Genomic DNA, 72,089 nt, shown 5'->3' with positions numbered 1-72,089 from the left:
TTGTTAGTGACCAGCAGATGCAAAAAAAAAATTATATGAATGTTAATAATGATGATTTAAATTCTTCTGTCTGCAATGCTATTCAAGAAGCAGCAAACCAGAGTATAAAGAAGATAAGAGCAAAAAGAAGATTGTACCTGAGGGAACAAAGGAATGTGATAAAGCATTTAAGAGCTGAAATAAAGCTTTTAAGATATTAAAAAGGAAACAGAATTCTCAGAATATTATTGAACATAAAAGGTCACAGGCTAATGTAAGAAGAACCATTAAAAATGACAAGGAAGCTGCAGCAGAGAATCATGAAGAGAAGGCAGGTGTGCTAGTAGAAACTTTTGCTAAAGTTCATAGTTTAAATAACAATAGTGACGACGGGAAAATAGGTAGAGGCGTTACAGATCTAGAAAATGACACAAAGGATTTCTTGAATATATCGTTTGCAAAGACAAAGGATCAGGTTTGTTATACAATGGTTTATTAAAATTATATAATAGAGTTTGGGAGTTTGGGAAATTGCCACAAAGCCAAAGGAGTCAATGATTATACCGATACATAAACCAGGGAAGGATGATACAAAACCAGGAAACTACAGACCAATAACTTTAACATCTAATGTCTGCAAGATTATGGAGAGAATGAAAAATGAAAGACTAACATACTATATAAGGGATAAAGGATTTATGTCGAAATATCAGAGTGGTTTTAGAAGAGGGAGAAATACAATGGATCCAGCATCCTTAAGCCACAGGTAAACAAAGAGAGTGTATCGGCAGTTTTCTTTTATATAGAAAAAGCATATGATGTGGAGAGAAGGTCTATTAATTAGTATAAATGGTCAATTGTACTTGTATTTTTCTGTCTTTTTAACAGACAGTCAAATATTACTATTAGTTAGGTATTAGATTACAGGTGTATAGCATATAATTCAGCAGGATAAAATCCGAAGAGAGCAGCTAACACTCAACTACTGGGCAAATCTACAGGGACATGAACAAGATCATCCAAGATGAGCTGGGAAATAGAGAAAAGAGGAATACAGAGCTTTGGCTGGACGGTGAGTAGGAAAGCAGCTGAATTTAATCTGGATCAGGTCAGAAGAAAAAGCACGCGTTTTTATTTTAAACTACAATGCAGATTCATCAAACACTTTACAGAGTCAGTTTGATGGGACTTAGGGTTACTTTTGTGTTTACCAGCACAATACACATGCATTGAGTTTTTCCTTTCCAGTCACCTTTCTCACTCACTATGTGTTAATAGACCTCTCTGTATTGAATCGTATCTGTTATTAACCTCTGTCTCTCTTCCACAGCATGTCTTTTATCCTGTCTTCCTTCTCTCACCCCAACCGGTCGCAGCAGATGGCCCCGCCCCTCCCTGAGCCTGGTTCTGCCGGAGGTTTCTTCCTGTTAAAAGGGAGTTTTTCCTTCCCACTGTCGCCAAAGTGCTGCTCATAGGGGGTCATATGATTGTTGGGCTTTTCTCTGTATCTATGAAGCGCCTTGAGGCGACATTTGTTGTGATTTGGCGCTATATAAATAAAATTGAATTGAATTGAATTGAATTGAATACGGAATTAAAGGAAATTAAATCTCTGTTTCTACCAATGATTGTGTTTTCTACACTCATTGGTTTCTACACTCATTTTATATGAGCGCTTGATCTTTGTTGTATATTTGCTGCTATGACAACTCAATTGCCTTCTGGGATTAATAAAGTCTCTCTGATTCTGATTCTGAAATGACAGATAGAACAGGAAAGAAAGCCACAATAAGTCACTCAGTGTCAGCATGGCGGATATAAAGAGCATAATAAGGCATATAATAAGAAAATGAAGAAGAGGTGGAAAAAGCACTTAGATGAAAAAAGAAAAGGAAGGTTGGTTTTACAAAATCCAAAGGAAAGTAGGAGAGAGGAGAAGCACAGGAAGGAACAGCATAGAGAAGATCACATCTTTGACTTGGGCATACAGGTTTAAACAGCACATTATTTTTAATAGGATAGCATTATACAGGAAAATATGACAGCAATAGAGAAGATGAGACCATAGAGCGTGATTTAGTGCATTATCGGAAATATGAGGTTGAGAGAAGACAGCTAATCCAAAAATTTGGATTACTGGACTTTGTTGATTTATTTCAAAAGAGCTCAAGAAGTGTCTCAGCAGGTCATATTGTGCTCTTTAACACACCGTGGGTTTTGTTTTGGTTTTTTTAGTCATTTCGGTCCACACTCCATACCAAATGGTGGCGGTAATGCACCGTTTCGTTGTTTGAAAACCGCCAACAGAAATAACAGAAGGAAGAAGAATAAGTTGTTTTGTTTTTTTTTCCAACAAGCCTTTATTCAACATATGTACAAACAAACAAAGGCATCTATTTGTCAACTGAAATCACGTATCTTAACTGCAATGCAGGTTGGACAGGTATACTTATAACGGAAGAAGAAGTAGTGCATTTTGGTTTCTATTACGGACTTTTCTGTATTTCTTGAGGAACATGAACGTAGCAAAGGTAAACGGATGTGACGTGGGTGAATGACGTAGGCAACATTGCTCAAGATGGCTACGCTGGTGTCGTTAATGGTCAAGTCCAGAACAGGTATCAAACATTTCAATGAGTGCGGCAAACTTTCAAACGGACATTACAGATTACTGCTCACACGAGCGCCGAGTGGCTTTGAATTCTGAGCAAGTGCTTCTGTCGAAGTGTAACTTAGCAACCACTGTGTCCTAACGTGTCTGCATGTGAGGTAGCGCTGAATGTCACGATGCAGATCAAATGAAGAGCGAATAGGATTTGTTCTTTAAAAATATTAACGTACACTATACTGTTGACAGTGTTGTTGCAATTTATTGATTCTCCTCAGTTCTGCTCATTTAAGATACGTGGGACACGTCTCAATAAATGCAATGTAGATCGTGTTCACTGTAAGCTAACCCTGTGTGTTGATTGAAGACCTCATACCACTAGGTAACAGTCAGGGCATAATAGTGGGGCAATATCATGTCCTACATATAGATTTTTTTTTTTTTTTTAAAGTGTCACGTGCCGAAACTGAATTTAAAGCGAAAAAAAACTCAAGTGAACGCGCTTGTTTTTCTGATTTCAGGTTTGTTGGTACCTGGTCAGCTCTCTCTGCTGGACTCGGTGAGGTTTGCGTCTAAGAAAGCCGGCGGCAGCAGCAAGAACCTCGGAGGAAAGAGCCCTGGGAAAAGATATGGCTTCAAGAAACAAGATGGTAACAGCAAACAATTATATCCATATATTTGTATTCCAAGTTAGGACCTGTTCTAGCCTGCAGTGTTGGGATGTGCAGGTGAAGTTAAGAGGATGTGGGACAGTTAATGTATTTTTGTGCTTTCCATTAGTTTTTATTAGCATTTAGTTTTAATGTTTGCTTGTGTTTTTTTTTCCAGAATGGGTCTGCTCAATGCAGTTTAGTTTATATTGGTTTCATGTTTAGCTTTTGTTTTTATGATATGAGCAGCATTTGTCAGACTGAGAAATTCAGAGGAATGCAGTGATACAGCAATACAGACACTTGACACATGTATGTACTGATGGCTTCTAAAACTGGTGGCATTGCTGAATTTGACTTTTCATAGTGTAAGCAAGAAGTGTATACAATAGCTAGAATTGGCATAAAAGGTCGGGCCTGGAATTTATTTTTATTTTTTCCCCCTCTTCCGTGTGGTAGGAAACTTTGTCCATGCTGGTAACATCCTTGCAACACAGAGGCTGATGCGGTATCACCCAGGAGCTCATGTAAGTTGCACACTATCCAAAAATGTTGGTGTGATGGACTTTCAGCCTAGAATTAAAAGTTTCATCTTAACACCACACTGGCAGCAGTTAGTTCCATGTGACACCGTGAGCTGTAGGGATGGGTATCGAAACCCGGTTCTTGTTGAGAACCGGTTCCCACTGTTTCAATGCCTTGGAATCGTTTGCCATTTTTGCAAACGATTCCCTTATCGATTCCAGTCGCCCCGAATGACGTCACCACGTTGCGGAGCGTCATTTACCTGGCAGGAAACATGGCGCCTAAACTCAACGCTCAAAAGTTTGATTATACTTTACGAGAACAGATGACAACAGGGCAACTTGCAATACTTGCAAAGTAGATATTTCGTTTAAGGGAGGAAACACTACAAATATGCAAAAGCATTTGCTCACAAAACACGCGATGACCTTAAATGAATGTCGTGTTTTTAATTCCGCTCCGGACTCGTGAATCTCAACCCAGCAGCAGCGGTAACGTTTGCACGTCCTCTCCCGTTAATCCGGCAGGTAAATAATCAACAACAGTGCATATTATGTTAGTGCGATCTGCCTTATTACAAAACCTGCCATTACTGTGCATTTAGGTGACCATGATGAGACAGACAGTCTGGCTCAGATGCTGGCAGTTCTCGCTGCAGTCTACCGTTAGCATCTCCTTTCAGGCCAGGATAGACGAATGTCACAGAGCAGTGACTAAGTTTGTGGTAAAAGCCTTGCACCCATTTGCCACAGCAGATGATTTTCGGTAAGTGAATGTGTTTAATTGTAGGCAGGGACATTACTGGATATTCTTGTGTAATTGCTACAGAATAATTTATGTTATACTTTGTTATTGCTACAGAAGAATATTTGTTTTATTATTTTACATTTACAATTTTTTTCCTGGGGACCCTGTGACACCCCATTGAAGAGCCGTAGGCTGTGGATCTCCTAAGATCTCACTGTTGGGTTTGTAAGGCCATGTTACTCCTAAATTTCTATCTTGTTCAAAGAGAAGATATAAAACAAAGTTCTAAGCTAATCGACCTTAGTGTTCTCCTTTTTTAAGAAGAATCGATAAGAGAATCGGAATCGTGAAAATCTTATCAATACCCATCCCTAGTGAGCTGTGGCAGAAAGTGAAGAGCTGGTGTAACTGCTTTTCATCTTGTTTCACTCCTGGTCCTTTTTCCTTGCCCTGAAGGTTGGAATGGGAACCAACAAGACACTCTTTGCTCTGGAGGATGGCTGTGTCAGGTTCACTAAGGAGGTCTATGTCCCACCACCACGGAGCCCAGAGGCCACTCAGGTCATCACCAAGCTGCCAAGAGGAGCCGTCCTCTACAAGACCTTCATCAATGTCTTTCCAGTCAAGCAGGAGGGTAAATTCAAGCTAGTGGACATGGTCTAAAACTGAGCACATAGAGCTCATTCGTATGTTGGTCTGACCTCAAAGATCTTTCCTGGGATCCCTGGAGTTACACGACTCTCTCAGTCTGACTTATAAACAAACGTTTGGGTCAAACTCCCACAGAATTTTACAATTTCTTTACAAAACAGAAATGAAGAAAGACATCTGTTGTTTCATTCTGTATAAGTCTTTGAGATGAGAGTTAAAAATGGTATGAATCCAATATTTCATGGTGTCATTCCAGTAGTCCATGATACAGGAAGTGTGATGAAAATAAATGTACAGTACACGACAAGTAAAGTGAAGAGAGTAAATTATGATTGTAAACTGGACTCAGTTCACACAGGAATTCCCATCAGACTGAACTGAGGCATCATCATACTGAATATACATATATTTAGTGTATTAAAGTTTTCTATGTGAAAGTCTTACATTGAATGAGTTGTGTCAAGAGCATTGTTGTGTTTAAGTGCTGTGAGTTTTCAGAGTAGAAAAGCACTCTACAGGTACCCATGTAAGTTTTTAAAGGGGCAAAAAGAATATTTCTAGACATTGCACAAAGTCGTATAGGAGATATAACTTGTCTGCATTTGTCCTCTTTGATTGTGAATAGGCTTCTGTTTACTGACAGAGGGATCTGCTGCTATTGTTTACCTTACACCAGGTAATTGAACATGCCACCAATTTTCTAAGTAAAAATATTTCTAAAGGTTTTAATGACATTAAATTCTCACCAGACGTCAGTATCAGCTCATCCGCTCCAATCATACAAAGGAATCAAACCATAAGTGTCAATAAATTATGTCTAATAATGGAAAAATGACACAGGTGAAAGTGTATTAAACATAGAAAAAAGAAAGGAAGGTGTGAAAAGTCATGACACCAGCTGAAATCTATCAGTGATTAAAAAACAATCCTGTCACTTTGTGCAAATTAATATCAGCTGGTTCAGTCCCAGGTGATGGCCTTAATAAGGTATCTCGTTACCAAGGTTTCATGATGGGCAAAACCAATGAGTACTTTCAAAATCTTTGGAACCTTATTGTTGCAAAAAAGAAATAAAACAGTAAGTACCTCAACCACCTTGTGTGCATGCTCACCATGCAAGACTGAAAAAGAACTGAGAAAAAGCAGGTTGAAAGCTTGCTGAACAACATTTAGACAAACCTGTGAAATACTGGGAGAATATAGTCTAGTCAGGACCAAAACCGAACTCTCTGCTTGCTGTAACACACACCAGGTTTGGAGGTCAAAGGAAACTGCATAGCACCCTGAAAACACCATATCAGCAGTGAGGTTTGGAGGTGGGAACATCATGTTGTGGTCATTTTTCACCATGGCACAATTGAAGAAAGGCTGAAGGGTGGACATTTAAGCAAGAGAATGATCCCAAACACAGACAAGGAAACTCTTATGTGGTTTCAGACAAAGAAAATAAAGCTGCAAGAATTACCCAGCTAATCATCTGACCTCAATCCAAACTCTGAAAAGAACTAAAGGTCAGAGTTCATAAAAGGGGCCCACAGAACCTGACTGTGGACAAATGAGTGAATCCCACCAGAGCAATGCATGGGACTAACCTCTCCATACAGGAGGCATCTTAAAGCTGCCATCACCAACATACGCTTTTAGCATTAAACACATTTCAGAAAGCGTTATCAGTACTTTTTTCCAGTGTCATTTCTCATTAATACACATGATTTAATTTATTGACATCTGTGGTTTGATTTCATTGCATGTGTGGATTGGATGAGTTGTGAATTTCAAGTCAATAGCACATTTACAAATATACTCATCTGGAAATCTGGTAACACGTTCGATATTCATTTTACTTGCTGTATATACTTCTTTTCATCCAATGCCTAATTCCTAGTATCACTAATCTAGAACCAGCTTAGTGGTGGTGTGATCAGCATTAGGACAGAAAAATATGTAAAGGAAAAATGGTGCATTTACTCCAATAATTAATTAACCAAGAAGTGTCACAAGTGGAAAGTAGGTGGTTTTGTTTATAGCTTAAATGTAACTAGGTTCATTAGAATTGGATAAAATCAAACAAACACTAATTTACCCATAGAACTATACTCTTTAACCCTCTGGCCTTGTTAAAAATCACTACCCTTTCAGCTTGTTCGTGGCCAAAAATGGCCACCCCTTGTTTACGTTTACAAAATGCTATAAAATTCATATATATTAAGAAAAATTCCCACTTTTTTTGACATGATTTTTTAGATTAGTACCAGTGCTGTTCATGAAAATCAAAATTTCATTCAAATTCATAATTTTAACCCTTTAAATACCAGTTAGATCACATAATCCTAGGAACTCATAAATGGAAAAAATCACAAAACCCCAATTTTTTTCCAAATAAAACATGCCATCTGATTTACTTTCTAACCATGATGGAGGTTAGATGCATAGCAATAATTAACAGTATCAATGACTTTTATACATCTTTGTTTTTTTGTGCAGTGACAGAAAAACATAAAAACTTCCTCTCAGCTTGTTCGTGGCCAAAAATGGCCACCCCTTGTTTACGTTTACAAAATGCTATAAAATTCATATATATTAAGAAAAATTCCCACTTTTTTTGACATGATTTTTTAGATTAGTACCAGTGCTGTTCATGAAAATCAAAATTTCATTCAAATTCATAATTTTAACCCTTTAAATACCAGTTAGATCACATAATCCTAGGAACTCATAAATGGAAAAAATCACAAAACCCCAATTTTTTTCCAAATAAAACATGCCATCTGATTTACTTTCTAACCATGATGGAGGTTAGATGCATAGCAATAATTAACAGTATCAATGACTTTTATACATCTTTGTTTTTTTGTGCAGTGACAGAAAAACATAAAAACTTCCTCTCAGCTTGTTCGTGGCCAAAAATGGCCACCCCTTGTTTACGTTTACAAAATGCTATAAAATTCATATATATTAAGAAAAATTCCCACTTTTTTTGACATGATTTTTTAGATTAGTACCAGTGCTGTTCATGAAAATCAAAATTTCATTCAAATTCATAATTTTAACCCTTTAAATACCAGTTAGATCACATAATCCTAGGAACTCATAAATGGAAAAAATCACAAAACCCCAATTTTTTTCCAAATAAAACATGCCATCTGATTTACTTTCTAACCATGATGGAGGTTAGATGCATAGCAATAATTAACAGTATCAATGACTTTTATACATCTTTGTTTTTTTGTGCAGTGACAGAAAAACATAAAAACTTCCTCTCAGCTTGTTCGTGGCCAAAAATGGCCACCCCTTGTTTACGTTTACAAAATGCTATAAAATTCATATATATTAAGAAAAATTCCCACTTTTTTTGACATGATTTTTTAGATTAGTACCAGTGCTGTTCATGAAAATCAAAATTTCATTCAAATTCATAATTTTAACCCTTTAAATACCAGTTAGATCACATAATCCTAGGAACTCATAAATGGAAAAAATCACAAAACCCCAATTTTTTTCCAAATAAAACATGCCATCTGATTTACTTTCTAACCATGATGGAGGTTAGATGCATAGCAATAATTAACAGTATCAATGACTTTTATACATCTTTGTTTTTTTGTGCAGTGACAGAAAAACATAAAAACTTCCAAAAATGGCCACCCCCTGTTTACATTTACAAAATGCTATAAAATTCATATATATTAAGAAAAAGTTCCCCTTTTTTTGACATGATTTTTTAGATTAGTATCAGCGCTGTTCATCAAGACCAAAATTTAATTCAAATCCTGACTTTTAACCCTTTAAATCACAGTTAAATTACATAATTTTAATGATTTACAAAGGGATAAAAGCATAAAATCCCCATTTTTTTCCTAAATAATACATGCAAACTGATTTATTTTCTAACCATGATGGAGGTTAGATGCATAGCAATAATTAAAAGTATCAATGAGTTTTATGTATCTTTGGTTTTTTGTGCAGTGACAGAAAAAAAAAAAAAAATCCCTCTAATTTTGTTCGTGGCCAAAAATGGCCACCCATGTTTACGTTTTCAAAATACTATAAAATTCATATATATTAAAACATTTTTCTACTTTCATTGACTTGATGTTTTAGATTAGTATCAGTGCTGTTCATCAAGACCAAAATTTAATTCAAATCCAGACTTTTAACCCTTTAAATACCAGTTAAATTACATAATTTTAATGATTTACAAAGGGATAAAGGGATAAAGGGATAAAAGCATAAAATCCCCATTTTTTTTCCTAAATAATACATGCAAACTGATTTATTTTCTAACCATGATGGAGGTTAGATGCATAGCAATAATTAAAAGTATCAATGAGTTTTATGTATCTTTGGTTTTTTGTGCTGTGACAGAAAAACAAAAAAAAACTCTCATTTTGTTCGTGGCCAAAAATGGCCACCCATGTTTACGTTTTCAAAATACTATAAAATTCATATATATTAAAACATTTTTCTACTTTCATTGACTTGATGTTTTAGATTAGTATCAGTGCTGTTCATCAAGACCAAAATTTAATTCAAATCCAGACTTTTAACCCTTTAAATACCAGTTAAATTACATAATTTTAATGATTTACAAAGGGATAAAGGGATAAAGGGATAAAAGCATAAAATCCCCATTTTTTTCCTAAATAATACATGCAAACTGATTTATTTTCTAACCATGATGGAGGTTAGATGCATAGCAATAATTAAAAGTATCAATGAGTTTTATGTATCTTTGGTTTTTTGTGCTGTGACAGAAAAACAAAAAATCCCTCTCATTTTGTTCGTGGCCAAAAATGGCCACCCATGTTTACGTTTTCAAAATACTATAAAATTCATATATATTAAAACATTTTTCTACTTTCATTGACTTGATTTTTTAAATTAGCACCAGTCCTAGTCATGAAAACCAAAATATAATTCAAATTTAGATATTATACGCTTTGAACTGGGTGTGGTTCCCAATCAGCCAGAGTTCACACCCAGTTTCACACCTTGGCTCAGGCGATTAGAGGATCATCAGGGGGTCCCTTTGTCCCTCTTGGGGTGGGGGGGACACTCCCACCTTCTTGCCATATTGCCAGAATAAATGGTCTGGAAGCTGTTAGGTTGACTTACAGCAGTAGCAACGTCTGCACCTGCATAAACTCCAGGACACGTTTACAAACAGTGTTTGTTGTTGTTTGCCCTGCAGCTGCAGGTTTGAACTGTGCAAAATGTCCTGTGATTGGGGTTTTTTTTGTTTTTGTTTTTGTTTCTAGAGTTAATATTTTGGGTATGGTCTCTTTTTATGAAAAATACAAGAGTAAAAGTGCTTTTCACATGTGCTTCAAAGCTAAGTTTGACTGGGAACCTCAAAGCTCAATATCCTGCATCCACAGGAATTCACTGCAGCCTATGTAATGTTTGATGCGTCATTATTTATTCCAGTCTATCTTGCAAATACATGTTTGTGCTGCAATGTCATGCACAAACACAAACTATCAGATCCTTAAGACCAAACCTATGTCAAAATTGTTTCATTATATTGGTCCATTGGAGTGTGGTAACCCATCAACCCCACCTAGTGGAAACCAAGAATATTACATGAAATTGCTTGCTTGGCAGAAAATGGGCCAAGGATGTCATGTGGTAGAAAAAATGAAAAACTACAATTTTCATGTGTTGAGTTTAGAATGAAAGCAATTTTACCTAAATTGCATGCTATAGTACTGCCAGTAACAAGGAATCAAAAAAGGTGGTTATAATGGGTTTCAATTGGCCAAAAATGGCCACGATCAGTAAAACAGGAACAAATTGGTGTATAGTGAATATTATTGACATTATTAAGTTGAAATGTTGAAAATTAAAAAATTTTTAAAAAATGCACACCTTTGGAAAGTTTCATTCCATTTGCATTAACAGAACAAAAATGGTTGAAAACCGAATAAAGAAAGTGGCCAAAAATGGCCAGATAGAGACCAGAGGGTTAATATGCTAGAGAATGTTTAAAATGTTTATAACAGTATGCCTAAAATATTCTCCTATATGTGGACCCTTACAGAATGCAGGGAAGCATGCTTTTCTGACCCAGAATCATTTGCACAGCTTTACATTCAGCAAAACTGTGAAAGGAACAATCTTAAGTATGGTGGATCAGTTTTATGCAAACTCCACAAAACAGTGTTTACTGTCTGAAGCTGGAGTACTAAAAAGTACAAAGAGGTCTGATTTGAAATGAAGGGTTGATTTTTTTTTCTGGTGCTCTATTTTTATATCTAATTTGGTTAAAAAAACAAAAACAACAACAACCACAAGATGGCACATCTATCTCACCTGTTACAGATGAGGATAAAACTTCCAATTAAACTTCATGTTTTGGTTAAAATGTTCCCAACTACTTTTTTCAACAAAGCAAGGGGTCTTCAACATAGGATTTCTAAATATAGCGGTTTATTTGTTTTCTTAGAGAGCATAAATTATTTCTATTTGCACACAATAACAAAATAATTTCAGAAAAACGGGTCAATTTTAGGGTTAATATTTTTAGCCTCCTAGTGTGTAATGATGTGCTTTAGCTTTTTAATGCTCAGATTAATAAAATCAAGTTAACAAGTTATCAGTGTACATACAGTATAAAATCTCCAACAAGGGTTTGACCTTTAACTTGAGAAAGCATCAAGTCAAAAAGAAAACTGTTGCTGCTCACAAAGCAGGAAATGGATATAGAAAGTTATCGCAGCATTTCTAAGAACTGGACTGAGAAGTATGCAAGAATATTAAGAAAACAGAAGAAAATACAGTCAACTTGGACGTCAGACTGTAAAATATTCATTAAGTTAAATGGAACACCAGAGCAGGCTAAGGTTCTAGTCATCAAAGAGATGACAGAAAATATATAATAATATGATATAGAAAAATATAACTGATAAATCAGAATGCAAAGCAGTGCTAAATATGATGGGACCGTCTAAGCTGCACAACCAACTCAGACGTCTGACAGTTTTCAACTAACAACTCATATAGATATTGAAAATAAGACATTGGTGTATGACAGCAACATAGATCCAGATTGTAATTTCTTTAACAATAAGACAAATGAATGCAATTATTATACAAATGAGCAACTTAAAAAGAAAATTAAGGTAGAAAAGGGTATAACAATGGTTCACTTTAATAGTCGAAGCTTATATGCAAACTTTCAATCCATCAAAGACTACATAACACAGTTTGAACAGCCATTCAATGTGATAGCCATATCAGAGACCTGGATAACTCCTGGAAAAGAAGAAGACTTTAAAATAAATGGATATGAATTCCTTCATGTAGACAGGATCAACAAGAAAGGAGGTGGGGTGGCACTTTACATTGATAAAAACCTAAAGTACGAAAGAATGGGAAGAATGACGACTGTTATGGAGTGATGGAATGTTTAACAGTGGAAATAAGTATGGAAAAAAGGAAAAACCTAATTGTCAGTTGTATATACAGAACACCAGGATCTAAGATTGAGATATTTAAGGATAATATGGAGGACTTATTTACAAATATAAATCAGAAAAGAATGTTTATCTGTGGGGACTTTAATGTTGACTTATTGAATCCAAATCATAATAAGAGTACAGAAGAATTTATTGATTCCATGTACAGCATCGGTTTATTTCCACTGATAACCGACCAGAATAACATCTCATTGCGCAACTCTATTAGGTAATATATTTACAAATATAATAGAAGAAAATATAAAAAGTGGGCTATTAATCAACGATATAAGTGACCATTTACCAGTCTTTGCATCTTATAATTGCCATTATAAAGTGAACAACGATGGACACAAGATTATTTACAAAAGAATAAGAACAGAGAAGACATTAAACTGTCTTAGAAATGAACTTTTAAAGCAAGACTGGAATATTATATATGAACAAACAGAAGTTAATAAAGCATACGAAGTATTTTTAAGAACATTTAACACATTATCAACTTGATAAAAACTGCCCAGTAATTGAAATCAACAGGAAACACAACTATGTAGGAAGACCATGGATGACTAAAGGACTACAAAATGCCAGCAAAATAATACCCTATATCGAGAATTCATAAAAAAGAGAACAATAGAAACTGAAAGGAAGTATAAAACTTACAAAAATAAATTAACTAATATAATGAGATCCTGTAAAAGAGAATATTTCATTAAAAGGTTAGAACACAATAAAGATAACGCAAGAGATATATGGAATGTATTAAACAGTATTGTAGGGGTGGCAAGGCAATGTGAAGGGAACCAAATGGAAAAAACAAACACACGAGCCTTCAATTGTTTTCAAAGCTCTGAATATATTCTCTCTTTTTTCTGGTACAGAGGTTTTTTGTCACGTTCACCAGCAACACATCCAGAAATAACCACACAAGCCTCTCAACAAACCCCTCCTTAAACAGATGCTGGTCATACCATCACCAATAAAATGTAAAAGGTCTTCCCACCCCGACACAGCCCAGCTACAAAAACCTATACAGTGAAATACTGCGGTTATTTTGACAAACCTCACAAATATCTGATTACAAAACACCCCCAGCCAAACAATATCCCAACTAACTAAATCAAATCAAACTGAAAATTCAACCCACTCCCACCCCCCCTCAGCTCTCATCAGATGGTTCAACCCACTATCAGTGGGTGATTGGAGTACAGATTGGAATGATATTGATATGGTAACAGTAAAGACAGTTATTGATGGTATTGTAAAACCATTAAAATATATATTCAACTTGTCGTTTCAAAAAGGGGTTTTTCCACAAATAATGAAAGTTGCTAAAGTTGTTTGCATCATTTTACAAACTATAGACCAGTGTCAATACTCTCCCAGTTCTCTAAGATACTGGAAAAACTTTTCACAAAAAGATTTGACAGTTTTGTGCAAAAATATGAAGTACTGACAGATAGTCAGTATGGGTTCAGAAGCAACAGATCAACAGCTTTGGCATTGATAGATTTAATGGAAAAGATAACGGAATGTATGGATAATAAGAGGTATGCACTCTGAGTTTTCTTAGATCTAAAGAAGGCGTTTGATACTGTTAATCATGAAATTCTAATTAAAAAAAAAATGGAAAGGTACGGGTTTAGGGGAGTGGTTTTGGACTGGTTAAAAAGCTATGTAGGGAATAGGCAACAATATGTACAAATAAATGAATATAAATCTAATTTGATGGATATAGCTTGTGGAGTACCTCAAGGTTCAGTACTGGGTCCAAAAATGTTTATTATGTACTTAAATGATATCTGCAGAGTATCGCAGATTTTAAAGTTTGTAATATTTGCAGATGACACAAATATACTGTGTTCAGGTGTGGAATTGCCACAGGTTTTGGAGATGATCACACAGGAATTAACAATATTAAAGAAGTGGTTTGATATAAATAAATTATCATTGAATCTAGATAAAACCAGATTTATGTTATTTGGAAACCAAAAGAAAAACATCAAAGTAGAAATATGTGTTGACTATGTATATTTAGAAAGAGTAAATGAAATAAAATTTCTTGGTGTGATCATTGACCACAAGCTCTGTTGGAAGCCACAAATTACTTATGTTGGGGAAATTGGCACGGGGCATTGCCGTCCTGGGGAAAGCAAAGCATATGTTGGATCAGAAAGCACTGTGCTTTACTGCCATATATGAGCTACTGTGTAGAGGTCTGGGGAAACACATACAAAAGTAATACACAAACAATAACTATAATACAGAAAAGGGCCATTAGATTAATAAATAATGTGGGGTACAGGGACCATACAAATGCACTCTTTGTCAAAATGCAAGCTATTAAATTCCAAGACTTGGTGAAGCTTAAAACAGTGCAAATAATGTATAAAGTAAGAAATAAATAGCTTCCAAAAGAAATCTGTAAATTGTTCATAGAAAGAGAAGGTGGGTATAACTTAAGAGGGAAAATACAAAGTGCTAGAACAACTTTAAGAACTATGTCTATCTCAATTGCAGGAGTTAAATTATGGAACAGTCTAACAGAAGAAATAAAAGAAAGTAAAAACATAAACCAGTTTAAATTAAAATATAAAAACCTCATTTTAAATAAGTATTAATGAAGAAAACAGGGTTAACCCAGGACGGTAATGTTGCTGGTAATGGTGTTGTGGTTCTCTTTTGTTTTTTGTTTGTTTGTTTGTTTGTTTGTTTTTCCAGAACATGTGAATCTGCAAATTTACACATTCTGTATTTTTCATATGAAAGAAACAATACTGTGGAGGGGCTTGCTTATTTCTTGTTTTTGATTTATGTATGTTTTGTTTTGTTTTGCTTTACTTTTGTTGTTTGTTTAATTTAAGACGAAAAGAAAATTAAATGAAGGAGAGGTAAAACTTGAGGGGGTACAACAATAAAGCCAGGCTCAAGTCCTTGAAGGAGTATGTCCTTAATATGATAAGGTTTCAGGAAAAGTGGGTCTGGGCCACTTTGTCTTCCAACATGACAACAACCCACAACATATATCACTCCTAGTGAAGAAGTACCTCCAGTGAACATTAGCAAACGGCCTGCACGAAGCAAATAGACTAAATGATTGACAATGATTATGGTCATGGAGGCAGGTATTTTTGGGAGTGGTAACTTTTTGTGAAATAATTTTGCTACTGTGCGCAAAGTAATCTGTTCTCCATGTACTTTGATTTAAGCCCACGATGGTCCAAATTGAACAAATCACAGTGTAAGCCAGTTATTGATGCACCACCTTTTGCTGACCTACAGAAAATGGTTTTGTTTGTCTGGGGGAGGGAGAGGTTTCATTCTTATGGGAAAGCATTTTATTAGCAGAGCAGGTGGTGTTTTTTTTAATTACTGATTTAATCTAATAAGTGAACACAATGCTGCAGTCATTAGCGCCCTCATTTCACAGCAAGAACCTTCTAGACTCAAACCTTAACCAGGGCTTTGCTGTGTGGAGTTTGCATGCTGCCCCTTTGGGGATACTCTGACTTAATTAGTGAGACTAAATTGGCCCTATTGTGTACTCTGTGTCTTACTCTGCAATAGCCCTCCCCACAACTGGATAAGCAATTAAGAAAATTAAGCCAGTGATCACCACCAGTATCATTTCCTGCACAGTCCTTCAATAACTGATGAATTAATTCCCTCAATGGCACTTTGACATCACCAAGCATTTTTAAATCCAGTGCCAAACCATATAAATAACAACAACAACAGCAACAACAATAACAATAATAATAATAATAATAACACGTGATAATGTACAAAATAAATGTGCATCTATATCACACAGACTGTACAAACTGTTATAAATATGGACAATGCAACATAGCACAACCAGCTTACTTTTTTTCTTCTTTTAGCTGCTCCCTTTAGGAGTCACCACAGTAGATCATCCGCCTCCATTTCTGTCACACCAACCCTGCAAATCCTCCTCACTACATCTATTAACTTTTACTGAGGTCTTCCTCCTCCATATTCAACATCTGTTGGCCAGTAGATCCACAGTCTTCTCTGTGCACACGTCCAAACCATGTGAACCTTGCCTTATTAACTCTGCCACCTTCAGTTCTGGCTCTTGTTATTTGTGTCTTTTTGTTAATTTCACCATCTCCAAACCAAACCAGATAATCTGAGTCACAGCAGATGACTCAGATCTCACCCTATTCTTGCACTGACTTCTGTCACACCAGTCTTCTGCATATTCTCCTTTTTTACATCCATGAAAAAAATAAGACCCAGATTTCAATAACAACAATAATAACTGAGCTTATTATTATGTAAGCTTATGTAAACTCTCTTGCTTAAATAATTTGCTCTGAGATAAATAAAATGTTCTGATTCTGATTAACTATTGTTTTAGTCCATTTACAGACTTACAAGCACCTACACATAATCCACCTAATCAAACCCATGTGCAGTCATAAACATATATAAACAATTCAATACTTAATTTACAGGAAAGTAAGAAAACAGGAACTAATGAAACAATGCATTGTCCTCATACTTTTAATATTTGTTCCTAAATCTTATAAAAGAAGATATTTCCTCCATCATATTAATAACATTGTTCAGTTTTAAGGTTGGACTCACTACACCCACACCTAGAGCTTTGTCTGGTGTAGCCAAGTGGTAGAAGGCTTCCACTTTGGTGGTCTCAGGATCTCATCTGTACTTTTTGCAGATTACGTGCCCTCCAGCTCGTACTGGGATTGTTTGCAGCTGAGTTTTACTCATTTGCCAAGACCCGTTTTTCCTTCACATAAAAGCCAGCTGCCATTATGACCCGGTTATGGGCACTTCCTGGGTAGTGTGTTCTGGGCATACTCAACACTCATTGGAGGACAGCCCAATGATCATTTTTAGAATTGCATGCTTGCTTATCTCTGCACCTTCATATCCTACATTTCATTTTTAACCACATAAGTGCTTCACTAATCACATGAAGGGGCTTATCTGGCTCTAACTGAAGATTTGTCCACACACTCATGCAATCTTGTGTATGCTCCACAGCAATGTACACAAGGCTTGGTACTTAAACTGCACACGGGCATAAAAGATCTCTTTTTGTTTATATACATTGGCATTTGCAATGCAAAGACTTTTCATCTTAATTTTTTTATTTTAAAAAAATCTTTACAGATAAATAAATATCATGTTCTGTGCCAGATCAGTTGTGAATAATCTGGACTAATCAGGAAAGCAGTTTGTCTCTTGAAATGAGTTGAACAGGAACAGCTGTATTTTAGAGGTTTCTGAACACGTGAGCGTAATGTGTGGTACACTGAACAGGAGCTGGAAGCTGCCATATGAGACAATGTGTGACGAAACATTTCTCCCACTGAAAACGCTACATCCAGATGAACAGAATCAACCTTTTGGTATCCACTGCTTACTCTGACAATGCACCAGAGAAGTTTACTTTTTAAAGCATAGCACTGTGGCGCAGCTGCCCCTCTGTTGGTCTTCCTTGGTCTCTTGTGTTCTGAGGGTCTCTGGATGTCTGGAGTCTTGATCTCCTCCATATCTGCTTCATGCCCTGGAGGACGGGGCTGTGGCCCCCCACACCCTCTAGCAGATCATTACATGAAGGAACCTTTTAAAAACAAACGCGTCCATGCTCACAGGTGTACACACGGGTGATCACACACACAAACTACACCCTTTTTGGTTCCTACCTCAAAGCACTTTGTGCGCTGTCGATCTTACGTGCTGCACAATAATGTTTAATGTTTAGTATTTACCGTTATATTCCCATATATCATCGTGATGTTGTTTATTGTATTGCTCTCATTTTCTTCTGCTTGTTTTCTTTTTTCCTTCTCAACAGGTGATCCAGGTGATTGATTATGTATTTTTTTTGTCTGCTTATTTAGTTGGTTTTTGGTTTTTTTGCCCTTTATCCCCGTCCCTCTTCTCCACTGTTTTTCCCCCTTCTTCCTTTCTCCCTTTTCTTTTCCTCATTCAAGTCTGTCCTGTATCTAGCAAGTGAAAATAAAATAAATAAATAAATAAATAAAATAAACAATAAAAGATGAATCAAATAGACCATTACGGCAAGGCTGGGATGGTCTATTTGGTAAAGTAAATCCGTTGGGCATCTTTCCTCGCCTTTAGACAATAATTTTGAGAAAGAACCAAACGGGACAGGCAAAAAAATAAAATAAAAATAAAAAATAAAATAAATAAATAAAGCATAGCACTGTATATGTATTTGGATTTAAAATATAGATGATCCTCCTAATAAAGAGTCTTAGAGTTTCTGAATACCCAAAGTTCAGGTCAGTGTGGACCATTCTCAATATATGTAAAAACATGCAAGTTTCAAAATGCATTTTTGAGATGCTCTGTGGTTTTTTATTTCTATGGTAAATGTTTGATCTAGTTAAAGATCAAACATGCATTCATACCTTCCTCTCAAAGGGAACTAACAGTCACTGGTGAACTCAGAACAGTTACTATTTGGAAACTGATGTTAAAGGAATAGACAATTCTGACAATGACAAAGTCATTCACATCATTAAGGAATGTACTGCTTGAGTCATGGTCATTATCATGAGAATACTTGAGAATCAGAGAGCTCAATCAGCAGTCTCAAAGCATAAGTACTCACTTCCCACAACTCCTTTCCTCTCTCTGATGGCTCTGTTGTCAATCTACCAGCTGCAAAAGATGGAAAGTGCCCTCATGTTGTGGCTTGATGAAGAGCCTCCTCAAAGAGCATAATCCTTGAGGCCTGTGCAGTGCATTAAGTGGAAGTTGGTCTCTGAAGCCTTGCATATGATTGACTCTGCCATTGTGTGTCTTCAGCTGTCCTTCCAAGTGTGGAAGGACAGGTGAACATCCAATGACTGCTCATCTGTCAGATGCCCTATTGTAATGCCACCACTGGACTCTGGAGTGACAAATCACGCTTCTCTGTCTTGCAGTCTGGGGAATGAGTCTGGGTTTGGCAGTTGTCAAGAGAACGGTACTTGTGTAAAGTTTGGTGGAAGTGGGAATATGATGTAAGGTTGTTTTCAGGAGCTGGCCTCGACCCCTTAGGTCCAGTGAAGGGAATTCTTAATGCTTCAGCACACCTAGACACTTTGGACAGTTTCATGCTCCCAACTTTGAGGGAACAGTTTGGGGATAGTGCCTGTATTCCAGCATATAGACACGCAGGTTTGATGTGGAAGAACTTGACTGGCCTGCACAGAATCCTTTGTGATGTTCAACAGCAGGTCAGATTTGCTGTTAGACCCCACTTCCAGTCTTTATGCTAAGTGAGGCTAATTATCTCCAGCTCATCTCGTCATGGCAGCCTATACGGTAAAAGTACCGGCCGGTCATGCTCTAGATCAGCGGTCCCCAACCTTTTTTGCGCCACGGACCGGTTTATGCCCGACAATATTTTCCTTTAAGGTGTCACGGATAAATACAACAAAATAAAACTAGTGCCGGTACCAAAAAAAAGAAGATTTATTCATAACACATGTGAAAAGACCAAGAGACACAGAGTTAACGATAAAAACGATAACAAAATAACGCTGAAAACCGATAAAAACCCTGAAAACTATACATTTCACACCTGAGCCTCAATTCTCGCGGCCTGGTACCAAACGACTCACGGTCCGGTACCGGTCCGAGGCCCGGGGGTTGGGGACCGCTGCTCTAGAATCTGTTTCTGCCTGTCCTCCTTATGGAAAAGCTCATGGAAAGACATTGGTGGGAAATGTCCATCTAAGTGATAGTTATTTGGTATCCCGATGATGAACAGCCTTCTAGGAAGCTCAGTTTGACACAAACAGACTATCCTTACCTTGGTCCAATAGTTCTCAAGTTCCGGGCAGCATTGTGCCCATTGTTGGCAATGCCGATCAAAGAATGCCTGCTGTTTTGGTGGGGAAGATATTCAAGAGAAGGCAGATTTAACAAAGTTATTACAAAGTAATGGCTTGATTTGGACCCACAGTGGTTAGTTTGTTTTACTCGTTATCTACTCACTCTTCACCAGATAAATTTTTATTTGTCTATACACCTACAATTTAGACAGTGCTAACCTCCTAAGCCCTAATCTAAGGCCCAATTGAATAACCTCTGTCTTATTCCATAAGACAAGCTAAATAATTAATAGCAGTGTAAATGGACTGAGTCTTATATAGCCCTTCTCTACTCTCCCGGAGTACTCAAAGCGCTGTAAACATGCCTCATTCACCCAATCACAAGCACTTGCTTCTATACTCAAGTGCAATCTAACCAACATTCACACTCCTATTGGAGAGCAACTTGGGGTTAGTATCTTGCCCAAGGATATTTGGCATGTAGCCTGGGGAAGCCAAGGATCAAACCACCAGCCTTCCAGTCAGTGGCTGATCTGCTCTACCACCTGAGCTACAGCCACCCCGGTGGTAGTTGGTACTCCTTACTGTGTACTCCTGTCTTCTATATGGTCTAAGCCTGCAACAGAGAGGTTCTTTTCTATAGATGACCACCACCACCATCAGCATCACCAAACAAAACTCTACAAAGAGGTTTAGGAACAACAAGGTGTTACTGTTTCGGCTGTTTCAAGCTGCACATATAATATAGTTCATGCAGTGAACACAGCCATTTGGTACAACCAAGTTATTTACAACTCCTAAATATTGAACCTACAGACTTCTGCTTGTAAATTTTACTTGATCCAGTTCTCTTCATTTTTATTTAAAGATTTTGTGTTTTCATAAATATATTAGCAGTACATCTCACAGTACTTGATTTAAATTATAAGCCAAAATAATTGAAAGCATTAAAAGAAACCCACTGCGATGTAAACGCGTAATATAGAAGAAGGATTATATTACTGTATTCATGTATTGTTACCTTAAACTTTGTAATGTTATACACAGTGATGCCAAAGCAACTTCAACTCAGGATACAGGCTTACTTGTGGTTCTTAGAGTATTTTTTGTGGAACCAGCTCCCTGTTAGGATTTGGGGGACAGACACCCTCTCTACTTTTAAGATTAGGCTTAAAGCTTTCCTTTCTAATAAAGCATATAGTTAGGGCTGGATCAGCTGAGCCTGACCATTTCCTACTAGGGTTAGTAGTAGGTCTACACTTCTGGGAGCTTCCCATGATGCCTGAGTAGTTCTTCTTCACTCACCTTTTTTCAGTCACTGTGTGTTTATACACCACCTTACATTAAACATCACTAATTAATTTATGAGCTACAATCTGTCTTTTGTCCTGTCTTCCTCCCACTCACCTCCAACCAATAAGGGCTGCCCCACCCTGAATATGTTTCTTCCACTTAAAAGTTTTTCCTTCCCACTGTTGTGGTGTGTCTGTAGGAGGCAGAGAGCACAGAACAGAGATTAGCTGAACTGAGCTGTCTTTTTCTCAGCTGTGTGCAAAAAACGAGTAATTGCTCTCTGTTGATGTCAGTGAAAATTCAACTATTAATGAATCCATGTTACTCTGTTAGATTAATGCCTGAGTGTTGCAATGTGCTATTAAAAAGGCTCACACATAAATGTCAACAACAGAGACAGCTTGTCATCTGACAGTAAATACTGTTTTGTGTTCTGCATATCACACGGGTCAGCTGTTCCACACTTCAGTTTCATACGGTGGAACAGTTTGTAATGAACGAAGTATAATAGCGAAATTCTTTGGTCTCACATCTGTCCGCTCCCTGGTGTTGCCGACTAAATCTAAGCTTGACATCACTTCCACTTTCCCACACTGTCAAGCTGTTTGTGACATCCCTGGTCTAGTCCAATCATCTTCTCCCGGCCTTTTTCAGGCCAATCAGCATTCGTGCCACATACTTTGAATCTCACTGCACATCTGTCATTCTCCTTTGCAGATGCCTTCGTGCATCCACCCCCTCCTCATCACCGCCTCTCATCACTTAGGTTCCATCTAAGCCACTGTCTTCATCTCCACCACCAGCGTCTAGACTCTGGGGGGTCCTCCTCTAATCCCTATCACACCTGTTCCACTGAGTCAGGCCATTGGAGTCTAACCACCAAATATCTCTATCTTAATTCTCTACATCAATAAATCATATTCATTCTTTCTAATGGCCTCTCCTTATTGAAATAATAAAGCCCTCCTCCTCATGAATTACACAGAACCTTTTACACTGATTATATCAGAAAAATTAGCCCTTAAATCAAAATCATATTGATTCTCCTTTATTCTCCTCTGCTCTCCATGCTGTTTTCAGAGGGAAACACATGTTGAAACCTGAATTTACACTGGATTATTTGGCCAGTAGGCCTTCCACTCCCTTCCTTACATTTCCCCATCAGGTCTGCTGAAGTTTGAGCTGCTATTATGTGCCACTCTGGGCAGAATGCTGTTTATTTCTAAAGTGAACTGGCTCCATCTTTGTAAATAAATTATAGTGCATTATCAGTAGATCTCGGTGTGATATTGCAGAAAATTTGCAATATGCAGTATCACAATAATTTGCCCTGCCTGTTGTGATCCAATTGACCAACTCATTTCCTCCTCCCTATAAATGCAATAACAGTCACTGAACTGAACTGAATAATCCTAAAGCCTACAATACAAAAACAAACATTATTAAATGATTATAATTAACCTTAATATAGATTTATGTTCTTCAGGGCAGACAACATCTTAACAAGTAGGGTTTTTTTTCAGCAGTTACAATTAACATTTACATATTCTGCACTGAGTCATTTATTATGTTGATTGTTTTTCATAAATAAACTCAGGGACCATCACAATGAATTATGGCATTTTGTCCTCTCCTTTCATAAGGGATGAAAGGAAATTAATGAATAATAATAACAATGATAATAATTTTCAACTACTTTAACAGAATTTCCCAAATGAACCATTTGTTATCTTATCCTGTCTCATTGTTATTTCTACTAAAACAACTATAATTAAACTGAACATACATTCGTCTCCGTTTTTTAATATCATAGTATAATATCATTGTTTTGGAAATATACACAGAGATCAAAAGCACCGGGTAAAATAAATGATGTCGAACTTTATAGAACGAATATCTGAACTCTTGAAAGAAAAACCACCACAACAAAAAAAGTGACAGCCATTCAATCCTTCGGTCCATCCTCCGACCACTCATGCAGCGTGATGTGCGTGAATCACGACATACCATCATGTGGAGTGATGTAGGCAGAAGCCCACAGACTGTGATTCACTGTAAAGGAGGAGCCAGTTAAACAGCGTGGACTGTCGGAGAAGAGAGGAGAGAAGAAAGCGAGCTGAGGGCTGTGAGACGACGAGTCGGCTGAAGCGAGAGTGCGAGGTTTACCAGCTTTTTATTCCCTCCGGAACCCTCGACGCTGCCATAAAGAAGCCTGTGAAGTGAAGGACTCAGGATGGAGCGGATGGAGTCAATGGAGCCGATCTCGGCATACTACACCACGGCTTACCCGGAGATCCAACCAGACAGTACTTACGGATCCAAAGAGACAACCGAGAACCAGGCAATGACTCCACCACCTCCAACATATGACGAGGAGTTGGTGCACAAGGTACGATATGGTCATCATGATACAACAACAGGTTTCATAGCCAGGAGCACTTTTATGCACTTACTTGTACCATTTAAACGCTGCGCGTTTTTTTCACGTGATTTGCTTCTTGTTTATTTCTTCTTGTTTATTACTGGTGAAATGTGAGGAAACGTTTCTAAACCCCGCAGCATCCCGGTCCTTGAAGGATTTGCGCTCACGTGGTGCTGATTTACATTCAGATGCAATTTATAGTTGGTCTGTTTCCAGCCCTAATGTGTGTCAAATCACTTAATTCCTTCTGAGATGAGCTGTCAGCTTACAAGAAGGTCCCTCTTCACATATGAGCTGATTACTTCCGGCTGTCAGGGCAGGAAAGCTTTAAAAGAGGTCACTTTCTTTGAAAAAATGTCTTAACCAAACGCCAAATTCCCAAAGCAATCCTCACATTTAGATGTTGATCACCAAAAAGTGCTGTAGAATAAAATTACATTTCAAACTCAAATTTTATTTGACAAGTATACTTTCAGTTTTTCCGTACTGCGACCCAAAGCTCAAATCACCCATAAATACAACAGTAAATACACTAATTTATTTCTGACACCTTAAATTCCATAACTCAAACGCACTAAAATACACAAACACACTAAAATGTCAGAGTGAACGTGATCCTGTTTTGACTGTTGTCACAAAAACTGTACAATATAGCCATTTGTCATTCAAAAAGCTTAATTGCGCTCGCAGCAAGCAGTTAAGGCTAAATCAGCTACATTAATGTCTGGATTTAAAGAGGACCACTGAATCCTTCCTGGTGCTCCCATTTGACCTCACTGTTGATGGAACAAAGATAAAAGAGGAGCTCCCTTCAGGCTTCAGTGAAATGTCACATTGTATTTCATAGCTGTGTTGCAGAAACCATTTCCCTTCAGTCTGGAGGAGTCATGTCATTCAAATGGCATATCTTTCTTCTGATAAGCATCTGGCCTTCAGCCTGCTATGTTCTAATTTCTCTCTTTTTAGATATAGCAACTGAGCAGAATTAGCACATCAATACTCTGATTCAACTGATAAGACATAAACTTTAAAATAAAACTATCCGGTAAAGTCAAAAATGTGTTCCCTTTAACGAGCTGCCTTTAATTACCTTAGAAACGTATTATAATCTTGCTACTTATTTATTTATGTTTGCACTCATAAATGTCCCAGATCATTGGGTGCACCCTTGGTTTAGGTTCAGGGTTATTGGCAAGGTTAGGCATACACTTATGTTTAAGGTTATAGAGAGAGTCTCTGGGAAATTAACAGAATCAAATTCACTTCAGCCCTCTGAAGTCTAAAGGCATGTGTTAGTGTGGAATGTGATTGGTTGGGACCAAATGCAGACCCCAAAGGAAGGTAGAATTAAATATGAAATGAATCAGAGCAGGCTGGGCCTGCCATTGACTGACTTAGGTGGAAGCACTGCTGCAGCACACGAAGCATTGATATCTCCACCAAGCTGGGTGCAGAGGTGGTGATGGACAGCGTTACGGAGGACCAGGCTTGCTCTTTTCAATTCAATTCAATTCAATTTTATTTATATAGCGCCAAATCACAACAAAAGTCGCCTCAAGGCGCTTCATAGATACAGAGAAAAGCCCAACAATCATATGACCCCCTATGAGCAGCACTTTGGCGACAGTGGGAAGGAAAAACTCCCTTTTAACAGGAAGAAACTTCCGGCAGAACCAGGCTCAGGGAGGGGCGGGGCCATCTGCTGCGACCGGTTGGGGTGAGAGAAGGAAGACAGGATAAAAGACATGCTGTGGAAGAGAGACAGAGATTAATAACAGATTAACAGAATAACAGAATAACAGATCTTTGAAGATGGCGGGCTCAGACAAAGCCTATCTTTTAAATGTTTCCTTACATAGGCTTGGGCTGGGAAGCAGCCGATTATTGTTCAAACAACACAATTATAATTTGTGAAATTGAAAATGAAAAAACTTTTTTATTTAATATATATTTAATATTTTTATTTTATGAAAAGTCTGGATGTACCTCTCTACCATTCTCATGCATGTGCACACACATGCACATGTGGTCTGAGTCACTGCCATAACAAATACACCTTATGCAGAAACATTTGTGATTTTCCTAATAATTTCAAATGAATTTCAATCATAAAAAAAGGTTGTGAATATTTGTGTAAAAAGATATTTAAGTTTTAATAAATTTACTCCCAAACACTCCAAAAACCATCATCACTGTCATGGGGTGGATTTTGTGTGTGGATTTACTCGGCATTGTTTGGCTGTAAAGGGCTAAGGAATGCAGTGAGTCTTCACAAAGATAGATGCAATTCTAACATGTGACTGTTATATCAGCTCACACATATACACACCACACACACTTGTAGTGTCAGGGAAGCAGGTGCACTGAAAGGGGTCATATTCTAAGAATACACCATGTTCTTTGTGTCTAAATCAAGAAGAGTAATTTCAAGTGAACTTGAAAAAGTCAGTCTTGCCTTTTTGCCCTTCCTTTGCCAATATAAATAATAAAGGGACTAATAAAGGTTTATCCTATCCTTTGTACTCATTCTTCTCAGGCTTTCACTCTGCCTTACCTTTTTCTCCCAGGAGGAGTTACACAACAAAAAAGGGTCTTTTTAAGAGCTCGTTGGTGAGGCCAGTACTTACTCATGAAGCTGAAATGGTTACAGTTGCTTTGTGGATTCCGTTCTGTTATTAATTCTCCCTTCAATACCCACAGTTGTCCTAGATGACATTTTTAATAAAGTCAACCTAATACTGCTTTTGTAATATGTTTGGAAAGATTAGCTTAGAGACATCTTTACAGACAGAGTGGTTTTGTATTTTTTCTTACTGCCAATATTTCACATTAATACCCACAAAAACATTGCATTCTTTTGTATCTCTCAGTGGTTTCCTGCCTGTTATTTCCATTCTCTCCATGGCCCTCATCCAAAAGACCCATTTTTAAAGCTGCAAAGCGCTTTTTTTCTTTTCTTTTCTTCATTTTAAAAAAGTCTGTAAGTGTAGTAAAACCCTGGTAGCTACCTGTCCACCACAAAAAAGCAGACATCACTACCAACTAGCTGGTTGAGTGTTTAGCTAAATAGCGGCAGACCACAACAGAACTAAAAAGATGATACAGGACTTTAATTTGTCTAAAAAAAACAAACACTTGGTCTTACAGATTGCAGGGCATATTGACTTTTAGTATTGGAAACAGTGACGTTATTGCCTGTTGTTCTGTGGTTTCAAACCCCAGCTGTGCAGTATATCAAAGCTTAAATCAGTGGCAATTTGTAAACGGTCAAGCTAAATTACATTCTGGTCAATATTGCACATGCTCCAGGAAGAGAAAAGTGACATTTCAGAGAACTGTATCACTCTAAATTCACCGCATCCCCTAATGCTGTTACTCCAACGACTTGTAAAAAGACATCCTATACTTATTGCCTCAGTAACCTCCACAGAAGCTCATACTGAGGCTAGAAAGGAAATTTGCAGGCACTTAGCAATCTGCCCGTGAACCACAGAGATGAGAGAAATCTAATTCTTCTTTCTCTCGCGCACTACAACACATATACACAATATACATCATCAGTGTGTAATTCCCAAGCATCTGCGGTGCATTCGCCTAATTACCTCCTGTCTCTAGAGGGGTTTCATGAGACAGTCTCACTTCTCGGCTAACTACAATTTAGTAGCATCACCACATGCACGTGTGTAGTGAGTACAATGACTGTTTTTTTTTCTCAGCACTAATTCCATCTTCACATGTACACATGGAGGCATTATGTTACACACTCTCAGTTATGTCCAGTAAAGAGGAAAGTGATACAGCTGAATCACAGCAAGATCAGATCAAAATATTTAAATAAATTATTGCCTTCAGATTTAGATGCAGTCAGTGGCTTGTGTGATCACAGACTGCATGTAAAAGACAGATGTATCTTCCACATCCCAAAAAGTTAATCCTGTTCATCTGGACGTAGCGTTTTGTTTTTGTTTTGTTTTTGTTTTTGTTTTGTTTTGTTTTGTTTTGTTTTGTTTTGTTTTGTTTTGTTTTGTTTTGTTTTGTTTTGTTTTGTTTTGTTTTGTTTTGTTTTTGTTTTGTTTTTGTTTTGTTTTTGTTTTTTTGTGTCCGGTTGGGATCTTTAGCCATCAGAATTGTTGTCTGAAGGCCAAGAAAGATGCCAAGTGGATTTATTTTACCAAGTGGATCATCATGGCCTTGCCATATTGGTCCATTTGATTGACCTTTATTATAATTATGTATTTATTTTATTTTCGGTTGCTACAAACGGGACAGACATGATTGGGGGATAGGACAGGGAGAAAGAATGAAAGAAAGAGAGGGAGAGAAAGAAAACCAAAGGGGAGAAGAGACGGTGAGAAAGAAAGAAATGATGTGTGCTTCATAGATAATTGGCAAGCCTTCTGGCAAGCCTTCTGGACGAAACCTGGTCTTGTTAGGAGAGACGGCATCCATCCCACTTTGGATGGAGCAGCTCTCATTTCTAGAAATATGGACAAATTTATTAAACCCCTCAAAACATGACTATCCAGAGTTGGGACCAGGAAGCAGAGTTGCAGTCTTACACGCCTCTCTGCAGCTTCTCTCCTCCTGCTACCCCCCCAAAAACCCCCCCAAAAACCCATCTCCATAGAGACTGTGTCTGCTTCCAAAAAGACAAAAAACAAACTAAAAACCAGCAACAAACAACTTAAACATTTACAAAGAAAGAATAATACAGTATCCACATCTGAACCAAAGAGTAAAACAGTGAAATGTGGATTATTAAATATTAGGTCTCTCTCCTCCAAGTCTCTGTTAGTACATGACTTAATAATTGATCAACAAATTGATTTACTCTGCCTTACAGAAACCTGGTTGCAGCAGGATGATTATGTTAGTTTAAATGAATCAACACCCCCGAGTCATTCTAACTACCAGAAATCTCGAAGCACAGGTCGAGGGGGCGGTGTGGCAGCAATTTTTCACACCAGTCTATTAATTAATGAAAGACCAAGACAGACTTTTAATTCATTTGAAAGCCTGATGCTTAACATTGTCCACCCCAGCTGTGAAACTCAGAAACCAGTCTTACTTGTTATCATCTATCGTCCACCTGGGCCTTACACAGAGTTTCTGTCTGATTTCTCAGACTTTATATCTAATTTAGTTCTGAGCTCAAATAAAATAATTATTGTGGGTGATTTTAACATCCATGTTGATGCTAAAAATGACAGCCTCAACATGGCATTTAATCTGTTGTTAGACTCAATTGGTTTCTCTCAAAATGTAAAAGAACCCACCCACCACTTTAATCACACTCTAGATCTTGTTTTAACATATGGCATAGAAACTGAACATTTAACAGTGTTTCCTGAAAACCCTCTCCTGTCTGATCATTTCTTGATAACATTTACATTTACAATAATTGATTACGCAGCAGTGGAGAGTGGACTTTATCAAAGTAGATGTCTTTCTGAAAGCGCTGTAACTAAGTTTAAGAATATAATCCAGCCACTGTTATCATCGTCAATGCCCTGTACCAACACAGAGCAGAGCAGCTATCTGAACGCTACCCCAACAGAGGTCGATTATCTTGTTAATAATTTCACCTCCTCACTACGTACGACTCTGGATACTGTAGCTCCTGTGAAAACTAAGGTCTCTAATCAGAAGTACCTGACCCCGTGGTATAATTCTCAAAACACGTACCCTAAAGCAGATGACTCGTAATCTGGAGAGGAAATGGCGTGTCACAAATTTAGAGGATCATCATTTAGCCTGGAGAAATAGTTTGTTGCTTTATAAGAAAGCCCTCCGCAAAGCCAGAACAGCTTACTACTCATCACTGATTGAAGAAAATAAGAACAACCCCAGGTTTCTCTTCAGCACTGTAGCCAGGCTGACAAAAAGTCAGAGCTCTTTTGAGCCAACCATCCCTTTAACGTTAACTAGTGATGACTTCATGAACTTCTTCACAAATAAAATTTTTATCATTAGAGAAAAAATTACCAATAATCATCCCACAGATGTAATATTATCTACAGCTACTCTTAGTTCCATTGATGTTAAGTTAGACTCTTTTTTTCCAATCGATCTTTCTGAGTTAACTTCAATAATTACTTCCTCCAAACCATCAACGTGTCTTTTAGACCCCATTCCTACAAAACTGCTCAAAGAAGTCCTGCCATTGATTAATTCTTCGATCTTATATATGATCAACCTATCTCTAATAATCGGCTATGTACCACAGGCCTTCAAGGTGGCTGCAGTTAAACCTTTACTCAAAAAGCCATCTCTAGACCCAGCAGTCTTAGCTAATTATAGGCCAATCTCCAACCTTCCTTTCATATCAAAAATCCTTGAAAGAGTAGTTGTCAAACAGCTAACAGATCATCTGCAGAGGAATGGTTTATTTGAAGAGTTTCAGTCAGGTTTCAGAGCTCATCACAGCACAGAAACAGCTTTAGTGAAGGTTACAAATGATCTTCTTATGGCCTCTGACAGTGGACTCATCTCTGTGCTTGTCCTTCTTGACCTTAGTGCAGCATTCGATACTGTTGACCATAATATCCTATTAGAGCGATTAGAACATGCTGTAGGTATTACAGGTATTGCACTGCAGTGGTTTGTATCATATCTATCTAATAGACTCCAGTTTGTGCATGTAAATGGAGAGTCCTCTTCACACACTGAGGTTAATTATGGAGTTCCACAGGGTTCAGTGCTAGGACCAATTCTGTTTACATTATACATGCTTCCCCTAGGCAGCATCATTAGAAGACATAGCATACATTTTCACTGCTATGCAGATGACACCCAGCTCTATCTGTCCATGAAGCCAGATAACACACACAAATTAGTTAAACTGCAGGAATGTCTTAAAGACATAAAGACTTGGATGGCCACTAACTTTCTGCTTCTTAACTCAGATAAAACTGAGGTCATTGTACTCGGCGCTGAAAAGCTTAGAAATATGGTATCTAACCAGATTCTTACTCTGGATGGCATTACCTTGGCCTCCAGTAACACTGTGAGGAACCTTGGAGTCATTTTTGACCAAGATATGTCCTTCAACGCACATATTAAACAAATATGTAAGACTGCGTTCTTCCATTTGCGCAACATCTCTAAAATTAGAAATATCCTGTCTCAGAGTGACGCTGAAAAACTAGTTCATGCATTTATTACTTCCAGGCTGGACTACTGCAATTCATTATTATCAGGATGTCCAAAAAACTCACTGAAAAGCCTTCAGTTAATCCAAAATGCTGCAGCAAGAGTACTGACAGGGACTAGAAAGAGAGAGCATATTTCTCCTGTTTTGGCTTCCCTTCATTGGCTTCCTGTTAAATCCAGAATTGAATTCAAAATCCTGCTCCTCACATACAAGGTCTTAAATAATCAGGCCCCATCTTATCTTAATGACCTTGTAGTACCATATCACCCTATTAGAGCACTTCGCTCTCGCTCTGCAGGCCTACTTGTTGTTCCTAGAGTATTTAAAAGTAGAATGGGAGGGAGAGCCTTCAGTTTTCAGGCCCCTCTTCTGTGGAACCAGCTTCCAGTTTGGATTCAGGAGACAGACACTATCTCTACTTTTAAGATTAGGCTTAAAACTTTCCTTTTTGCTAAAGCATATAGTTAGGGCTGGACCAGGTGACCCTGAATCCTCCCTTAGTTATGCTGCAATAGATGTAGGCTGCCGGGGGATTCCCATGATGCATTGAGTTTTTCCTTTCCAGTCACCTTTCTCACTCACTATGTATTAACAGACCTCTCTGTATTGAATCGTATCTGTTATTAATCTCTGTCTCTCTTCCACAGCATGTCTTTATCCTGTCTTCCTTCTCTCACCCCAACCGGTCGCAGCAGATGGCCGCCCCTCCCTGAGCCTGGTTCTGCCGGAGGTTTCTTCCTGTTAAAAGGGAGTTTTTCCTTCCCACTGTCGCCAAAGTGCTTGCTCATAGGGGGTCATATGATTGTTGGGCTTTTCTCTGTATCTATGAAGCGCCTTGAGGCGACATTTGTTGTGATTTGGCGCTATATAAATAAAATTGAATTGAATTGAAATTGAATTGAATTGAATTGAATAGAAAAACAAACAAAACACCTGGATCACCTGTATGGAGAAAAAAAACAGAAGAGAAAGCAAACAAAAAAAAGAGCAACATAATAAAAACAGCACCATCACAATAAACTAGCTAGCAGTAGATAACAGTAGATGCTAAATCTTAAACGGTATTGTGCAGCACGCAAGATAGACAGCGCACAATGTGCTTTGAGGCAGCAGCCAAGTCCACCTTTCTGGACGTAGCGTTTTCAGTGGGAGAAACATTTCCTCACTCATCCAAGTGACTTCTTCAGTCTCAGCTGACTGCAGGTTTCCCCAATCTTCTAAACTGTACATGTGCATAGGGATGCAACGATACCAGTTTTTTCAAACCGATACGATACCGATACTTGGATCTGAGTACTTGCCAATACAGAGTACAAAAACCGATACTTCTACCACACACACACACACAAATGCAATGAATTGGAAGACAGGTTTTATTTTATTCTCTGCAGATAATAAATAATATCTTAATAGTAATAATAAAAATGACCACAAAAAAATTTCAAGTGAAAAATAAGCACTTCTGTTAAATTATTGCCTCCACATTGTAATTTAACAAAATATCACTGAACTATTGGCACTGTCTCGAGCTTTCGGAATAATAAATAAACACTTCTGTTTGGAATAAAATAAATACAAATTAGGTTTGAGAATAAAATAAACTTTTAAATTGTTGCAGAGTGTCCATATTGTAAACAAACAAACAAAATAACGAAAGTATTTGGCATTGACAAACGAACTCCCCATCTGCCCGTGGATCATCAGTCCACTGTGCCTTTAAACCAAGGACTGACATCGCGCACACACTGCTTGTCTTTACCTCTTTAGAAAGTTTTGGCACCATTATCTCTCTGATGTATGGGCGGCTGGGAATTTCATATCGCAGCTCGAGTATGCTGAGAAGAATCCTATGTTTTCCACGACTGGCATTGGCTGGTCATCCAGAGCGATAAAATGAGTCAGAGCCTCTGTTATTTTAACTGCCCGTGGATTTTCTCTTGATATTTTTCATCGCTTTTCCAAAACCTGAGTTAAAGTTGGCTGTTCCGGTCCACACTGCTGACATTTTGTTTAGCCTAGCTACAGCAGCCTCCAGTTTCTCTTTTTTATCTGGAGCTTCCAGTCTCACTCGCCTAACCCTGTGCCTGTTTAGCGCGGGATGTCCCCCTAGTGGCCAATCTAAAAAACTACAACAAAAATGACAAGCAACCCTCTGATTAATGAAATAAGTTAGTATCGGTTCATGGTATCGGTTAACTTTTACGAGTATGAGCCCCGATACCAGTATCGGTATCGGTGCATCCCTACATGTGCATAATGACCGAAACTAGAATCAATGGTGAACAATGGACTGTCAGGTCAGTTTCTTGATCGTTAATGTGATCAACAACCACTGATCAAAGACCATTGATTAATGGCCATGAGTACCATTCGCAGAGAGTTGGGGAATGGCTGCAATCACAGCATTGTAAGATGGTCAAAGATGTACCCTTAGGCCGTCTTTGATTCAGAGATGGTCTGTATCTGTGGGGATGGTGTTCGCTCTGCGTTGTACCATCCTGATGACACCCAGTTTGTGCTTCAGTGGATGATGAGAGTCAAGCCTTAAATAGGTTTATGGTACAAATCAACTTTCAAATGTCCCCATTACTGATGGAAATCTCACAGTCTAAGAAGGCTAACCTGTCGTTTTTCATATCATCTGTGGTGAACTTGAAATAATTTTTCTACTGAGTTAATGTGATCAGTGAAATGTGGTATATCCAGTACACCACTTCCTATGTCCCTACGAAGCGGTGTACTGGCAGATGTTATAAAGTTTGACCTGCAGTCTTACCAACAGCCATCAGGAGTAGACTTCCACTCTTTAGAAAAAGAGCCCTAATCAGGCACCAACTGGGTACCTGGTTATCAGCACCTGGAGTACCAGAAACTCAAAATAAGAGTCAATAGCAGAATAATCTGTTTGACGTTGGCAGAGAAGATTTGGTTTTTGATGTACACAACCCACACACTCAACTCATACTATCATTTTTTGTGGCACTATTTAAGGAGAAATAAACAGATTTTTCAAAGCTATCAAATTTATTGCAAAAGCATTATTACATCAAAGAAAAACCAGATACAAATTTCCTTAGGTTTATGCTGTGAGTTTTACTGTGCGGCTCCCCACCTTTCAGCACACAGTAAACTGGAAAAGCAGAATACATGTAAAACCTCTCTATACAAGGTGTATTTCAAAGGAAGAATAAGGAGGTGAATTTGGGGGTGACACCTGAGTAAAGCTGATATGAAAATTCACTGGATGACTGTTGAGGCAGTATCCATATTTAATCCAGCACACTGGGATGTAACTCTTTTCTAAAAATCCTCCATATGCTGAAATCAAATGAGGCTAGAAAAGCTGCTTTAGCTTCTCAGCTCTAATCCTTTCCTCCATTCCCCCACTTTTTTTTATTTATCCCCGATCATTCATAAAGCCTCGAGGCAAAATTGAGTTCAACCACTGCCTGGTTTATCTGATGAGTGTCATGTCCTCACTTTATTCTCGATTTGTCTTGGTTCTTTACAAACTGCTCATCATCAGATCAAGTTCAAGTTCAAGAACTTTATGCATTCTATCCCAATTTATGAACCACGAGATGAACAAGGCTACGTGATTTCTGACTTTCTATTAATTTAGCATGCTATATAATAATAATATAGTATAATAATAATATAATCTATATAATTTAGAAAAGTCACCTGCTATTAAGAAAGCAGCACTGAAAAACTCAGCGCTTTAACCACTGGGCCATTTGTCATTCAGTGCAATTTTAAGGCAGGCCTAATTGTGCATATCTGACCAAGAGCGATAATCACATTTACTGTCTTTTCACACAATATTTGGTCACAATGACAATGAGTTTTACCAAGACAGGACTGGTTGAAAGTTTTGTTTCCTTTTTAAGACCACTTTATTACATTTCCATGGTTACTATTACTAGACATCAAGTGAAGACCATGCAAACTGACCATCAGGCCGGGGTCTTTCTGTGTGGAGTTTGCATGTTCTCCCCGTGTTTGCGTGGGTTCCCTCCGGGTACTCCGGCTTCCTCCCACCGTCCAAAGACATGCAGCTTGTGGGGATAGGTTAATTGGATAATCCAAATTGTCACTAGGTGTGAATGTGCGAGTGAATGTGAGTGTGAATGGTTGTCCGTCTCTGTGTGTTGGCCCTGCGACAGACTGGCGACCTGTCCAGGGTGTACCCCGCCTCTCGCCCTATGACAGCTGGGATAGCCTCCAGCGCCCCCCGCGACCCTGAAAAGGATAAGCGGAAGCGAATGGATGGATGGAAGTGAAGACCACTGACAGCACATCTGCATTTGAATCATAAAGCAACTGTAGTGGATGCTCCAGCCCAGTAGCTCTTCTACTATTCTACCCCAGTGATTAACGGCCGCTGCAGCTAATTAGTGCATAAAATACATTACTGAATGTGTATTAAGGTGGAATCTAAGAGTGTGAAGATGAAGGTTCTTTCATGAGAGTTAATGAATGGAAGTCTAATTTTCTTTCTATAAACATAATTAAGATTTTTATTGTCTCAACCTGCCACTCTATAAAATGCATTTGGGTGTAAATGAAGAACTACCCTGGTGCCACAGTGAGGAAAGAATGTGAATTTGGCAAAGAACAAAGATTGCCATTGATTTCTGCAGTTTCTTAAAGATGGCATTTCCTTTGCCTTGCAAAGGGTTACCAAAATATTTACATATATTTTATTCAAAACTTATATGTAGCCAATATACCCTAACCTATGCTTAAAAAAATTAGGTTTAGCCTTTTTGGGATTTTTAAAGCTTTCAAGAACAAACGTTCAAACACAGGTCTTTACAATCTACAATCCTTCTTGTAGTTGTCTCTTCCTAAACATAACCACATAATGATTGAAGAAATCCATCATTCTTGTGGCTTACTGCATTATTTACTGCATTTTTCTTCTGGCAATAATATTTACAATATATTTCACTACAGGATAAAATGTAGTCATTTGGCTGTCACAAGATAAAAGCCACATAGCCTGCATCAAAACTCCCAGATCACTCCTTGAAGAGAGCAGAGAACAGCTTGACTGTGTCGCACTTACTTAATCTGCCACAGTTAAAGGACACTTTGTGGGTGTGGAGGTGGTGGGTACCCTGGTGTGACTGAAATTAAAGCGCAGTAGACAATGAAATATTGACTGATGGTCCTGGTGACTAAGTTGGATGTGTGAATGCTGCCTTTCATTGATTTCATTGTCTTGAAGGTTATCTCCTCTGGCTTGTGAGTCATGCGGTAATAGTGGTACACTGCCAAGCTCTTAGAAAAGAAAATGTCTGTGCTGCTTGGAAACAGAAATGTCGACCATGACACAGATGTTGACTCACAACTGAAAATTATGAAATGATTGCAAGCATTCAACCATAAAGAGATTTTCAAGGCCAATTGAGACTGCAGCCAGGCTACTTCCTGCTGCTCCAGTATCACTAGGGGTCACCACAGCTTACTCTGTGCCTCTACCGTATACTTAGACCATATATATAGAGGTAAGAAACTTAACTGTGGGATTTTATGTGTTTTCCTACAGACAATCCTGGTTGGGGACAGTGGTGTGGGGAAGACATCTCTGCTGGTGCAGTTTGATCAGGGCAAGTTCATCCCTGGCTCATTCTCTGCCACAGTGGGCATCGGATTCACAGTGAGTGCATGGAACATTTTGTTTTTTTATGAAATTGGACTGGCTTTTATTTATCCATGTTTTTAGATTTGCCTCTGGCATTTCAGACATTAGCAGTGTGGGAGGAGTCAACCTAAGTGTCATTGTGTGAGAGGTGGGGTACACCATGAACAGGTCACCAGTCTGTCTCAGTTTTATATATATATGCAGATTATACATCTTATATGTATAATCTGCAAATGAATACTTTCCATTCTCTTTAGAGTTTACTCATTTTGATAAAAAGCTGATGATTCACATTTGCCACTCGGTGCCATTAAAATCAATGCAGAAAGAGAGGTTGTAATGAGCACAGGCAGTAGCTAGTGTGACGTCACTCACTGGTGTGTAAGTTCTTATTATCAAGCCTCAAGATGACCCTTTCTGTCTTGGTGTTTTGAAACCAGATGTGATGACAAAGGGATTGTTCTCATTGGCTAATGACTTGTGATTGAAAAGTAATTCACCGGGAGTATCCTCCTTTGTGAAACTTATCACTTGATTGATGAAAATTTACAAAATGGGCCAAGCAAATTATTCAATATAGGATGTCAGAGCCAGGGAAACATTTCCTTACAGTCATTGGACTTAGATGTCTTTTTGCACCTACATGTATCACTTTCCAAGCCTTAAAGCTACATCTAGGGCGATCGTGGCTCAAGAGTTGGGAGTTCGCCTTGTAATCGGAAGGTTGCCGGTTCGAGCCCCGGCTCGGACAGTCTCAGTCGTTGTGTCCTTGGGCAAGACACTTCACCTACTGGTGTTGGCCAGAAGGGCCGATGGGGCGATATGGCAGCCTCGCTTCTGTCAGTCTGCCCCAGGGCAGCTGTGGCTACAACTGTAGCTGCCTCCACCAGTGTGTGAATGGGTGTGTAAAGCGCTTTGGGGTCCCTAGGTGGGACTAGTAAAAGCGCTATACAAATACAGGCCATTTACCATCTATCTTTAATACTATTTACATTAATGACATGAGAGTGTAATTAGAACCACCCCGCTGAAATCTTAAAGGGTGAAATCTAGAAATATTTTGGCAATTTTTTAAAACAATTCTGATGTTTGCAACAATTTAATATAGTATTAAATGAAGCAAGTGGGAGGGTTTTCTTTCCCATAAGTTTTTATACATTGTGACTTCTGTTTGCAACATGAGTCACCCCCTGCTGACCATTAAAATGAATGGAGGTTTGAGATAGTTGTACATTGCTTCTCTCACTAAACATATATTTCAAAATCTGAAGAAATAAAGCCACAACTATCTACAAACATAGATAACTTGTTTTTGTACTTTGCATTTTTAATTTGTCCTACTAGCTGCTCGTACTGTTCTTCTGTTTCTACCTCTCTCAGAATAAAGTGGTGACTGTGGATAACGTAAAGGTCAAACTGCAGGTCAGTAAGTAAATCAGTTCCAGTGCAAAGTTGATGTGCTTACACAATAGCACTCTATTTTTAGAGTAGTGGCTGGTTTCCTCTTGGGCATCACCATTATAAGTGAAAATAAGAAGTAGCCAAGTGGAAACAGGCCAGTCCTTTTCTGTTTCAGATATGGGACACAGCAGGACAGGAAAGGTTCAGAAGCGTGACACATGCGTATTACAGAGATGCACACGGTGAGGCGATACAAACCCTAATCCATATCACAGCATCACAGGTGTTACATTGGCACTCAATTTTTGTTGGTTCTCTTTCCAAAGCTTTGCTCCTTTTGTATGACATCACCAGCAAATCATCTTTTGACAACATTAGGGTAAGTGTGTGTTTGCACCCTGGGAAAATATGAAAATGTGCTACAGTTAAAGATTTATGTATGAGTGTGTTTGCATGTCTCTTGCTTCAGGCTTGGTTAACAGAGATCCACGAGTATGCACAGAGCAATGTAGTCATCATGTTGCTGGGCAACAAGGTAAGAGGAAATTGTTTGAGAAGCTTAGCATGTGGAGCAAAAAGTGCAAAAGAAGGATATGATCTGTGCTGAAGACAGAGCAGTTTCTGGATCACGGCATTTTGTAAAGATAATGTAACAGAGTTATAAAAGAGTTAGAGCAATTGATAGTGCTGCTTTGGGTTCAAGTGTCAGGTTTAAGTATATGCAACAATATGAATGCAATGATAAAAATGTGAGTGGCGCCACATCGTCGGTAGCTTAGTAATAATAACATTTCTAAAAGCTATATATAACATATATGATGCTGTATCACATTTTGTTATATATTAAATTTACAAGTCCTCACAAAAAACAGTGTAAATTTAATCAAATGTACAGTCGCTGCACTACTTCAATCACTATGCGTGTATAAAAGTATCTGAACTACCAGCAAACTACTACAAACGTGTTAGACTACTAGTTTTATTACATGATCTACTCTTCAACATTGAATAGTGGTAGCAAACACTGAAATTTCCACAAGATATGTTTTCCTTTAGAAATATCCTGATTGATCTTGTATATTATGAAGTGTAAAAAATGTAAATACTCATACCTGTGCGTGGTTTTGTTCAGCTTTAAAAAAAAAAAGCTGTATCAAGATGTACATTTTTTTTACTTAATAGTTTAAATGTGTTTATTTTTCTGCACCAAGTCTTTCCTAAAATCCTAATCTAATGTGTGTTTATCAGGCCGACATGAGCAGTGACCGAGCGATCAGGAGAGATGAAGGAGAGAGGCTGGCCAGAGTGAGTATTTTATTTACTTCCATAAAAACACAACTGATAGCGTTTAATCTGCTACTTACTGTGTTGTGCTCTCTTTGTGTGTTCAGGAGTACTCAGTTCCTTTCATGGAGACAAGTGCCAAGACAGGGGTCAATGTAGATCTGGCCTTCACTGCTGTGGCCAAGTATGACACAGACGCCACACAGTAGCTTTTGAACAGTCCATAAACTATAGATGTGTATTAGGGATGCACCGATACCGATACTGGTATCAGGTATCGGGGCCGATACTGTAAAATGTGTGTGTACTCATACTCGTAAAAGTTAACCGATACCACGAACCGATACCAACTTATTTCATTAATCAGAGGGTGGCTTGTCATTTCTGTTGTAGTTTTTTAGATTGGCCACTAGGGGGACATCCCCCGCTAAACAGGCACAGGGTTAGGCGAGTGAGACTGGCAGCTCCAGATAAAAAAGAGAAACTGGAGGCTGCTGTAGCTAGGCAAAACAAAATGTCAGCAGTGTGGACAGCCAACTTTAACTCAGGTTTTGGAAAAACCTTTTCACTTGAAATTTTATTTTTGTGGTCATTTTTATTAATATTTTATTTTTTATCGGCAGAGAATAAAATAAAACCTGTCTTCCAATTCATTGCATGTGTGTGTGTGTGTGGCAGAAGTATCGGTTTTTGTACTCTGTATCGGCAAGTACTCAGATCCAAGTATCGGTATCGTATTGGTTTGAAAAAATTGGTATCGTTGCATCCCTAATGTATATGATCTGAAATGGTCCTTGTTTGAGCCAACAAGAAGTCATGTAATGGGACTAAACAAAGATAAATTATTATCATTTGCTTTTGCTTTGCTTTTCTTCTTCTGTATCTATCTGCCACTAATTTCATTTTCATATGACAGCAGCAAAGTTGTTACTACTGAATTTGAGATTGTTTTTCACATTGCTCAATTTTATCTCACATCTTTGCTGAACATAGTATATATTTTCAGAAAATTCCAGGATTCATTATAAAGAAATGTTTCAATTCCCTTAGTACTATAAAATTTAACGTATTTATTGCAAGGGATTTATTCTTAAGTAGTCCACTACTATTTTCATGATGCTATCTGTGTTTTCTTACCACAATATAGAATCCTCTGCAGTAGAATAATTCTATCAATATCAGTGTTATCTTCTAAAATATGCCTTGTTCTGTTCTTCAGGGAGCTGAAGCATCGGGCGATCCAGCATCCCAGTGAACCCAAGTTCCAGATTCATGAATATATTGAGGCACAGAAGGAGAAGTCAGGTTGCTGCAGCTACTTTTAAAACTTATCTCCCAACTCTTCCTCCTCCCATAGCTCTGGGCGAACAGACTGTCAGAGACACATTACTGAGTGGGAGGAAGCCCTGTATCTCACTGCTGCTCACAAAATGTTACACTGCCATTCATTCAAGACAAAAAGCCAAACGTACATCAGTGGATTAACCATGCTACAGACCCACACAAGTTTTCTTTAGCTGAATACCTCCAACTCTCCAGACGTCAGTTTGCACTACTGATGCTTTCTAAAGTACATTCAAGGAAAGAGTAGTTATCTATTTGATATGTTACAAAATATTCCCTCAGGCAATTTTCCTTCTTTTTTTTTAACTTAGATGATCAATATTAGTCTCTTGTATTTGTTTTATTAATGCAATTGCAGTCAAGAGTTAGTAAATCTGGAGGCAGGAGCGAACAGCTAGCCTGACCCTGTCACAAACCACCTACAACTCCATAACATAGTTTTCTCATTTGTTTAACATGAACCATGCTAACAGACAGTGTATCTTAGCCTGTTAGCATGAGAACTTTTACTAATTTTGATTAAGCGCAGTGCAACCGATGCTAAAGGAGCCTTTCATTTAGAGAATATTTGGTTATAAATCCAATTAAAAACCTTTTCATGACATTTACATGCATCTTCTATTTTTAAAATTGTATTTATTTATTTATTTTTTGTAAGTAATTATAATAAATTATAATTATCTATATAAAATGTATTTTCTCTTGGTGAAGTTATATGATTCATGTGTCTTTGGAACAGTTGTTTTTGTTAATATTTTCTGTTGTTTCCTCACATGTGGACGGTAAGGTGCTAGGCTGGTTAGCGCTTTTGCCTCACAACAACAAGGTTACTGGTTTAAGCCCTGGTTGGGATCATTCTGTGTAGAGTTTGCATGTTCTCCCTGTGCCTGTGATGATTTTTCTCATGCATATTGGGTTAACTGGTGTTTCTAAATGAACTGTAGACCGTATGTAAGGAACTTAAACTACTTGGAGCATGTAGAATAAACATTGGCATGCAGAGCAATGCATCTGTGAACTGTGTCTCTGGGAGAAGGATTACTGTGAAGAGCGAACATTCGATACTAAGTACTTGAGTTGTTGTCTGTTATTTAAGGAAGCGTTATGTACATACAGCATGAGTTGAATAATTTTATATGGTGTTATACTGTGCAAAAGTCTTGGGTCGCCCTTGTAATAGTTGCAGCATCTCTTGGGGGGGGGGGGGGGGGGGTCAAACCAAGTGCTCCATTGTCTGTTTTTCTATCCAGGTGTGCTTTTATTGTACATAAAGTGTGTTTGGGATCATTGTCATGCTGAATAATTAGGCCATTATCAATCTGCTGCTTGCCAGATGGTATTGAATTCTAGTTCAAATTCTGACCATACTTATCTGCATCTGTAATTTAATCAAGTTTTGACACATCACTGGGTGAAACACAGCCCCAAACCATGAAAAGGTCTCCACTTACAGATGGCTGTTGAAACCCAACCTCTACTGGCAACTCATTGAGCCATATTTGGATTTATCACTGCATAAGACCTGTTAGCACTGATTTTCACTCAAGTTCTTGTGTAATTTGGCACAGGTAAGCCTTTTCTCCCTGTTCCCATTCCTTAACAAGAGCCTCTTGACAGCCATCTTTCCACTGAGACCATTTCAGCACTGTAAGATCTAATGAGATGACAGTACTTAAAAAAATTATGCAAACTTGTTGCCTTAGAGAAACTAATTACAGTTTATTTAAGATATACGCAGTACTTTGAATAATCCGATTTTTCTAAGAATGAATTAATAAAAAAGTCAACTGATGAATATGTCAGTTGAAATAAATAATTAGTTTTTAGCATTTTATACAGTTTGTTTTTGCTCTACAGGCCAATTAAAAGCTCAGTTGCATATGCACGCCGAACATGCATTTGAAAGTGCCTCCATTGTTATTTTTGTATAAGAATACACTAATATGAACAGTAAATTTGGGTAATCGGTTTTTAAATGCTCAGGGCAGAATTTAGATCCTCCAAAATATATTTTCACATCAATGCATTAAAGCTGCATTACATCTTTTGGTTCCTCTGAAGAGGAAAACAAACTGTTTTCATTCATCTCCTGGCAGTAGCATGTATCTTAATGCTACACTGTGTTGTTTGCTAACGCTGTAAGCTAGAGACATTCTGTACAGAACATACAGGAGTTTTACCAAAACCCTTGAAATCTGAAATAAAAGAGTGGGAGTACAAGTTTTTATTGACCAGAAAACCATAATGAGCTGAAGAATGCCAAACTGCTACGTAAAGAAGAGGGGAAGTAGTAAGTGGTATTTCTCTCTGTGTCTGTCCCTCCAGGTTACACATTTTAAATAACACGAGTTAATAAATTAAGGAAAGGTTGCTTTTGTGACATTTGTTTTGGACAGTAGTCTACAATGCTCTTCTGCAAATATTACTGCTTGATGAGTGTATGTTTGCTGTGTTACTAAGTTTGGACAGGTTTGATATACTTCTAAATTATTCAGATTGTGGTCAGCAGACCTTTTGGGTATTGAGCAGCTGTTTTGTTTTGACAACACCACTGCCAGAAGCAGTGTTTTATGTGCTGTATGCTGGATAAAAATAAATAAATTATTTTTACCTGCAGGGGTGCTCTCTTACCTGCAGACAACCACCATAGCCGCAATGGTGTGTGTGTGTGTGCGTGTGTGTGTGTGTGTGTGTGTGTGAGATTACCATCCCCGCGATGGTAATTGGTTGCAGTAAATCACAACGAGCAAGGACAGATGGACTGAACAAATAGTTTACAAATACTAACGTCATTACTTTGATCTGTTTGTCAGAATCACCATCTAGTGCAGGTGCACAGTTGTAAAAACCCAACAGGAATAAAAAAAAAGAAACTAATTTCCTGTTTGTAGGCCTGGCCTTCAAAATAATAGCATGGGTTGTCTAACAGTTGTCGTAGCCGTTCTAGTACAGCTAAAATAATCTACTCACTAAATTCATTCCAGAACAAATGAAACATAAACTCCACCTGTTAAACAGATGGATTTAAGAGAAGAAATTTTGTTGAGAAAGTAGGATACTTACTTTAAACTTTCAGACTTGTCAAGTATGTGATAAAACCATCCTGTTCCAAATTTCATCTCATAGTATTTTATTAAATATCTGAATTTATGCTGTTAAAGCATTTCAAGTAACTAAGCTAGGTCATTTTTGGGGTGTCCCATTTTATCTCATATTGTAAGGTTTCATTGATTATTTACTTATTTATTATTAATTTATCATTTTTATATGATGTATAATTTCATATCGTACAATTTTCTTACAATTTGATTGGACATTATGTCAGGTTTGGTTAGATCATATGATTTTTATATTTTAAATACTGTGACTGAATCAAGGGCGTAGATTTGGCATGGACGGAAGGGACATGTTCCCACCAATATCCAGCGATTATTGAATTGTCACCGCCAATAATTTGATCTCTTCGAGTAAAGAAAAACAAAACTGATAGAAGGAAAAGAAAAACGATCTGTCAACGTCTCATTCACCCAGCGGTGCAGAAAGAGTTAAACTACGTTCTCTACTGGAGTCCTACCTCATGTGACAAATATGGCCAATGTGATTGGCTGTGCCTTTCAGGGAGCTCTGTTTAGTTTTAGCAGCGGCAAACCTGCGCTGCCAGGAGGACAGGAGGCAGCAGAAAGGAAGAACCTGGATATAAGGAAGTGTTTCAAAGAAAACCTGTAAGTCACTTAAAGTCAAGTTCACTCATAAAATGTGTCCGTCACAATAACGTTACAGGCTATGCTAGGCTTTGGCCCACATCAGTCTAAAATTGTATGTAACCATGAATAACGTGTTTTGGAAACTAACTGCACAACAGGCAGCACTATTAGTTCTCTCAGTCTCCCAGTGTAGCGTTTCTAATTTTGAATGAAACTGTCGGAGGAAACGGCAGCCTCAAGCAAGCCAGGATATTAGTTTACAGAAGCTGTTAAAATTATATGTCTAACGTTAAAATGTTGGTGACACAATAATTTCATCACTGACATATTCATAGGGTTAATTTCTGAGACAATATATCGTGAGGTAGTCATGATTTTGTTAATATTCCACCTTGTAGTGCAGTTTGTGTAACCGGTGTGATTCTGCGTTGTGTCTGATAAAAAAGGTAAAAGAAAGAAAGACCTCCAAGTAAATAATTTGCCCACTCCAGCTCCTCTCCCACAGGGGAATTGTAGAAAAGGGCTGGCATCTATTTTTACATTAAACATAAAGTATGCATTTACACGTAACATATTTGACATAAGATAAAACAAAAACATGAAATCCGATATACCTGATTAAAAAAAAGGTAAAAGAAAGAAAGACCTCCAAGTAAATAATTTGCCCACTCCAGCTCCTACGACCAAATACAAACAGTGGGGAAGAGGGTTAGCTCAACCCACCACAACTTCCAAGCTAGCAATGAGTATATATTCATGCTAGCATTTATGGCGCCTAAAACACATTTATGATACACACATACTACACACTTATAACATCTAACAAAAACAGGCTTAATAATGACAATAATTGAACTAAAATGGCAATCAGAAACATCCAAGTGGCTAAATATGCATTATATGTGTGTTTTAAAGTGTTGGAAAGAAATGACACCCAGCTCTCCCACAGGGGAATTGTAGAAAAGGGGAGAAGCAAAAGGGGTACACTGTATTTATAGGGTTGCACCAAAGAAGAAGAAAAGAATGAGGAGGGGCTCTAACTGATAATGAACATAACTACAGGCTTGGAGGTCCTAAAAGTCAGGTATAAAAGGAACCGTTTGGGGGTTTAGAACACATTTTGTGTAATTATAACAATGTGATTTATGACCCTGTTACATTTGCACAATTTTTTTTTAAAAATACACTCACCCTGCAAACATTACTGATGAGTGACTCATCAGCAATGTTTGTATAGTGTGCCTAAAATGTTGCATAATTTTGCCGAGAGATCTTTTACTTTGTGGTTATCTTAGATGAGTAGTTTTATGGACAAAACCCACCAGGTCATTCAGTGTTCCCTTAGTGCTAATGTGTAAGAGATGTTGGTGTACAATAACTGAAGTAATGTTGTTAAGTCGTTAAAGTCATATTCTTTTATTGTCATGACTGTACTTGAAGCTATTTTTTATTATTCTATGACACCTGATTTATAAGGAATATGGCTGAAGTAAACTAAATTCTAAAATACTTAGTCAGTCATTTGTTTAATAGTAATTTAACATGATATATTTCACATGTAAAACTATGGATTGTAATTTTAAATGGTTTAACAGCATGTAGAATAGCATATGTAGGCAAGTATATTTCTCCCTTTTTTTATTATCAAGGAGCAAAGACTAAAAGGAAAAAAAAAGAAACAGGGCAGGGTTCAGTGGTTGAATCATCCGTCCCCACCAATGCCAAAACCAAATCTACGCCCTTGGACTGAATATTGTATGGGCTATATAACAGTAAAAGTATCCAATCAGGCTGATTTACTCTAAACATTTAAAATGCTCAATTTGTATAAAGACATGTAACAGTTTTCTAACACCACTTTTACTAGAAAAAATACAGGTTCAATAATACATTTATTAAGGTAGTGTGTTTGACTGTACAGATAAAGTCTTACAGGAAACAACAGTATCATTCTGTATTATGTATTTTCTTTTGACCAGCTGACTGCTAGAGGTACATTTGATTTTATTTTTTTAAGCATTCCTCTTATTTTTTGTGAACACTAAAAACGAACCACTCTAAGGACTAAACATATACTTGCAGTTATCTGGTCTTTGAAAAATGCAATGTATTACCCTACCTACTAAAATATGTATCTTATTATTATTATTATTATTATTATTATTATTATTGTTGTTGTTGTTGTTGTTGTTGTTGTTAATAATAATAATAAAGAAGAAGAATGATGATAGTTTAGGCTATGAGTTTTATTTTGAAAATCCGATGGCGGATGTTCCTTTGAATGCGTTAACTTGACTCGTGGTAGCGCCACTGAAGACGGGACCGTGTTAGGTTGGAGTCGGAAAAAAAAACCCAGACGTTGCAACATAGTGCACAGGGGTGGATCTGTGAAACGAGTCAAAAGGCAACATTAGCAACGGAAATCTCACTGGGACTTAGTTCAACGGAAGTAGAACTGTAGCAAAGTCACTGTGCGCAACAGGTGTCAGTTTCTTTTCGTAAGCTCACTGTTTGAAAGTTGTTTGAATAGGGGGGCTAAAAGTTTTCGTTGGTTAACAAAACGCCAACATGTCAAAACTTCGACCCAGGCTTTGTGTGTTGGAGAAAGGACCCAGCGGGTATGGGTTCCACCTGCACGGAGAGAAGGGCAAGATCGGGCAGTTCATCAGGCTCGTGGAGTCCGACACTCCCGCCTCCGAGGCCGGGCTCCTGGCTGGAGACCGATTGATGTTCGTGAATGGGGAGAGCGTAGAGGGGGACAGTCATCAGCAAGTGGTCGCCAAGATACGGGCAACCTCTGGGGCTTTAGAGCTTATTGTGGTGGACCCCGAGACCTCGGAGCTGCTGAAAAAACACAACCTACAGTGCCGGAAAGAATTCGTCACAGAAGGAATTCCCATACCAGGCAGTGACAGCGACTCAGACCGCGGGGACACTCAGAGCAACGGCACCCCTGCCCCGCTTGAGAACGGGGATTCTTCCTCGGAGAGATCCGAGAGGCATAGTGTCAGCTCAAGCACCAAGGTACAGTAAAGCGCAGAAACTCACTTAAGTGAGTACTAAACTTTATTTATGTACCCTGAACTTTCCTTTCTTTTTTAAAATGTTGTTTTTAGTTTTTTCTTTTCTAGTTAAACCCACACTGGTAGGTACGTGGAATTGTAAGGTCGAACGTCAAAATGTTAATTTCTTGACTAGGAGTGAGTTGTATTTCTTGTATCATCATCATTATTATTATTATTCATTACTCCATTAATCTTAAAGGTTGTTTTTGGCATAGATCAGTTTTAGTTCATGAAAATACATGAAAGTATGTGCACTGCTATCTATGACAGAGATGTGGCACACTGCGGTAATAACAGGTGTCTGCTCATTCCCGTTCAACAGAATGTTTGTGATGTGTGTCAGATCCTGTCTGCTTTCTGTACTGAATTCCTTGTCAGGTTTGTCTCGTTGGACCAGGAAATGTGTCACAATTGATACATTATGAGAATGAGCGTGTCTTTTTTTTTTTTTTTTTCATTTTTAATATTATCTAAAATGATCTCACTGAGAGCTGAGACTGTGCTTTGAATGTGGTTATTACTCAAACACTCAGAATATTAAGGTATGTTAGAGGTTTTGTGACGTTCAATGGTAATGTTCAGAGACCTTCTGTCAACGTAACTGGTGAAGTACTATGACATGCTTTCTTTCATTTGTTCACCACAATCATGCGTCTTTGTAAGGCAGAGCATTTTCTGTCAGTTATGAAAGCATTTTATAAGGTTATGGTTTGAAGCGGTCACAAACATGGCAAGAATTTGTTTGCTATGTAACTGTTTAGCCAGTGCAAAGTCTGGGCCCAGATTTAAATGTTGTGTAAGAGCATTGCAAAATAGCCTGGAGGTGTTAAGCTGTGTTCAGGTCTCAGAATGGAGAGCAGTTTTTATTAAGGATTCTCAGGAAAAAGTGGATTTTTTTTAAATTTCCAGAGCAAGTGGAAAATATGTTTACTATAAGCAGGTTGAAAGTTATAAAAGGGGGGGGGGGGACTTACAAAACAAGTGTGTTTTCATGTTTTCTGCTACTCAGTGAATAATTAATTACTTTTAAAACAAGTTCTTTGTTTCTCACACAATAAGGCCTAGTCAAAGGCTAGCCTCATGAAGCCCAGAACACCCGCTTCACGTAGGAAGAGACTAGCATCACTATAGAACTTATTCTTCATTCAAACTTCATCTTTGAGCTGACTGACCGAAGCGACTACTTGTGGAAACAAAGGACATTGCTGACTGTGGCGTAATCTGGTGAGAAATACATAAACAGTTACATAAGCAACCAGAGCACGGGATGTCCATTGTAGTAACTCCTAACTAAAGTGAGTTGATATTTTGCACAGCAATAACTGCTAGCTGTTCTAACTTTTTTATATGGAAATGCAGTAGTAGCAGTGTTAGCTAATCTCACTCGTGGCCACCTATGACAAATAGCTATGACAAATAGCTAATGTTACACTGTACAATTTTAAAAAATGATTTAAATAGATAACGGATTAGCTGTCCAAACTCAGAGGCGAAGCTCAGTTAGAGGACCATTACATCAAGCGCTCATTGAGCTAATGTTTGTAAAGCTAGCTGTTGGGCTACGTAACATTAGGTTAAGAGCTAGATGTTGCTGGCCTTGACTATCGGATTTCTGAGTCTTGTGTTTTGCATGGTGCAACCACTGCCACCATAATTGTAATCAACTGGCAGAAACCCTGTCAATTTGATATTCTTGTGTAAATTCTTACTTATTGCCTGTTTGTTAAAGTGAGCTTCCAAATGTACTTTTCCTTTTTGCTTGTGTAATACCACTGGTTATCTGTTATCACAAAAGTATTTATTGCACCCATTTTTTTATAACATAGTTTCTAATCTTTGGACTTGGCAAGGATTTAAGAAGTTACTCCAGAGGCCCTTTAAATCATTATTGTTAAAGTTGGAAAAGTACCTCATTCATCAAACATACAGCATTTCTACATTCCATGTGAGCCAAGTTCACACCTTTTGCTGTGCTTCTATTTAACTGGAATTTTTATCTGCCTCTTCTTCTTCTTTGCCCCTTGACTTTACACTACGTGTAAAGTGTGTATTTGCTGTCTGTATTGCTGCAAACCATCAGCGAAATTCCTGCCTGATGGGAAACTTGGCAGAGCTTTTCTGATTGTGTGATATTGGCCATTCAGTGGGATACACTTGGGTAGTCTTGCTTGTGGTGAAACGATACATGATTTCACAGTTTTCCTAAAATTCCATGACATACTTGGATATCTTCTTCTTGTTCTGCAATTTTTTTTTTCATGTCACATAAAAGCACAAACTAAGTGAGCATGTTAGCATGTACCATTCGAGCTTCCAGAGTCTTCACACTACACTGAGGTTGTCTGTTGGACACCATAGAGATCCCCGGCAGCAAAAAGAGGCTTTGTCCACAGTGATTGCCTGTGGAGAACAAGGCTTTGAGTAGACATTTAAGTCATTTCTGAAGGAAAATACAGGTGGATGCAATCACACATAGACTTTATTTTGTGTGCATTGAAAAGTTCATGTATTCCTCAGAATCAGCTGCTTTTCCTTACTTTCCTTACTTCTTGTGCAGTGTGTGTGTGTGTGTGTGTGTGTGTGTAGGACAGAGTCTGCACCTACTGAAGATTAGTTTTCTTCTCATTGTTTTATTAGTGCTACAACCCTGAGTCTGTTAATAGGTGGATTTTTGAACTTTCACTGAACCATTTATAGGAGTGTGAGTGTTGCATAGTGAGTAGATTATTAGATAATGAGCTCAAAGTCTATGATATTTCTGCTGCAGTTTAAACGTCGACCAACAAACAATATATTCTCATACTGATATAATTGTGATAGGCATATGTGTGTTTTACCACCTACTAATTTTATTATCTCCACTCGATAGGTAATCTCTCTTGTGTAATGACTAGGGATGGGTATCGTTTAGGTTTTATCTGATACCGGTGCCAAACCGGTACTTTTGAAACGGTGCCGGTGCTCGAACCGGTGCTTAAAGAATGGAGAACACAAGCTTTGTCCAAAAACCTCTCATGTTCAGCTGTTTTTTTGTAAAAAGATAACAATGTTAGCCTTTTCTGCAGCTATGGGGCATATATGGTATCACTCTTGGCTGGAAGCAGCTTAAACAATGGAAAAAACACAAACTTTGTCCAAAAACCTCTCATGTTTAACTGTTTCCCACTTTTTCTTTGGTCATTTTAGCCTTTTTGGCCAGGGTGAAGGGAGTATCTGCCATCAAACAAGAAGACAGCCGCATGTAGCTATGATGATGTTTGCTAGTTCACCTTACATGCATTAATTTAATAACGTGGTTAGCCTACTCAACGTAAATTAAACACGAACAACATTAAGCTACTCACGCAGAGAAGAACGGCTGCTGCTGCCATCATCATCCTCATCATTTCTGCTACACTGGCAGGGCTAGGGGCCAGGACTCTACTCTTCAGCTTTTTAGGGGATGTTGCTAACTCTGGGTCCGATAACAGGCACCACACCTGCAGTAGATGTGCTCGGTGTGAGGTCTCGCAGCAAGCTATCAAATACGGCGCATTTCTCGGCTTTTAAAAAAAGACGCTAAGCGTCGCCAGGTGTTTCATCGGATTTCAGGTGTTACCTCCTTTCCACAGTATCAGCTTAAAGCACTTGTTGCAGCTGCTGAGTTTGCATATTTTGCTGTGAAGTACAGCCAGACTTTTGACCGCTTCGTCTTGGACATTTTTAATCTGTAGCTCTGCTCTAAAAGAACGTACGTACCTGGACCCGCCTACTATCCCCGGAAACGTAAAATGATTGGCTACAATTCGAAGTGTATCACATCTCAGGAAAAAAAAGCACCGAAATAAAGCACCGAAATGTGCGCTGCTTTTCGGTCTGGTTACTACCGTTTATGTCAGAACCAGTGCCATCATGGCACCGGACACCGGTACCCATCCCTAGTAATGACTGTTGAAGTCATTTTATCAAACAAAAAAATGACAAACAGGACAAATGCTAAGTACTGGAGACAGTAGATACAATTATGTACATGCAAAGATGTATAAAAATACAAGAATGGAGTGGAAAGGATTGCACAGTACATTACTGGAAATCCCTCTGCAACCTGAAGGCTTTGTATACCTGCTGTGTTGGTTACTTTGCACAGACATAGTCATCACATAGCTACATCAATTTAGCCTAAGGCTATGGCTATTTATTCTCAGAGTTTTGGCACAGGCAGCCACTTTTTCTGCAGTTGGTCAGTACTTGGGTTGAATACCTGAGTACTCAGACAATACTGCAACATCAGCACCCAGGAGAAGTCTAAGAAATTGTCACATTTTATTTTTTTTTAAAAAATGTTTTTTCCAAAGTCTTTTCAGGTTGTTGCAAAATCCCCCTCTGTATAATCTCAGACTCTCTAAGCTTCTGTGCTAATATTTCATTAAAATGGCAACAACAACCAACTCAGTCGTACAAATTATTGATAGCTACTAATAGCCAAGCTGCCTATCAACTTCAGTTGAAAGGGATGGGTAGGACTTAGGATATTTATACCCAGCTATTGCTGGAACTGCACATAGTAAACTACCTTTTCTATTGTCTAAGTAGATTTTTGAGGAATTAATAGTGTGGATGGTAGAAAGCGTTTGGACCTCTCAGCAGTGATCATGTAATGCATCAAATGGGTCCCACGTATTGCAAGTTATAGCGTGCAGAACATAGAAAACATCTCGAGGAGTGTGTAGTATTTTGTGCAGAGTGTATGCTAAAGTTATAAATTTGTGATTGGGACCAGAATTTGAATACTTTGCCATGGGGAGCAATTTTCTCTCAGAGGATTCTTTGTATGGACTGCCGTCCAAAACAAACTCCATTAAACTGCTGTTGGTATCATCTGACTGAGCACATTCCCAAAGTTTACAAAATACTGTGTTTATTATCCAAGCTTCTCTCCTTCATTCGTAACATTGAAGAACATACCCACTTTAGGCGTTTTTAGGCTATTTAAGGACCTTCCAAAGTAGAGGAGACTTTCAGCCTCTGTCATCATTTTGTTGGCTCAGGCTGTGGATGAACTGTATAGTTAAGCTGTCTGGAGAAAGCCTTTTATATCCACTGCTCAGGCTTTTTGGTATTACAGAGATTATAATTACATTTGTTGCAACCAATTAGGAAAGCGTCTTTGATATCTCTCCCTCTTTTCAACTCTGAGTGCATTGATACTTTGGTACATATGGGCTCCTGTGTCACCAAGCTGTGGGCTCAGCCTGCTTTCAGCTCTGATCAGTCAGCAGTAGCTAAATTGGGCTTGCAGCATGACAAAACAGACGGAGTGTGCACAGACCGAAACATGCTTGAACTGAAATATGTTGCTACTGCTTATCTGTATCTGGTTGATGGTGGCATGCGGCTTAACAAAGTAATGCTTTTCCCAACCACCTCCATCAGCTCCTGGTAGGATGTGGTAATTCTTCCATAAATCCCTGGGCCCTCCTCAGAGCATCCTTCTAATGGGATATTTCAGGAAAACCACAAATGGGTTCACAAGGTATTCTGCCGGCTCCACCTCAGCCAAATAATAAAATTAGCACAGAAGATTTATTTGCTAGCCTATCTAACAAAGAGGAAGAACAATTGGCTCAACTAACTCAAAGACTTCTAGTTTCTCTCCAAGCTCTTGCAAAAACTCATGAGCTACTCTGAAGGCCTCAGTTAGCATGTTACATGTTAAAATTAATAGAAATAGAAAAAGACTGGACAAGTGGCTCTTTTGGAAGAATTCCCAGGACAGAAAGCTTCTTTCTAAAAAATATAGCAGCACCGGTTAGCATATAAACAGCTGTAGGTGGTTTAGACCAGGGGTGTCGAACTCCAATCCTCAAGGGCCGTGTTATGCAGGTTTTAGATCTCACCCTGTGTCAACACACCTGAATCAAATGATTAGTTCATTACCAGGCCCCTGAACTTCAAGACATGTTGAGGAGGTCATTTAGCCATTTGAATCAGCTGTGTTGGATCAAGGACACATCTAAAACCTGCAGGACACCGGCCCTCGAGGCCTGGAGTTACCCACCCCTGTGGTAGAGACGGATGATTTAGGCTTGTAGCAACAGAAGTGGTACCCAGCAGTCACTGGGTGACCATGAACTCCCAAAAAGGTATTGAATCACGGGGTGTAGTTTTTCACAGGACTAAATAGAATCCAATCAAAGCTTTCTTTTTTTTATAGGACTGTATATTTAATGTTTTTGTTTTTAATTCCTGTGAGCTCATTTTGACATCATGCTACCATGTAAAACTAAGCAAGTCAGTTCAATAGCCACTAGAGAAAATAAGTAAAGGACATACTTGGTCTTGACAAAAACAACAGTTTCAGTAGCGGATTTTCTAAATATAAACATACAACCAGAGCAAATGTGTGTTCATATACACACAGACTGACACAGACAGCAGGTTCCTCTGCAGAGTTGTTGGGGTGTTGGGGTGGAACAGGCGAAGAAACCACTTCCTGCCCTTTTAGCTAGTTGCTATAGTGCTGAAACATCACTGTTTGGTTTTTGTCTCAGCCGGTTAATGATAACCATAAAGCTGTGTACAAAGGCATATATGTTTGGTTTTGATTATGTAAGCAAATACGCTTCTCAGGCAAAACTAAATATTAGTGCATATATCAGGAAGTAAAGTCAGTTTGTGGCTGAGCAGTTTGAAATAACTGGATATCAGGCACTAAAGCACTGACTCCTTTTTCTAAAGTGCACAAACATAGACTGTAAACGCCTTTGAAATCCTCCCCCCTAAGCTACAGCATAGTCTCACATGCACTTCTCTAGCAATGTAACTACATGTCAGCTTCTGTGGCTAATTGGCCTTTTCAGTACTGTTGATTACTACTTTAATTTCCAGATAATTTTTTGGCACAGCTTTTGAATTTTAACAATCATCCTCAATATAAGTAATAATAACCGTAGCATCAATATAAGGATTCACAAATGTCATCAAATTCCTGTAGGAAGATTGTTGAAACTGGAGGTGATGGACCAAAGAAGACCAAAGATGTGGTAAACCTTTGGGGATAAATGTGTTTGCCTCCAAAAAAAAACCCCCAAATAAACCACAGCAAAGACTGGAGACCCAGACTGGGAAAAAGTGCCATGTTTTTTTGTTTCTATGTGCTGACACGACATGTAGAACAGCAGGACGTGACCACAAGGTAAGTAAATTGTAACGTAGCACCACAAGCACAAGTGCCGGCAACAACATAGATAATGTTGGTTACATTGTAACCACAGAAGTTTAAATCCTGGTTAAATCAGTTATTTAACTCTGGCTGTTAGCAGAGGTAAGAGGAGCTGTTGGTTGCATAATACTGACAAACCTGGTAAGCACAGTTCTGCAGACACAGGCTAGTGCAGTTCAGAATTTCCATTTACACCCTGTTCGAGGAGTAGCTTTTATCTGTGTGGCATAGATGGTCATAAAGTTTTCACATCACTCACTCCCTCAGTACAAGGTCCTCCCAGCTGTCATTATGATGAGGCTAAAGCACAGGATTTGATGTTTAACTATAGTCAGCTGTAAAACCATTAACCTTTGATATTGAACAAGCTTAGAGAAGGTTTATCATGGCTGCTCCATGCCTCTTGTACCATCACACCAACACTGGGTAATCCTGCGTTTACGCTGCAGCTGCTTATGGCAGATCACACACCAGATAGTTTTTCTATGCAGGCACAAAATTAGATTATATCACAAGTAACATGTGCAGATGAAACATGCACACTGATACCAACCAGTACAGTGCATACCCCCCGTCAATCAGCAACACAACGCAACCAACCAATTAAGCTTGGAGATATTGATGAAGCATTGCCTGTTGGTCACGTTTAATATTGTTTTCCTTGTTGTCTGAGATTTGTTAGCATGGATTACATTTCTTTAAATCTAAAAATTGTATGATTTTAATGCTGCCAGTGTACTTAAAGTCTGCTCAGTACATAACATGTGTAATGAAGTTATGCATGGATGTATTATGCAAATTATGATTGAGTTTACAAGGCACAGCAGATGCTTATGTTGAGGCATCTAAACATTACAAGTAGCCTGCTGGCTAATGTAAATAGTAGCTGATGGACGCAATTTTGGTTTTTCTCCTTTAGTGTTAAGAAATTGGAAAAAAATTGCCTAAGCTTTTCTATGATGTGGAAACCCCTTTTTAATGGTCAGTAACTAGCTCGCTAATGAATAATGAAAATGCATCCTGATTGGTTAGCAACAGTGTGTGTAAAACGGGCACTGCTGGACTTTACCCAGCACTTTTATTATCATACAAATCTCACTGTCACTGCAGTGTGAGTGTGTACGTGTCTGTGCGAATTTGCTGATACCGTATTTCCTGCACATGAAACAAAATCATCTGAAAAGTTGAGTCGGACTCAATGCGCTAAAGAAATCAGACAAAAGCTGAGGGAGTTCATAACATGACATTCTCTGTGCTTCTCATATATTTTTCTGTCTATATTTACTCAGTTCCCTGCTTTAGCAAACAGTCTCCAGCCTGTTCATACAGAGAGAGAGAGAACGGTGCAGAGACACCTGCTGACCTGCTTGCTAATAGACCCAGTAGTTTGAAAACAATACAATGATGAGGATTTTACTCATTCCAGGCACAAAGTGTCCGATCCAATTTTGAGTCTAATCTAAAGGAAAGCTAGCCTGGCTTTGAGTTTCTGCTCTCCGTCCTCCATTTCCCTGCTGAGTGTTGTCACCACGCCCAGACTTTGGACTTTTGGGGCCTCTTAGAGTCCAGTTTGACAGAAACAGCAGGGCTGTATTAAACATTTAGGAACAAAAAGTGGTCTGACGACAAACACATGCCTGGTTTGTGAAGTCAAAGCCTGTGTTTCTCTTCCCCTCGCTGTGAAGAGTCACTGATGTCAACAGAGAGATTGAAGTATGAGGGCTGGCAGTCTATTCCTGGTCACCTACTGTGCTGCTCTGCCATAGGTTGATTCTCAGGCTCACCTATGGTGCAGTAAACAGATTAAACTGTGCACTGTTTCTACCAGCTATTCTAGTACCTGATATATACCTGCAGTTGCCTGCTGTTTGAAATGAGACTGATGTGATGTTTGTGGGCATTAAAACCCAAAGAATATTGCCCTGTTATTTAGGCAAATAGAATATATCCATGTCAGTGTCTGAAAATTACCCATTGTCAATTTGGTGCTCACAGAATATTCATAAAATGCAGCTATGTTTGGTTTTTGCAAATATATTTTCAACGAATATGCCAGTTTTGCCTTTTGTAAATATTCAGTTTACTGTTTATCTAATAAGGCAACAATTGTAGCTTCCCCTTGAACAATAACTTTAATCATTATTTTAAAATCAAACCGTGTGCCATATCAGCCAGCTGATTTGTTATCTGATCGTTGCAGCTCTAGGTGGGTACGGTGATATAACCGTTGCTTGCAGCATTCCTTTGGTGTAACTTTCCACCTCAGTTATTTTGTCATCCTTATCATCATTAACAGACTGTGTCATAAATGTGTGATTCCATCCAAAGGTTGCACCTGACTATCAATCATCAACCGGCCTGATTTCATATAAACCTCTGCTTCAGTGTATTATCCACAGTGTCACTGCCTGGGAGGAGGGAGTGGTGCCTCGATTCAGTGCTGAGGCTGCAGTGGCTGATCTTGAAAAAACACTTGGCAGGCAGTAATTTACAGACGGCTGTTGATTCCACATGTTGACTTTAAATGGGCTCTTAAATATGGAAGCCACTTTCTGTTGAGAAAAGAAAGTAACGTGGAACTTTTCAGTATACACTGTTGAGATCTGTCTGTAGTTACATCTTGCTAGTACTAGTTGGAGCCCGTTTTACCCCCAGAACAGCTTTTATTGTGTGTTGGATACAGGTCATTCATTCCTCAGAGACATGTTGACATGTTACCAGTTAATACAGTTGCTGAAGATTTGCATGGTGCAAATATGCCGTTTCACCACATCCCAAAGGTGCTCAATTGTAACTTGTTTTGTTTGAGCTTGAGGTTTCTGACAAGGAACAATATCCTGCTAGAAGCCTCAGAAGATTCAGTTCAATTCAACTTTATTTATTTAGCTCCAAAGCACAACAACAGTCACCTCAAGGTGCTTTATATTGTAAGATAAACACCCTACAATAATACGGAGCACTCGCTTGGTGACAGTGGGAAGGAAAAACTCCCTTTTAAAAAGAAATCTCCAGTATAACCACACTCAGGTAGGGCTATCCACTGCGACTGGTTGGAGGTTGGGCGATGAAACAAAAGCCAGAGATAAATAATAAATCTTGATTACATTCACAGTAACATGTAAAGACACAAGAGTGAAAAGAGGTGAGTGAAGAAGGAACACTTGGTACAAACTAGGCCTATTGCAGCATAACAAAAGGAGGCTTCAGGGTCACATGATCCAGCCCTAACTATACACTATAACTGTTTATCTAAGAATAAAGTTTTAATCTTAATTTTTTAAAGTAGAGACCGTGTCTGTCTCCCAAATTCTGGTGCTACAGAAGAAGGGCCTGAAAGCTGAAGGCTTTGCCTCCCATTCTACTTTTAATTACTCTTGGAACAACCAGAAAAGCTGCAGTCTGAGAGCCAAGTGCTCTGTTATTATTGATCATGGTGATGTGATTTTATGAGGTCTCCAAGATAAGATGGGGCCTCATTATTCGAGACTTTTTATGTGAGGAGAAGTATTTTATGTTTTATTTACATCACAAATAACAAAATAGAGTCTGTTAGATAGATATGATTCAAAGTGCTGTGGCGGAGTATCTTTAAGACCTACACATGCTCTGTTCTCTGTAATAAAATATTATCATCAGTATCAGGCTACGTCCACACGTACACGGGTATTTTTGAAAACGGAGATTTTCCGTTTTTGTTTTAAAAAATAATCCCGTCCACACTTAAAGGCAGAAATGAAGGAAAACGCTGCTAGGAACATGCCAAAGCAGCAGGTGGCGCTATATTCCTAACCGTGTAGAAATGTTGGCCAATCAGAAGTCTAGAAGCCTCGGTGGGAAATAGTAAACAAAGCTGGGGCATAGAAGCAGGACCGAGTCGTATGTGTGGAGGGACAGTAACTGTGTGTGTGTATGTGTCAGCATTTAAACACTGAAGAGACAATTAACAGTAACAGTATTGTAGAAATTCATTTCACCGAAACAATAATGTGGCGCACAGTGTGAGGTCAAAAAAGGCGCACAACTTTGACGCTGCGTTTTCTCCGTTTTTCTCGTCCACACGTAAATGCAAAAACGGAGTTTTAGAAAATATCCACCCTGGCCGGAGTTTTTAAAAATCTCCGTTTTCAGTGACCGAAAACGCCGTTTACGTGTGGACGAAAGGTGCACTTGCATAGAAAAATCTGCGTTTTCACAAATACCCGGGTACGTGTGGACGTCTCTACTGAGGTGCAAGGATGGGGGCACTGTGGTCACGAAGGGGTGGACATGGCCAGCAACAGTTCTAAATTAGAATAATTTAGTTTAAATTAAGATTTTCTTAATTAATATGTTGGTATTGTGGCCTATGCTATAATTAGGACTTTGAAAATTAAATAAATAAGTAATAAGTCTATATACAAATGTTCTGTTAATTAAGTTTACTAACAGTGAATGTTTAGAAGAGAGAAAGTGAGGTATTGGAGAATCTGTAATCATTTCCAAGAGCCTTGTAATAAAGATAAAGTTCTTGATGTCAGCACAGGAGCACATGTGTGATTACAGTATTATAAGAACATATGTTGGATTAAACACTTAACTAGGCACAGGTCACAGCAGGATTAGTCTGAGCAGCAGAGCCAGGATGCTGCTGCTTCATTCAGTTACCCATCTTACCTCATTGTATGCATGAACATTTAATGTACTTGATGTTATTTGAAGAAGCTTCATGTCTACAATATGTCAATAGGGACTTTGCATGATGTCCAAAGTTTGCAGCGTAGAACAAACATGTAGGAACTGTGTTGATGTGGCATCTCAGGTTGAGATAAGACATAAACGTCGTCACATACTCTAATCACAAATAGATGATTTCCTGCATTCTGCTTTTACTGATTCTCTGCAAAGAATAACGAGATTTAAGAGTGTCACCTGTGTGCTCGACTGATGTACAGTTTCAATAAAAAATTAAGTCAGAATTCTAAAATAATATATAAAAAAGAATTGGCATTGTACTAAATGTTAAAATGTGATATCATTATTTATTTATATCAAGTTGTGCAGCGGTGGAGCTGTGATTAGCACTGTTGCCTCACAGCAGCAAGGTCCTGGTTTGATCTTTCTGTGCATGCTCTCCACATGTTTGCGTGGGTTCTCTCTAGCTTCCTCCCACAGTCCAAAGATATGTGGTTAGTGGGGTCGGGTTAGTTGGTGTTTCTAATAAGCGGATGATAGTACATGACTTTGAGAATGTGCTAGAAATGGTACCGTTTTTATTTTTTTTGATAATTTTATTATTGTAATGTTGGTTTTTAGTTTTTATCAGTATCTCCTAACCCTCTGTTTTGAGTCATGACCTGTGATTGTTTTGATTTAAATAGTCTTAAATATAAATTATTATGTTAAATATTTTGTGTCTTGCTCTGTGTTATAATTATGGTTTCTTCATAATTGTGACAGGTTTATATTTAAAATTAGAAGAACAGATTAATAATTTTGACGAAGCACAGATGTGTATGAATATGTATGTTATGAGAGTAAAATGTTACACTTTAGGCTGAACTCTCACACTGAGTTTCATGTGTGATCCTGTGTAGGAGGAGAGAGATGGGCGCCGGCCTCGTCTCTGCCTCTTGAAAAAGGGCCCCGGTGGCTACGGCTTTAACCTGCACAGCGAGAAGTCAAGACCAGGCCAGTTCATCAGAGCTGTGGATGAGGACTCTCCAGCACAGAGCGCCGGCCTCAGGCCGCAGGATAAGATCCTCCAGGTACACACTCACTTTTTCAGATATCCCTGTGCTTTGACAGCAGCTGGTGTTGATAAACAAAACACATTACAACAAGAGATGATGGCACAGTTCAGTATCCGGTCGTTAAGTGATGACGTGACGAATCCTACTTCCGGGCCTAAAGTAGTCTGTATTTAAAATGGCTTTTGTGTTGTTAACATGTTTAATGTTTTGTATTTTCTTCTATTTAATCTCAAAAAGCTCCTAAAACAGTCAGCGATCACTGTTGACCTCCCTCGGCTTTTATTACCGCTAATCATTTATTTAAGCTCAGTTTTTAAAACCTTAGGATGTAACTACAGCCCAGCCCATGCAGCAGTATATGAATGACTAACCTCGTATTGTGGATGGATTATCTCAGTTGTTCTCCTGGCTGAAGTTTGGTCCTTTTACAGCATCCTGTCATGCGATTACATTTGTTCCTGACCACCGAGAACACTCACGTTAACTTTTATCCAGTGGAAAAAAAAGTTAGCTTGTTTATATTATGCTAACATAGCTGTGTCGCTAGCAGTCACGTAGCACATCATTATATACCAGCTAGCCAAACTTCAGTAACCCTACAAACGTCACTGCTGTTTAGTTTTCTGTCTTCATTTATGTTGGAAGTGATAACAGAGCTGTACGTTTTCATTTGTTTCCAAAACCCCGCAGTCAGGACATGCTATATTGTATTTAGATAGAAGCTAGCGAGCTAACTTCCTGCTAACTTCTAACTCCGTTAAATGTCATAAATTCCGTTTTCATGGATGCCTGGATGTTAAACTCAATTGTTACACCTGGTAGAGCAGAATGCTGATCATTTTATTAAAGTTGAAAGACTTTAGACAGTTTTTCAACTCTCAGTAATGCCATAGTGATCGTTTGATATATGGACCTGCAGTGGAGTTTAGGCCCAGACACGGCTAGTGACGTCAGACTTTGCTTTTTTCACCTGTTGTTAAAAAGGTCACACAATAAGAAACCAAATATGTTGTTATTATTGTTATTATTATTATTTTTAAATAGTATTATTATTATTATTATTATTATTATTATTATTATTATTATTATTATTATTAATGTTAAATAGCAACAATAACCAAGAAGATCAAAGACAATTATGTTTGAAAATTAGTGTGAAACTTTGTGATCAAAGTTGGATTTCATTACTGAGTGTAGGGAAAGACGATATAAGAAGAAGAAGAAAACAATGTGGCATTCAAAGAATATTGAAAATAATACTGATGGAAGTATAACATTAGGGGAAGAAAGATTTTTGACATGATTCAGTAAAGGACTAGATGTTACAATCCCAGACAATGCATTGCTTTTAATGAAGAAAATCTTGAGGGATGGCTGTTATGAGGAAAGCAGCCCAGAATCTTTACCAGCAGCGTACATTGTTGTGTGCCTCAACTTTTGTTCTTTTACCCAAGCTAACCTGCCATTTTCCCTGGTTAGGTTTAGGGATTAGAAATCTGATCCAAATTGTTCAAATATGGGACACATCGTCAGTAGTGGACCTTGGATTCATCAGGTGTTTCGGCCATTATTACTAGACACCCTCATACAAGGAGGCCCTGCCAGGGTTGATCAGGCCCTGGAGTGTGTCAACGGTTTATGTTAAAATTGTTTTTCTCTTCTTCTTTCTCCTGTTTAATTTTCTACAGTTTATTCTATCTATTCACTGCAACTGAGAAATACTGACCTCTTTAGTATTCATGGAGCCTCATTTCTTCAAAGGGACAGAAAAGGTGACAGAGAGGAGTAAGACAAGTAAGATAAGATAAGATAGGAGAGAGCAGAGAGCAGAGAGGAGAGCCAGAAGGGGGGCGCCGATCTGGCTTCCCACACCTCCCCGCCGGATCGGGCTGTACGCTCTACGTCCCCACTGCCTCCCAGAAAAGGGGAGAAGAGCAGAACATTTTTCTTTTTAGTTTTACTACCATGAGGTTAACTGCACAGTCCCCAGGAGGCCCTGAGACGGCTGTAGCAGTCAACCACCAAAAATTCTAATGTTATGTTTTACCCTTTCGACGCCCTCTGTTGTGGCAGGCCCACCACCAGTCGATCAATCCTTGGTATGTGTATCGCGGTTAGCTGACTGCCTTAGCTGCCCAAGTGATGTCAGCCCGTTTTAGCCATAGCCAGTGATTGGTCCTCTCAGCAGTGTTAGCTAGTTCTCTTATAGCCTGCCGTTGCACCTGTCCTCTGATCCCAATCTCTCTAAGCACTTTTGCTGTTGTACTGGCAACAAAGCCCCTGCACCCCACTTCCACCGGGCGCACCTTGATCTTCCAGCCTCTGTCCTCTGCCTCAGCTGCCAAGTTGGCATACCGCAGCTTCTTACGCTGAAATGCCTCCTCAATTGCTTCCTCCCATGGTACCGTCAGCTCAGTGACGTACGCAACTTTATGGGAGTTAGACCAAAGGACGAGGTCTGGTTGCAGAGTTGTTGTTACGATCTCTGTGGGAAAAATTAGCCTCTGATCCAAGTCCACTTGCATTTGCCAATCCCTGGCAACCTTCAGCGGTCTGGGGTTGAGGGGTTCGACCTTGGCTTGTCTCCCTCCCGGACAAATGCTGATGAAAATTGACGGTCCTCTTGGTTCGTGAAGGGTTGAGCGTTGATGGATTTCCTTTTGCGCTCAACTTTCTCAGCCAGACACCTGAGAACCTGGTTGTGTCTCCATGTGTATCTGCCCTGAGTAAGGCTAGTCCTACAACCAACCAAGATATGCTTGAGTGTGGCTGGGACTGTACACAGGAGGTAGGCTGGGTCCTTTCCAAAACACATCTACAGATTTATTGGGGAAGGTAGCACATCGTATGTGGCTCGGATGATGAAACTTAGTCTATTAGACTTCATTCCCCAGATTTTACTCCATGAGAGTTTCCTCTTTTCAACACTCCCAATTCATCCAGCGACCCTGCTTGGCCAGCGCTACGGCTCTAGCATGTCTGACTGCTTCCTCCTGTCGTCGAACCTCCTCCACTACTTTCGACATTCGGTTACAGATGCCTGTTGCCACCGAGGTGTTACTGCTCCAAGACCAAATCCTCCTCTGCCCTGTTGGATGTGACCCACCACGTCACGACGTCGAAGAGGAGATTTGGCCTGTAGCACAGATGTGGCTGGGTCCACTTCCTCCCCGTTGCTAGGGTGGGAGCAGTACCTCTCATTATGGGGTCCCGGGAGTCCGTGAGTGACATCTCAAGCTTCACTTTTGCACATTTAAACTCCTCTACCAGGCTAGGGATAGGCAATGCCAGTATCTGAGGCATTTGGGAAGTCCGAGCCACAATCATTTTGGTGCAAAATTAAAACATTTATGACCAGTAAGGTCAGAAAGTTAAAGGTATTCTATGTAATTGTAGGATTTGCAGTCGAAAACTTGATAAATTGTGATAAAACTCTTTGAGATGGCATATTAGGAAAAGTCTGAAAACAAATTCTTAAGGAGAACCAGTTTGTGCAAAAAAAGTCACAACCGCAGATTAAAAGGGCTCATTTTAGGGTTTAAAAGTGCCAAACACAGCAACAGTTGCCTTAAGGTGACTATAATGAAAGTTAAACAACTTTTGTGTGTGTGTGTGTGTGTGTGTGTGTGTGTGTGTGTGTGTGTGTGTGTGTGTTTTAGCTGTGTTAGCCATATATATCAGCTGTAATCCTATTACTTCAGTGTGCAAATGAGAAACTGAATGAAATATTAGCAGAAGCCGAACTATTAAGAAGCTTCTTTGTTTATATGTGATGTAGAGGAGAAATCTGTATTCTCTGCCTCATTAAGTGTGTGGGAGAGACAATAATCCTTTATAGTTAATCTGCTTAACATGTCTGTCGGCTGAATTAGAAGCTTTCAAACTGTCCACTCGGGCTTCTCCCATGCATGGGAGAGAAAGGCTACATTTGGGATATTGTAAAGATTTAAAAGCTGAATTTTAGTGTAATTTCTCAGAGTCTCGTGGGCAGTCCTGGAAGTTCATGTCAAGGTTCTGAAGCAGAGTGTTCTGTACCATCTCCTGATGTTCCTGTGTGGGAGCTGGTGAAACTTCTCCAATTTTCCTCCCACAAAAATTCCTCAGTGACTTATCTCCCTGGGTGCTTAATCAGTTTCAACTCTGGGAGTATTCTTGTACAACACTCCTCGTAGTATGACACAATATCAGCCATCACCAGTGCCATTAATCTCCTTTAGGGTGTCCATTCCATTGTCATGACAGTTCACTGACTTGATATGTAGTCCTCTGTGTGAATGGGCAGTGACAGTCTACAGACAATGGATCTGAGTATTTCCACTTGTCCAAAGAAACTCTTTGCCAAAGTAAGCCGGTTAACTTACTGTTAGATGAATGCAAGAAAAAGGAATGATGCTCTCCACCGTGTGTTAAATATCCTGATTCGTTTTATTCCGTTTTATTTATGTGGCTCCAATTTTATAATAGCGCTCATCTAAAGATATGTATATATTCTCACAATATTAGAGACAGAACACCAGCAATCAGTCTCCTTTTACCAATAACTTGGCAATTGTGGGGAAGAAGAACCCTCTTTCCACTTTAAGCGACCTGCACCAAAAAACTTCTTAGAGAATGTAACAAGTGATGAAGAGAAATCTAAAGAAAATAAGTGCATAGATTTCCAAACCAAGAAATATGCTTTTAACATAGTTAGTCATGCTCAACAAAAAGAAGTTGTTTATAGCATCTACCCTACGTTCTACCAACACACTCTTGGGCACTTCAGAGATTTTGCGACATTGTCAGTGATGACATAAAATGGTTGGTACTAACTGCTGTGCACTCACAGGGAGTTCTGATCGCAGAATAATGAGGTAAACCAATCAGTTTGTTTAGTTAAATAAATAAACAGTAGCTTTTTTATTCTGCTTTGTTAGTATTACCAATATCTTTGATAACAGACAATAGTAAAAGCTCACACACAATCTAGGCAAACACGTACATGTTTCCGATTATTTCAATTTGCTAAACTATAATAAAGGGTTAGTTTTCATGCGGGTTTTAATAACTGCATCAGCTGGCTAAATTCTGTCGCTGTCATTGAGCACGCCAAGTCAAGTTGAAACTTTCTGTCATTAGAAGTAAATCAAGAGTAATAAAAAGTGAGTAATAATGTTGTACTAATAAAGAATGAGCATGGTAAAAATTGAATACTGAAACTGAAAGTTAAATCGAATTCATATATGCATCGTACTCAAATCATTGAATAAAGAACTTTAAAAAATAAATAAATAAATAACATGGATACATGTTTGGAATCAAACCACATCGTTTGATGGAAGTAAAAAATTATTAACTTACTGAATTCAAAGCTGAATTATAGACACCCTGAAAATCCAAGAGTAAAAATGTGGCAGGCTAGTATATTTTGCTGAAATTTCATTGCAGCAACTTAGAATGGTGCTCAGTAGTTTTTGTTTTTGTGCTTGTATGCATGCCTGACAACAGAAGGAAATGCTCCGAATGAAGAGATGGATGTTGTCCTGCAGGATGTCCGCCGAGATCGGGACCAGAGCTCCTGGACAGTTTAATATGCAACCTGGTGGCGTCGGATGGATCCAAATATAATATCCCAGAGTTGTTCTATTGGGTCTGTTGGTCAGGCGAACATGGGGGCCAGTCAGTGGTTGGGCACAAACACTTCGCATGAACGTTCTGCCTGAATAATCTGTGCACAGAATGTTGGAACCTTGCATCTACTGCATCGCTGTAGCATCTGACGGTCGGTCCAAGGATTTCATCCCAATACCTAATAGCACTCAGGGTGCCGTTGCCTGGCCTGTGGAGATGTCTTTGCATCCCTCCAGGGATATGCTTCCCCCGAACAGTCACTGACCCTCCATCAAATCACTCGTGCTGAATGACATCAAAGCAGCGGTCCCCAACCTTTTTTGTGCCACGGACCGGTTTATGCCTGGCAATATTTTCATGGACCTGCCTTTAAGGTGTCGCGGATAAATACAACAAAATAAAACTAGTACCGGTACCAAAAAATGAAAATTTATTCATAACACATGTAAAAAGACCAAGGAAAACCGAGTAAACAATAAAATGATAACAAAATAACGCTGAAAACCGATAAAAACCCTGAAAACTATACATTTCACACCTGAGCCTCAACTCTCGCGGCCCGGTACTGGTCCGAGGCCCGGGGGTTGGGGACCGCTGCATTAAAGGAAACATTCTCAGTGACTTATCCAGACACTTCTAAGTTTGTCACATGTGCTTAGGGTGAACCTCTCGCTCATCTGTAAAAAGCACAGTGGGGGACCTCCCAGTTCTAGTTTTCTATGGCAAATCCATAGTCCACCATTCCAGACAGTTAACGCAGGGCTAAGGACGCTGGGCTCTCTGTCTCCTGGAACGTCCTCCATGCTTTTGAGACTGTGCTCAGAGACACAACAAACCTGCCTGTGAAACAGCCAAGCGTCAATCCAAGTGTAACCTTCAATAACAGAAAATTAGAGCAACAATTTTACACTCAGATCATTTCTGTTTCCCTTTGGTTATACAGTCACTATTTATTCAGTCTTTGTGTTTAAGTTGGACACAATAAAATGTTTCTGCTTATTTACAGATTTATAACACGTAAAAATCATGATCAAAAAAACAAAAATAAGGTTGTTCTCCAAACTTAACTGAGAAAATAATAAGCAGGCTTTAGTAAGATGGGCCATGCTATAACTTTCGGTCTCTGGAGGGAAACATTGAAAATGGATCATTATAGAATATAAGAACATTTTCCTAAGTTTCTCCTGTTGTCTCTTCAGGTTAATGGTATGTCTGTGGCTGGGATGCAGCACTCAGAGGTGGTGGCAGCCATAAAGGCCGGAGGAGACGAGACTAGGCTACTGGTGGTTGACATTGAGGCAGAGGAATTCTTCCAGAAATGCAATGTTATGCCCACTGAGGAACACATCAGTGGTACCACACTTTTTACTATGTTTCCTTAATATTTAGAAGTACAAAACATAAAATACTGAGGAAAGTTATTTGAAACAGAGTGAAACAAGGACTTTTCTGTTTTGTTTGTTCTTGAAGGACCTCTTCCAGAGCCAATGGCAGAAGACAAGGTAAGGACCCCTTGCATGCACACACACACACACACAAGCAGGATGCACAATGCATAGGATGCTAATAATTTTTGTTCTCACCACTAGATGCCCTTTAAAAGGCTATTTTTTCTGCATTTACCAAAATAACAGATCATTATCACAGTTAAACAACCTAAAGAACAGTAAGAAAGTGTGTCGTCTACTTCAAAATTCTGACGACAAACTAATGAATGAAACCAGTGAGCATGTGACTCAAAGTTATTAATGTTTGTCAATCATTCCAAACGAGACAGTTTGGAGTCACACCAGTCACACCCCTAAGGATGCAGTTTTGAAGGAAGGTTCAGAGGAGGTTAGAGATTGTTACCATCATGGGCTCATCCGGTCAGGATGAGAATGAACAGTCAGTAATCACTTGCAGGGTTTTTTGTTTTATTAAATAATGAGCAAAAGGAAAGACACAGGGACTCTATCTCTGAAAGGAAATAAAGTATGATTTAAGTAACTCAAAATAATACATGAACTCAGGAGACTCGAACAGAAACTCACCTCAGCTGCCGCCCCATGTGTGCAGTCCTTTGAGTTCAATTAAGGGCGAGCACCACACCCAATCAAAGGTGAGGAAAAGATACAAGGTGCATCTAGTGAAGTGAGTGCTGAATGGTGAGCCTTTACAACAGATGCTGTCTTTGAGGTCTACTATCTACCTGATTATAGCATAATGTTGAAAGTGATCATCATCACACAAAGCATTAGGACCAAAGCTGAAAGAAAAATCACATAATGTTATAAACAAAATATATTTAGTACTTCATGGAAGTAAACTGGCACTGTGCAGGGGTTCATATATTAGCTCGCTGGTTTGAATCCAGTGGCAGAGACATTTGTGGGGTTGCATCTGGCATAAAAATCTGCCAACTGAAAATAGCGCCCCTAGTGGCTGTCTGTGGTCCTACACTTTAAGATGCTTTTGCATTGAGTTCCATTTAAAGCTCTGATTGTTTCTTCTTTGTCCCATCATTATTTGCATTACTTCAGTTATGCATGCAACTTTGTACATGTCTGTATTCATAGTAGGGTTATTTTAAAGGATTTTGAATTTCCACATTAAATTGATCACGGTCGTTGCATTGACATTAATATTAACGAGTCTTCTGCAATTGAAGAGATAACATTAAGCAGCCCGAGAGTGAAGCAGGATGCAGCTGTGTGACATATACTTAAGTAACAAATGTCACATAAAGAGTTCAAGAGCAGACTCACTTCTCCTCAGCCTGAGAAAACCAGTGCAAAGCCCCTTTAATTAGCACAGGCTCAGTCATCAAAATAAACACCACCCAGTACGTCTATACACACGCACACACACACACACACCCAGTGACAACATGGGAATTGTGGATTGGCCCCTCTAGTGACATTGTGGCTGACCTCTTCACCATGGCAACAGGAGTAGAAGATCATGGGATTGCAGTGGCTTTAATTTGAGGATTATGCTAATGAGCAGCATTCACACACTCTCACATACAGCCAGACTTCCCTAGCAAACAATCAGTCATTCACCAGCTGTTATATAACATGAATCCATACCCTGACCTCTGACCTCCAGTGTGCCTTTTATCATCAGGTGGCCAATAGTCCTGCTTAGATATTCAGTAACTTAAAAGGCTTTTAAGTGGCATTAGTGCAAACGGAATAGTATTAGAGGCGTTTGATGAAGACACCTTACAGCAGAGGGCTCATGCTCGTGTGCAGCATGGGGCTGGGGTTATTTTTAGAGAAACAGCTGCTTCCACACTGGAGGCCAAATTTTCATAGATGAGGTGAGTTTCACACTGCATATCAGACAGGAGCAGGGCTGTGTGCCGATCCCTGAACGGTCTGCTCAGAGAGAGGACTGCTCACACTGAGCCTCTGAATGACCAGCCCCCCCTGCTGGTGACACTCCCCTCTCTGCCTGCACATTTGGTCTTGATAATTAAAAAGAAATGTTTGTGTGACTCTCGTAGAAGAAATACACCATGTCTGTATTCTTGTACTTCGCTTCAGATTGTTTGATGTAAAAACACAAAGTATAGCACTTTCCTACTCTCCCACAGTGCTCAAAGCGCTCTATACAACATTCACCCATGCACACAAGCACTGCCTTCTGTTTTAAAGTGCTTTATAACTACCATTCACACTCCACTGGATGCATCAGAGAGCAACCTGGGGTTAATATTTTGCCCAAGGACATTTGGCTTACAGACTAGGGGGGCCAGGGATCAAACCACCAACTGACCGATCAGCAGATGACCTGCTCTACCTCCTGAGCTACAGGTGTTAGACTCTAACATTGAATGAGGATATTCAGAAGTGAGCTTTTATTTTTGCTTTTTTGGTGAAGTTTCCTTTCTCTGGAGATTCAGAAAGGCTTATAATGAGCAGCTAGTTGAAATGAGCTACCTCTAAACGTTGAGTCTCCGCTGGGTTTGAAAAGAGTCTAGTTCTGCATAATTGAAATGTTCAAGTCCTTTGAAGCTGAGATGGTTTCCGGATGGTGTTTTGTGCTGTGGATGAATTGACCCTTTTGAATGTGTGTTGTGTGTTTGGCAGATAGATGCAAAGCCTAAAGTATCTGCGAGCTCTTCCGTCTCCAGTGCCTCTTCCAGCAGCTCCCTACCAGCAGCAACAGACAACTCCTCGCCTTCAGAGGTACTGTCTCCATGCCACTGAAAGATTTGGAATAGTTTTAAAGCTCAGAGAAAAACAAACTTGTTTGAATATTTGTGTGTTTCTAGATTGAAAGAGCTTCGAGGTCAGAGCCGGCCCCAGCCATCGACAGCCTGGGTCTTGCCTTGACAGTAGCTCAGGCCAAAGAAAGAGCCCAGCAGAAGCGCGGCGCCAAGAAGGCACCGGCCATGGACTGGAGCAAGAGGAATGAACTGTTTAGCAACTTATAAACGCCACGGTCATGTCCTCCAGGTGGTTCTGTACTGCCATCCAGAGGCCAATCCAGAGAAATAATCAGCCCACGCTCTGAGTGAAAAATAATGTGGCATCAAGCTTATTTTAAACTCCCATGTTAAACAGTATTACATGATGATTTATTTGTTTTAATTTAGGGTTTCTGTGACTTCTTAACTTTTGAATGACGTTTGAAATGTCAGCATCACACACAGAAATGAATGTTAATAATATATCAAGAAGAGAACTAGCAGTGTGCACTTTCTCATACGAAAAGGAGCGTGAAAGGAATTTTGGGGCATAGGAACGAGAAATTATTGATTATTTTTGACGAGTCGTGATTTTAAATCTGAACATGTAGCACCTCTGTCTACTCTTCTTTACCTTGTTTTTTTCCGTCTTAATTTGTGATTCAAACGAGATTATTATTTTTCTTTTTAATGTGGCTTTTGATAAATTTGTATATACACACAAATGTATTCTCAAGGAAAAGAAATGTTCTGTGTTTTGTTGATTCTGCTGAAGTCTGTTCAGTTTTAAAGCTGCATCTTTTGGCTCGAGTGTCACTTACACACTTTCACTCCAATGGAAATATACAGAATGTACCGATGGCTCTGTGCTGTAGAATGTCTTAATGAACATTGATAAACATAGCATATCAATAAAATGGAACCCAGTCTGGTTTTTAATGCACATGATCAACCTTGAAAACACTGATCTGAAAGCAGCGTTCCTGAAATTCCTCTTATAACTGAGGATCCAGTGGTATTTGTGGTGATGAACCTGTGCTTGGTGAAGTTTTACCTGTTTTATACTCGGTGCACAGTCTGGTGCTCCATCAGAACAGTCCAAAAATTCCCTTTTTAATGGAAAATGTCATGAGGTGAAAGAAGAATGTGAAGGAGAATCCATAAGCACCGAGGCAAAGACAAGCACGGTGAAAGAATGTGATTGCACTTATACTGAGCTGCTTTATAATGTGACAGCAGATGTTGGTGTTGCAGATGTCCAACAAAGCACATCTTAGATATTTCACCTTTATATGTCTTCAGTCTGTCGTGGTGAAGAGAGAGCTGAGTGTAAAAGCAAAGCTCTCGATTTACTACGTCCCTACCCTCACCTATGGTCACCAGCTGTGGGCAGTGACCGAATGAACGATGTCGCGGCAGAAATTGGCTTCCTCCGAAGGGTGGCCTCGCTGTGTTTTATACAGGCTGTGAAAGCATACGCAGCTCAGTGGGAATCACTTAATTCTTTCTTTAAAAAAAAAAGGGGGGGGGGGGGCAGGGATAGCTCAGTAGGTAGAGTGGTGGCCCCACGATCGGAAGGTCGGGGGTTTGATTCC

General features: G+C 38.8%; 3 protein-coding genes and 1 long non-coding RNA gene across 4 annotated transcripts; 3 read left to right on the top strand and 1 right to left on the bottom strand.

The window, feature by feature from the left end:
* The first annotated feature begins 2,465 nt into the window (after positions 1-2,465).
* On the top strand, positions 2,466-5,603 carry mrpl27 (mitochondrial ribosomal protein L27). The gene is made up of 4 exons (XM_085170359.1): positions 2,466-2,597; positions 3,109-3,237; positions 3,697-3,764; positions 4,966-5,603. Exons 1-4 carry the CDS (start codon positions 2,558-2,560, stop codon positions 5,170-5,172), a joined length of 444 nt encoding a protein of 147 aa, XP_085026485.1. The 5' UTR covers positions 2,466-2,557; the 3' UTR covers positions 5,173-5,603.
* Positions 5,604-23,579: 17,976 nt separating this feature from the next.
* On the top strand, positions 23,580-45,008 carry LOC146513239 (ras-related protein Rab-37-like). Its single transcript, XM_085170358.1, has 9 exons — positions 23,580-24,143; positions 36,884-36,994; positions 38,360-38,401; positions 38,556-38,622; positions 38,707-38,759; positions 38,850-38,915; positions 39,629-39,685; positions 39,772-39,848; positions 40,884-45,008. Exons 1-9 carry the CDS (start codon positions 23,988-23,990, stop codon positions 40,987-40,989), a joined length of 735 nt encoding a protein of 244 aa, XP_085026484.1. The 5' UTR covers positions 23,580-23,987; the 3' UTR covers positions 40,990-45,008.
* Positions 45,009-45,112: 104 nt separating this feature from the next.
* Positions 45,113-46,568, bottom strand: LOC146513238 (uncharacterized). Its single transcript, XR_014875702.1, has 2 exons — positions 45,359-46,568; positions 45,113-45,175 (listed from the first exon to the last, which is right to left on the bottom strand). It is a non-coding gene; the product is annotated as an uncharacterized LOC146513238 (long non-coding RNA).
* A 437-nt stretch (positions 46,569-47,005) lies between these two features.
* Positions 47,006-71,416, top strand: LOC146513237 (Na(+)/H(+) exchange regulatory cofactor NHE-RF1-like). Its single transcript, XM_085170681.1, has 6 exons — positions 47,006-47,736; positions 60,552-60,722; positions 67,517-67,670; positions 67,788-67,819; positions 70,394-70,492; positions 70,579-71,416. The coding sequence occupies exons 1-6, from the start codon at positions 47,281-47,283 to the stop codon at positions 70,738-70,740; spliced, it is 1,074 nt and encodes a 357-aa protein (XP_085026807.1). The 5' UTR covers positions 47,006-47,280; the 3' UTR covers positions 70,741-71,416.
* The last annotated feature ends 673 nt before the right edge of the window (positions 71,417-72,089 follow it).

This window comes from Neolamprologus multifasciatus, chromosome 8 (genome assembly GCF_963576455.1).
Source record: "Neolamprologus multifasciatus chromosome 8, fNeoMul1.2, whole genome shotgun sequence".
Lineage (NCBI taxonomy): Eukaryota > Metazoa > Chordata > Actinopteri > Cichliformes > Cichlidae > Neolamprologus > Neolamprologus multifasciatus.
This window is presented reverse-complemented; position numbering and strand designations above follow the sequence as displayed.

Bases quoted from the DNA above. Each gene is read 5' to 3' on its own strand.
- LOC146513237 (XM_085170681.1), top strand. From the start codon at position 47,281: ATGTCAAAACTTCGACCCAGGCTTTGTGTGTTGGAGAAAGGACCCAGC. The intron at 67,820-70,393 runs GTAAGGACCCCT...TGTGTTTGGCAG, and splicing joins AGCCAATGGCAGAAGACAAG to ATAGATGCAAAGCCTAAAGT. The intron at 70,493-70,578 runs GTACTGTCTCCA...GTGTGTTTCTAG, and splicing joins ACAACTCCTCGCCTTCAGAG to ATTGAAAGAGCTTCGAGGTC.
- mrpl27 (XM_085170359.1), top strand. From the start codon at position 2,558: ATGGCTACGCTGGTGTCGTTAATGGTCAAGTCCAGAACAG. The intron at 2,598-3,108 runs GTATCAAACATT...TTCTGATTTCAG, and splicing joins AATGGTCAAGTCCAGAACAG to GTTTGTTGGTACCTGGTCAG. The intron at 3,238-3,696 runs GTAACAGCAAAC...TCCGTGTGGTAG, and splicing joins TGGCTTCAAGAAACAAGATG to GAAACTTTGTCCATGCTGGT.
- LOC146513239 (XM_085170358.1), top strand. From the start codon at position 23,988: ATGGAGCGGATGGAGTCAATGGAGCCGATCTCGGCATACTACACCACG. The intron at 38,760-38,849 runs GTAAGTGTGTGT...CTCTTGCTTCAG, and splicing joins CATCTTTTGACAACATTAGG to GCTTGGTTAACAGAGATCCA. The intron at 38,916-39,628 runs GTAAGAGGAAAT...TGTGTTTATCAG, and splicing joins TCATGTTGCTGGGCAACAAG to GCCGACATGAGCAGTGACCG.